Below are 71284 nucleotides of genomic sequence, written 5' to 3'. Positions count from 1 at the left end.
TTGTGTGGATGTATTGTATCTATTTCTTGTCAATATATACATTGTTCCAACTTTCCACTTTGTATCATTCAGTAATTTCCCAAACTTGCCTGATGACAGCACTAACGCCATCTCAACTGATGATCACATTCAAAACAAGACCATTTGTGCTATCCAAAACATTGACAACATAATCACATTTTTGTGTTCCTGCTCTTAAAATTGTTCAGCAAATAAACAATTTATTAGTGTACGTGACGATGCATGCAACATTACAATTCTTCTCTCACCGCTCAGTACGTCGGGGCTAATGTAGGCCGGACTTCCTCTCTGGTCTTTCAGCAGGTCGTCCTCGCTCACCAGGTGTTTTCCCAAGCAGAAGTTGGTGATGGTGATTCGGTGAGTCCTATAAGCACACAAACACGCCTGATGAACACACCTTCAGCATTCTCTACTTAACTTGATCAAAGCCTAGCAAATGGTCCTATTGGAGTTTAAATGCTGGTACAAACAGTCTTAGTCATCACAACAAAGATATGTTTAGAATGTGAAATGCACTCTACAATTCAAAGCATGAAACCAACACAGGCTGACAGCGTAATTACCATAAGGTGGAACTTGCTAGCAGGCCTAGTTGATTTGACACCGATTTACTGGGCCTGGAAAACTACATTGGTATCTCATAAGAGCCCAGATGCAAAGCAGCCAGTGCAAACCAAAACTTATCAGAAGAAATGTCACCCATCTCCCTGTTATGTGACACTTGAAAAGAAGTGTGAGCAGTTCTTGCTATTCTTTACTAAAAAGACAGAAATAAACAAAAAGATAGCCTGTACTCTGTTTCTTCCGAGTTTATTTTTCTTTCTTTGTTGGCATGGACATTTCGGCTATCAAGCCTTCCTCAGCGTGTTACCAATAAGATAGAAAATATAACATTCCTAATCTCCCCCTCTGGCCGGGACTTATTTGATGTCAAAACATTCTGCCGTTTTAAGCCATTTAAGCCGTGTCCTGCAAGGAGGTGTCCACTTGATGTTGTTCCTACAAGTTCCTCAAAGTTAAATGTCTTTCATATAGTAGGTCCTAGTATTTTATTGGTTAAACTACTATTTTTTTTTTAGACTCCATAGCACATGGTCAGCCCTTTTCATATTAGGTCTGGCCTCTAGCTACATTGCAAACCTCTTTCCCTGATGGCTGAAAGCTTGGGCAGGGCCGTTTTGACTGTCCTTCAGTCTAGACTAAAGGTGATTGTGCTGAGGGCCTCTAAACTGCAGAACACCCTGCCTGAAGGATTTAGGCTAGATAATTCGGTATCATCTCTTAAATCACTTCTTAAAATGCAGTTTATGTAACTGTTTATTTTGCCCACTTATAATCTTGATCACATTTGTTTTTATGCCTTCCCGTAAAGCACTTTGTAAGCTCTTTTAGATACTTTAACATTAATGCTATATAAGGATAGGTTTACTATTATCATCATCATAGCAGCCACATCCAAACGACCATCCCCCTACATCAGGCCTGTGATATCTCCAAAAGGTGAACACACCAGACACACTGGCGCTTCAAAGTCTGAGGAGCTCCACTGCTGTTACCAGGGATGTTTGATTAATTTGGTTTCTGTGGAAACACAGTGGGCCTATCAGATTTTTGCCTGACTCATCCAAGGTAAATTTAGTTTGCGTGTGGCAGAGTGAAACCTTACAGTATTTAAGCCAAGGGACTAAGGACTGTTCTATCTCTCCCTGTTCTTTTGAGGGAGAAAGAGAAAATAAAAAAGCCACACTTTGACAAACATGTGAGTCAACCTGTGGCTTGGGATAATTGTCTGGATGACTAAGCCGGCATGGTGATGGGGTGGAAAACGAGTATATAAAGCTAAAGAAAAGTTAAAATATGTGCACAGACGCGCAACTTAAAGTGCACGCACACACTCACTCCCATTCTAAATATGCACACACCAGAGCAAACATGCACATGCACACAAAAGCACATGAATACATATACATTATGGACCCTGGGTCCACTCAGGATCACGCTCCTCACCCACATCCGCTTTCTAAAAAGCCTGAGGTCAACAGCTTCCTCTATTCTCTTTCACTTTCACACCCTGCTCCATCTACATACTCACTGCTCCCATTATAGCCATTATAGTGTCTGGAGCCAATTCCTGTCAAACACCCACATTCAACTAAATGTTCTGGTCTCAATCCTCCCTATGAACATTCTGTCCAAATAACCATTTCCATCTGCTTATGCGTTCCGACCATTCAACAGCTTTGCAATCCAAGTCTCTATAACCATACAGTGGCCTTGTGATCTGCACAAGGACGGGCCAGAGAAACAGAGTGCAATGCTTCAAGGACCCTCGACATAAAAGCTTCCTTTATGGAGGAGTCTGCTCTTTTGTCCGTGTGCATCACGACCGAGGCTGCTATTCTTGCACCGGAGATTGGGTGAATGAGATTGCATGTTTGCCTTGTGAGGTAAGGGTCCCTGAGGACTGGGGAGACCACACCATGTCCGCTTCCTGGTCATGTGACCCGGGTAGTCAGGAAACCAGAAACCTAAACACCCCCCCCCCCCCATGACTCGCACCCCTTCTCTTCCCTCCCCACAACCTCCTGCTGAAAATAACCCTGCTGATGAGAAACGAGGTTAAACACGGGGCATCCTTTGCACAGAGACCAGCAAATTGCATTTCCCAAAATACATTTCTTGAAGAATTAAATGTTTGGAGCATCTCTCTAGGATTGAAGTCATGGTTGCTAACAACTGAGAGAGAGACAACATTGTGTAGCAAGGATCTGTTATATTAAATTCTAAGGTACTGTATGCATTACTGCATGGCTACTGCTTGTCTAAGACAAAAAAAAATACATTTAGAATGAAAGATGTTGGCCTTGAAGGATAATCTCTGAACTACAAATTAAACATTGAACTTCATCAGTAAAGAATGAAAAGGTTGTTGGGCGCTTTGGCATTTCAACATAGGCAAAAATGCAAAATAGCGCTGCACTATGCCATTTTTCCAAGGGATATTAAAAACATGACAGAAAATACTGACATATAGTCAGACTGTGCACTGAAAGACACAGTAGACTTTGGAAAGTGGGGGGGGGGGGTAAGGGCATAAAGGTGTGAGCTAGTCTTTGTGGTTCATGAGAGCCTGCTGATGTAGACTGACAGGAGCTCTGTGAAAAACAAGCCCCATTAACACCTTGTTGTGGCATGTGTATGCCTAAGAATGGCTATGCGTCTCCATCCAAATGCAACTCAATACTACAATCAAGGAAGTCAATACAGCTCAACATAAGTAGTCAACAACCCTGCAGATTGATCTACAACGTCCTGCTTTCATAACAGCTGGCTTTGCAAGAGGAAATCGCATCATTGTTGCCTAAACTGCTGAGCTTGTTGACGGTGCATTTCCCAATGTGACGACAAGCGGCGGGAGAGAAGATTTTGGGAGCGGTTTTCCTCTACACTGAGCATGTTCTTCCTGTACAGTACATTCATGCACATCCAGGGTAGAGTGGAAGAGGAAACATGCAAGCAAGCGACGTACAAGGCAAAAAAAAAAGCAGACAAGAAAAGTGAAAAGAAGAAAGGAGCCGTGACAAAAGGGATAACAGGAGAGCAAAGGGAAGGGGAAGGAAAAAAAAAAGAAAGAGCAGAGGGTAAACAGAGTGATGACTGTGTGTGTGCGCGTGTGTGTGCACGTGTGTGTGTGTGACGTGCATCACGGTGTGAGTCAGCCCTGAGCTATGGGGCCTTTGGCAGGCCTCTCCTTTGTCTCCAGCTGGGACGGAGTGTTCCGCTCGTCTGCTCCGTTCCCCGCCACCCTCCTCCCTTGGCCAAAACACTCTCCTGTTTCATCACCACCACTGCTGGTGGGGACACCAGGCTCTAAGCCCTGAGGAGAGTGTGTGCGTGTGTGTGTGAGAAGATAAGCTGGGAACTTGACATTTCAATGCATGTACTCACACATGCAGGTGATGTGCCACGAGTGAATGAGTAGTACTATAGAGACAAATCCATGATTATGCACACACCATGTGTCTGATGCAAGCATAGACGTTTGAATGTGAAGGTGTGTGTAAGCAAAGCAGGAGCAGTGTGTGAGTGCCTGTGTTACTCATGCAATCCCACAGAAAGACTGGCTTTTGCAGGGTGTTTTTCCAGTATCTCCAAGCATGCACCTGCAGACCTCTGCTGTAAAAACATGTGTAGCAAAGGGAGAAAACAGCTACAGCTTGCGCATGGTAAGAAATACAGCAAAACACAGAGGCACACTACCACCACCCTCCTCCTCCTCCTCCTCCTCCTCCTCTTCCTCTCTCCCACAGAGAACAAAGCAGTGGCACGTTCTTTGCACCAGAGTCCAGTTCCCCCTCTGCTTCCAAATATCCAACCATGGGAGATGAATCATCAGTCCTTACTCAACACATAGGCACGGAGGGCCCAGAGTCAAACGGAAGACAGCAGGGCTTAACGTTGCTATAGCTGGTCTCACTCTTGGTCTGAGAATTTGACCCCTGCTTAGGTTTAAGTCCAACTGTACACTGGATACAGGCTGCTGGGGCTGGCTGAGCCCTCTCACACATGGCCGGGTCTAAAGAGAATAGTTTACTGGCAGGCTGACTTGGAATGACCTGGTCAAATGAGTGAGGCAACTGGCTAGCTAACCGGCTGACAGGGCCCAGTGAGAGGGATGGACTGACTGACTGGCTGGCTGAAAGACTGAGTTTCGTCTCACCGTTTGTTCAGCACCATGTTGCCCAGCTTGAGGTCTCTGTGCACAATGTTTTTCTGCAGGCAGAAGAGAGAGACAGAAGCAAAGAGAAGATTGGTCAGATTGTGCTCAGTGAATCATTGCTATCAAAACAAGCTTTCATCTCGTTTCTGGGAGTGGCACATGAACATGTGAAATGAGTCATCAGAAACGATGTGTGATTAGCAAACAATAACAATGCAATTGCTCCTAAAGCTGACAAAAAAAAAATGTACGTTCTACTATCCAAGCTTCCTTCATTGATAAAAATAGACAAATTAATCACTTGCTCATTCTTCTTTCAAGCACACTGCCAGCAAGTATGGTGGATAACAGCATAATTCACTCTTTCCACAGAAGTAGTTTATGTTAGTCTATCTCAATCCAGCTAGATTTACCTTATGCAGGGCCTCCACCACACGTACTACGTCGTAGAAGATGACGATGGCTTCGCGCTCACTGAGTCGCTTCTCCTTGATGACGTAGTGCTGTAGATTGATTAGGTCAGCTGTCTTGTCGCTGAAGTCGTGAGCGCACAGGCAATCCAGCACTAGGCAGATCCGCTTCTTCATCTTGCGCACCTTGTTGGCCTCCATGTCCTCCACTATCTCGTAGGCTCGGTCCTGGGAAAGGAGCAAAGATGAGTGTGAGTAGTCATCTGCAGGAAGCCACTTCCTTTGTAAGTTGACAGAGTTACTGATGCGATATATTTCCGATGCATTTTCCAATGGCCTCAAATCAATATCATAAGTTGAGGCACCCAGGAATGCATCAAGTCGAATGGATTCCTGTAGCATACCAGCTAATAAAGCTGATTCATTCAACTTGGAAGGACACAGTCTTAAGCAGGGGAGAGGCCATAAATCAATGGCTTGCATGTAGCCATCTCCAACGTGAATAGGACACATCCACCCCTCCACACCAGGGGTGTGGTGGAGGACGAATAACAAAGGTCATTCCTCTTTTGTCTTACGACGCAGAGTCACCACTCTATTGATTTCTGTATCAGGTTGTCAGTTTTTTTAGATACAGCCAGAGCCTCTGAAAGCTTTCATTATTAACTGGTTCTCTCACAGTGGAGATGCACTATAATAATCCAATCAATATTGCAGGTCTTAAATGAATCACAGAGTGCACAGCTCAATGCTGCTATTCTGAGAACACCGCCAGAGTGGAATTGACAGGATGTGAGAGAGAGAGAGAGAGAGAGAGAGAGAGAGAGAGAGAGAGAGAGAGAGAGAGAGAGAGAGAGAGAGAGAGAGACACAGAGAGAGAGAGAAAGATGGAACAATAACAAAGTTAGAAGAGGAGGCAGACGGGAAGAAAGGCGGGGGGTGGGGGGTGACTCATTGTGAATGGATGGGGCTGTGAATAGAGAATAACTGCAGATAAATATGGCTTTCAATGGTACTCCCACCTCTCCACTGAAACGGCCCTCAGCAGGAAAATGAAAGTAACCGACTGGTCTAATGACAAGCTCACCTCTGCCGTTACTGACCCGATAAGAGCATGTTCTCACTTGTACTTGCTCATGATGACATCATGCTCTGAACTGAATATTAAGTGACAGAAACTTCTCCATGGTGATTTGGCATATTTAGCATACTCAATCATAAAGAACGCTCGCCCACACAGGTGCTGAGTAATACCGCATAATCTACAAGACAAAGTCTTTCATTTTCTCTCTATTGCCTCTGACATTTTTGACAACCGTTAATGATTTGACTGACTGATTTGAAAACATTTAATATGCTCATGCCAGTAGAAATGTAATTTAGTTGCTAACAGTCTGCAGGCTCGTATGTACCTGGAAGAGGCCATGGTGGTGCACCACCCCATCCTGGTTGTGCAGCAGAGAAAGGAGGGAGTATTCTGTGTGCAGCAGCATCTTTCCCTGCCTCTCTTCCTGGGTCTCCCCGGCAGAGTCCACTCGCTCCTCCAGCGTCAGGATCTGCCGTAAGCACACAAGAGAGTGGGGCAAAGGTTAGAGGTCACAAGACAAGGATCAGACAGGGGAGAAAACCTTAACCACATAATATTGTGGAAATATTCAGTAACAACACCAAAACCTTTGAATGACTGAAGACATGCAAATAGGAAACCTCAGCTTAGCCTTTAGCAAGGGGTTAAAATCCAGAGTGGGGGATGGCAAAACGGGGCTACAGCTTTGAAATAGTGGCACATGTCCCAATGCGAGGTAAACAAGCTGTGCAGCAGACACTGAGGCGCTGTAGTCACGGGTATGAGGGAGGGTCATGGAATGACTCACCACATGGACGTGGGGGTTAGAAGTTGACATTCCAGGTGGGGCGCTACCTTTCACCCTTCTTTTCCCCATTCTAAAGCTGCCCTTGTGTAAAAGGGCATTATTGGATAGCCCCAATAAACAAATTGCCAGGCTGTGGCTTGTTGTTTGTCCCAGACTGAAACAGGGGGCCATAAACTGAACACCAACAAAGCTGTATGTTTAGGAAGGTCAAAGGTTCACATGTCTATTGGGACATCGTAGCCTTTGTTTTTAAGGGTATGCTCAAATTGCTATTGAACCGTGAGCCGTGAATGTATTGCCATTGTCAGAAAGAACAGTGTGCCAGTCACACACACACTTACCTTGAGCTGATAGAAGTCATCTGTGCCGTCCTTCCGGGCCAGACACTGCACTATGCTGGGCACGGGTGAGTTGCCTAGGCGAGGCCCTGCAAGTGAAAGAAAGGGAACAGCTGCATGACCAAAAGGCAGGCTACATGCCGGAGTGTGTGCTCTCACTGCAAGTCATTATGGGCTGCATGTGCATGCACCCATTAACACCCTTAGTGTAATGTTTTCTTTGGCACTCTGCATTGCAAACAGTGGAGGAGTGGTGTACTGAAAAACAGAGAAGTTTGAGAATATGGGAAAGAGATACATTTTCTAGAGGAAGGAAACAACAACCTTCCTGCAACCTAGATTCCGAGTTTTCTAGTCGATGTCATGGGGATCAGAAAAATTCTTCACATTCTTGTCTCAGGAGTGCGTACACACACACGCCCCCCCTCTCCCACATCTTTCCTGGTTTCCTGCACATTATGCACACACACAAGCACATTTGTACACTAGACACATTCTTAGCCACACAGAGCTCTGAGAGGCTACCATTTCCCTACTTTTGGGTCTTGAGCAAACCCCACTAGCTCCCTTACCAAGGACGAAGGGCCCGGCTCTCTTGCCGTTACTGCCAGATATCCCTGGACACAGGAGCTTGCTGGCCCTGCCTGAGGTCTCTCCAGCCCCCCTCTCCGACGAGCGCCGCTTAGACATACTGGAGCTCTGTGGAGAAATAAATCAGATTACATAGGATAAAGATAGTCAAGTTAAAGTGGTGAGTACTGACATGTGACTGCAAGGACACAAACTAGCGCCACTAAGCATCAGATCAAAAATAGCATTAACGCTGTAATCTATAAGAACACATCAATGATTTCAAATAGTCTTTCTTTAAAAAGAAAGCCTATACCTAGGGTTTCAGTAGTAGTCCACCTGGCTGGTTGAAAGCATACCGATTTGTGGTATGAGAGAGGGCAGGAGTGAAAGGGGGTAAACTTCAGGGCAGCTCCTCCCAGCCTATTTTAAATATCCCTCCCAAACATTTACCAACACCTCAGTGTGAATGTGAGGCCATTACGGCTCCATTCAGAATGATGGCTGCTGGCGTCAAGGGTGACACCTCAGATTCAATCTCCACAACAGGCAATGAGAATGAGCCATGCTCTGCAATTCAAATGGCAAATGCAATCATGTAAATGCATAGCTCCAACACTAAATTCTTTATGGCCAGAGATGGTTAGAAAATGAAAGCATTTTCCATTTGCTTTTTAGCATTGCAACACATGTCCGGCTTTAGCTTTTCCTGTTGCAATGGCCATGCATTCTGAAAATCCTTCCGCTCTTAATCTGCATGGTTTTATCTCAAAATCTGTGCTGCTGGCTTATCTAGGCTTGTCTGGTGAGACATGCCTTCCTCTTAGAAAATACATACGTGTCCTAACAGGGCTGAAACAAAAATGCCAAGCTCTTACACTATGATAAGGAACTAGATTTGCATGCCAGAAGAACCAGTGACAAAGTGTGACACATCATGACACAAACTAATGTAACTGCCACAGCAGACCTATGTCCCTGTATTTCAGGAGCGAGAGGTAGGCTTTGTTTACCGATAATGAGTTCCAATGTGATGAAACCCCCTCTGGTTCCCGTAACAGGGAAGTAGTGCCTAGAACCGAGAATGATTCACCCTGCTGTCGTCCCGGGGTTCCCATGGACAGAAATTCTTAAATGCCAGGGTGATGACACCAATAAGAGCGTGAAATGTGCCCCTAAGCATCGGATATGTCATCAAAACAGCGCAGAGAAGTTAGGTCAACAAGAAAGGCAACACAAAAGGACATTTCTGAAGTGAAAACGCCACTGGTTGATAGCAGTCGAGTGGATACATTAACAGGCTGTGCCAGCTAGAAACATCCCAGAGTGAGATGATCCAGACCAATAAAACCCAGAGCATCTGGTAAGCTGTAAACTCTGCACTCAAACACCTGCATGAAAGTAGACATTAGGAGGTGAGGTGACAAACACCAAAAACCTGCAGAATATGTACCCACTCTTGCAAGTGAAACAAACTAAAATATAGTTGGTTAATGAATTCGGTCATCTTCCTGTTTTAAAACTCTCTGGTTGTGCACCACTCACCAGTTGGCGTTTTTGGGCAGAGAGGAGGCAGGACAGTTGGCAGTCGGTATGGGCTGATATGAATTCTCACTTCCATGAGGCTTTTTGTGATCCCAGACAGCAGACAGTGTCATCATCATGTCTCTCGCCCATCTGTCTCCATCTCCACTAGTCATCACCCACTGAGTCTGATGAGCTGAGGTTTTCATGTGACAGCATTTATGGCACAAGCCAGAGTGACACCAAGTCACACTGCCAATAGTAAGAGACCAGCCTATTCTAAAACACCCAAAGCAGAGCAATGGCAACTCAACTACTACAAATCATGAGGCTCCTGGGCAGGAAATGACTGAAAGTTTTTTCTGTCCAGCGGCCAGGCAGTTAACAAACTATTTTCAATATGTTACCAGACAAAGAGACAAAATGAGCAGACAGAACTGAAATTTATCAGCATTTGGCTACTAGCTGGTAGTGATTTCCCACATCTCTGACAAGGTTATCTGTGATTCTACCTTGCATGTATTCCCTTTACTGTAAAACCATGCACTTAGTGTTTACAAATCTTGATAAATTAATCCATGCACCTAGAACCTATAGCACTAAACAGACTCAAGGGTAGAAAATGCTACACAGCATATGGACCCTAGGCTATTTGTCTACCAACTTAACACCAGCTGTACTGCTGTGAAGCCAACTTCCGACACATCTCAAAAGCAAAAGGTCAAAGCAACCGACTAACGCACATTGACCTAAATGACATCAGTGTGATGACAGCCCAGGCCTATCCTTATCTGACACTAGTTTGCCTCCCTGCACAGCCGATGATCTGGCAAGCAAGACTAATCTGCCTCTGACTGTACCAGAGGGAGGACAAGAACAGATACAGCTTCTGAATCATTTCACACAAAGGAAGAGAGACACGCTGTCGGTGCCCACGAGAATGTGGGCTCCTTAAATAGTATTAGAACAAAACAACCACACAGGTGCCTGAAGATCCACCCACGAGACTACCTATTGTAGGAGCAGCCCTGGCCGCATGCCACTCGTCTGGCTTTGCAAGAACATCTTCATTGCAAAGTCAGATAATACCAGAATGGACAAAGAAAACAAAGAACACTTGAGGAGATTGTAAATATAAAATATTATTGGTTTACAAAATCTATGATAATCATTAAGCCAGTGAGGGGGCATGATCAAATTGATCCACAAATTGATGAAACACACAAGCCAGGACAAAGAGGTGGCCAGCTATCCAGTAAAGTCAATCTCTTGCAACCCGAAGGTCATATGGGCTTCAATTCTGCTGCCTGATTGAAATGTCAATCAATCGTGCCATCGCTGCACGCTGTCTGTCTTGCCTGTAACGTAACTGCAGTCGTTGGCTGCATTGTTTTAATCACAACGTCCTTGGCCGCACGACAAAACTGAGGCCACAAGGTCATATTGCAGATCATTCCATGAAAATAATTACAATAAAGACAGATTAGACACATCGTTTGGTACCATTTTACAACCACAGGGTCTTAGACACCTATACATTATGGCAACTAGTGCTGCAAACGAACAGAGAATACATTGCAAAGTTGCAACGTGTGAATAACCATTGTTCGGACAATAAATAATATGACCGGCCAGGGGCTAATATATTGTACCCACAACAATCACTACTTGCCCGCCTCGAGTCTTTTCAAAAGAACCACGCAGATCCTATTATACGGCGTGCCTGAATTGTGAAGCTATGTTTGGCTGAGTGTGTTATTTATATACAAACGCACTCCGAATTTGGATAACACACATACTTTCCTTTAGCAACACGGCTGCATTAAGTTTATAACGCCAAAAGTGCAAACAAAAACTACGACAAAGCTCACTGAATTCCTCGGCTAAAGACGTTGCCACAGCAGCAGGCACATTGGCCACACAAAGGGGCACGTATTGCAACACAAGGAGTTGGGCTTTCGATGCAAACTACCGAAAGCAGTAACTGCGCTACGATTACTGTAGAATATGTCCTTATGTGCCAAATAGATTTTAACACGATAGCTAGCTAGACAAGTTATCGAAAGCTGAAGGCTACAGAACAGCCGGGAGGCCATTTAAACAAAGTAGGTACAGCTGGCTAGCCGTGTGTAAGCCAGCAAGCTAGAGCTACGGCAACCTATTTCTGTTCGTCACCTCGCTTACCTCGAGCCGAAACCGCCGGGTAAAGTCTACGTCGTCTTGTTACAGCATGGACATGTCTTGGGTGAACGCCGTCGTGTGCATGTGGAGTTTGTTTCTCGACCAAACGAGACCGTGGTGGGTTGGTTTCAGGTTGTTTCAGCCTCTGTTACCGAAATGAGCAATCAAGGAAAAGCCTCCGCTCTTCTCTGATCGCATCTTTCCACAGCGACAGCGCCACCTGACAACGGAAATGACGCACACGATAACATGATTGACAGCTATTTTCAACCAATGTGACCCCCTAGTTTTATTCTCGTTTTATTTTTTTTTCCTAGTAAATGATTGCGCACTGATGATGAAATGCTATGCATAATAAAAGTTGCAAAATGAAGCAGCATTACATCATGGTTGCTACAACTAAACAAATTAAAATGCAAGTTAGCCATTTGGTGCTATAGGGAGCAACTGCTCTGACAAATGTTACCGTGGACATACAATATCATATTGCACTTCATTCAGAATAACCATATGACTCAGTCAACCTGCATATCCCTGAGTTCAATCAGCACTTCATTTGATAAGCGGCCAAGATTAGAGAGTTGAGAGTCTCCCTGTTCCCTCATAGAAATTCATACTATTACTCCCCAAAGATCAAAGTAGTCATGCATTTGGTATTGTTTTGTTGTTCAATACAATACCGCGAATTAAAAAACCTGACAATAACGATATGTCGTCTTGCTGGAATTTGCTCAGTGACTCAGTAGACTACTATACTACCTAACATTTTAAATGCCAGTGACCTTACTTGACATAAGTAACACAGCCCACCTACAATGTTCCCAATTTAGACTCCCTTATTTAACTTAGATTCCACCCACACCTACCAGTTTCAAACCAGTGGGCAGGTGTGAGGAAGACGTGTAAAACAAAGAGGGCAATCTAAATGGCAGAGGCTTACTTGTGTTGCGCTAGTCTTCCTGCCTTGACTCAGCAGAGCATATGCCCCTGGCCACATGAAACACTTGTCAGCCTGTGGCTTTACAGTGTCCTGCCCACAGTTTTGAGGAGGAAACTGAATCATACCTCTAAACGCAGGGGTGGGGAAGAAAAGCCTCTTCTAATAGCGCTTTGGGCCTGTTTAGGAAAGGCAAGCTTAGGCTGAGTGGATTTTCAAACCTATTGTGTTATTATTCTGCTCTTCAATGTGCATTTTATATTTGTGTAATATAATCTCTGGCCGCGATAGAGCCGGCAGTGCAAGCCTTGTCTTTATTGAAGGTACTTGTTTGTTCATGATAGCACTTTGTAACTTGAAGAGCTCTACAGATATAGCTATTGTTAGTTATTATCTGAGAAATAGTAGCCTAAGTCTATAAACTTGATTGATGTCATACTGAATTTTGTTTTTGTCATAAATAATATCATCCTTGTTTGTGATTTTCCACTGAAACAGGAGTAATTAACTTACTATGCAGTACATATCTGACTCCATAGCCCTTTATTTTTTTTTATTTTTTTTACAAATCTTTCTAGTGAAGTGAGCTGGCAAGTTGAATCCAGTGCACAGTCTTGTAGAGTGATTGGCATGGACTGTATAGCTTCTGTGTCTGTTTGTTTTGAAGGTAGGTTGTATCCTCAGGGCAGGTAGTGTTTCTTGTCTCTCGTTTGCCAAGATTATTGGGAAGACCTCACCAGAATCCTCCACCCCCAGATCAATTCAGAGAAATGTCTCAGCATGTTTTGCCTGCATGGTATGCACAGTGTTCATTTGTTTGTGTGTGTGTGTGTGTGTGTGAGTGTGGTTGACTGGGGGAGTGGGTTATTAGACGTGCGCAGACTATCATAGTCTCACTTTGACTTGTCTGCAGGCAGACTGCACACAAATAACTTGGCCACAGATAGCTGTTGCCATAGCGATTCTGATTGTAGATCTATGCTGGTTTCAGAGGGGAGTCTAATTTTGGATGACATTCATACATATTGCTTTCACTGTTCTGTTGATTGGAGTATAGATTGATATATCAACTTTAACCCATCAGACATTATGTTTTTTTTTTCTTTGAGTCCTTACATTCCTAAGGCCGGAGACTTCGTAAAAATAAATAAATAAAAATAAAGTATGGTCGAGTACATCCATCATCTCTTGGTGCATTTTTACAGAAAGAAAGTGTGATTACATAATTAAATGCATCATAGGTGTCTAGACATAGAACACATAAATTATTTTAAGAAAGCTCTGACAGACTATTCCTTCTTAGGGAAAACAATTCTGAACTTCATTTGACATGTTGAATATAAAAACAATGGCTCCCCCTACTGTTATGTCTTTTCAACCACAACAACCGGTTTTTACATGGTACAGGTCATCATTAACACCCTATTGCATCACCACCAAAACACAATTCATACAATAAAATGTATGAAAGCCATTAGTAATGTTTAAATTTATTTTATTCAACCTATGTATTAAAAATGGACATTCTATATTCAACACATATACATTCAATATATTCATATATATTCAAAACACAGGATACCTTCAAATAAATAATCTATACCATAAACATATTTACATATTAGACAATCACTCATATTGCATTAGTCTCCACAATAATAGGGCACCAATCAATAAGCTCATTTCTGGGCCATTGCTCAACATTCCAAGACCAAAGTCCAATTTTCACAATATTTCACAAAAGGATGTCTTTCTTTCTTACAAGCAGCTCCTCATATACTGTGTGAAGGTACCACAATATAGTGCACCGTCAACACCTTTCATACCAAAATAAAAATTTAGGATATTCATACTTTGAATCCCACTAGAAAGAGCACTTGGGTTTCCTCCAGTTCCCCCCCACAGTACAGTATCTTTAAGCCATTTGTTCATTAGATTACAGAAGAAGCTAACAAACTCTCTCTGCATACTCTTATGAGAATGAACATGGAAACATGGACTACAGTAGCTTGAAAATGATCTGAATCTGTGACGCGTCATTAACATTCAAGAGAAATCTTTGTGTACGATAAAAGGAATGTGTATTTTGGGGACAGCAGTGAAGTCTGAGTGGATCAAAGTTTAAAAATACAGTACAAGGTCTTAACATGATACAAACTGATGTTTTTCTATCACCACATATTTATGTATAATACACTGATACAGGCCTAATATCTTACTGAAACTCTTCCAGTTTACAGCAAATGTACTATTACAGTGTATTGAAGCTTGAAGCCTGATTCTCCACACTTCCTCCTTTGTAAACTACATACATCTGCAGTTTCCAGCTGATCCTTTGCCAATCAATGAAAACACCTGCTTACATGTTAAAAGCAGTGAACACCCAAAGACAAGGCTTTCTGGCTGTGTGTGAGGCTGTCACCGCGTATTCGCAGGTACAGACAGCAGACTGGTCTACAGTAGAATGGACTCTTGATAATGCATTGTGCCCCACCCCCTGGGCACTGTTGCCACGGAGACTACAGTACGTCACAGGCCGTCCATCATGGCCAGAAGGTCATCGCCTTTGCTGCTGGAACCAGGAGATTGATCTCCAGCCTCTGTGAACTCTCCCATGATCTTGGCCAGCTCAGCATTGGCCTGCTGGTCCTGAAAGACAATGTCGTCCACCAATCACAGCACTGAAACGGTCAGCGGAAGGACTTATGCCTTCTTACAGTAAATCCTGTTAGACTGGCAAAGCCTCGCATCTCTGATCATTTATAGCCTATCACTGAGATAAGCCGTGTTTGGGCAGGGAGCCTGATCATGAGTCGCTTATCAAGGGTAGGAGCTTCTTACAGCACAGTCTTGACAGACTACATAACCTCAATAATATGAGTGATTATGCTTTTTTTTTTTTTTAACAACTTAGCTAGAGTAGGGAGATTTACATTAAATTAATACTGAAATCTCCAAATATTCCCTATGTACAGTATATAGAGGGGGAAATAGTTTGTGTGGACAGATCATTATACTTTACCTTTGTTGCTTGGATATTTATGACTCCATATGAAAGCTCATCTGGTCTTGATATCAATGCCTCTCTGTGATAAAGGAGAGAACAATGTCAGTTTTGAATAATTAAACAGGTTAAACAGTTTTTTTCTTTAGACAGGGAAAGAAGCATCAGTTTCTTCTGATGCTTCTTATGTAGACAAATTAAGGGGCTTACTCTTCTTCCTCGTCAGTAGCAAAGAGGTTGACTCGGAAGCCACTGTCTGCGTTTCCAGGTTTCTGAACTTCTAAGCCTCCCATTAACCGAGCCAGCAGGTTCAGCTCCTCTTTGGCCAGAGGGTTGGGAGCGGCGTTGACCTGTTGACACACAATGGCAAAGTACATTACCTCATTTTTTTTTGTTTTTCAGGGCATTTGCACTAGACTTGCACAGTCCCTTTACACTGTATGTGAGGACCTGTTACTGATGATGATGTGTCAGGATGTAGTTTGAAGTCGTCAGTATGTGTCTGCACCAATGTCACTATGACAAATTCCTGTGTATTTACAGTGCTTGATGGTTAAAGTGATTCTTTGAACAGGTCATAGCCCATTTGCTCAATTTAATTTGTGTGCATGAAGTTCAAGCACATTCTATGTATTAACAAATACAGGATTATTAATGTTTAGGAGCAGAAAGTGAACCTGTTTACTCACCTTAGTGTGCTGAGCAGAATTTTTAGATGTTCCTGACATGTGAGTTTCCACTGGGCGACTTACACTGTACCTGAAAGTCAAGATGAAAAACAAACAAATAAAACACTCAACTAATGTCAGTGCGAGAGAGAGGACTTGCAAAAGTAGCACAAAATTACTTTAATTATATTCAACATGTTGTGTTAAACCTCTGCTGTTTTGGTACAATGTTATTGTATTGGAAATAAAGTGATTCTGATTTTTGTTGTTGGCGTCTTACATGTTTGTGCCTAGTTTGATCACTCTGTCTCCAAACATCTCGAAAGATCCCTCCCGGAGAGCACTGGTGTAGTTTCCTCCGTTATGGAACTGTAGCCTACTCACCTCTTCACCAGTGCAGCTAAACATCCTGGAGTTATCAAATACAAAAGCACAAACATTTTGCGTTAACAAGCTTTCAACACCTTGTTTTCACACAGAAAATATATTAGCTTTTGAATTTTTGTTGCTCATAATAAGCAATTTACCAAGAGAGGTGAAAGCAACTCACTGATGACAATAGTAGATGAAACCAGTCCCATACTGTAGGGGCATTTCTGTATTTTCATTGTTGGGTTTAATACTTTAACATTGTTGAAGCTCATATATCTGAACTGTAGTTTCCGAGACAGTGTTTTTGAGAGTGTCTGTGCACACAATCCTTAGAGCCAAGCTAAAAGTACAACATATTGTACCTCAAATAAGAATGTGAAGGCTTGTTCAACAAAACCTCTGTAATGCAATTAGCTGCAGCTAGGCCTACTTAACACAGATTACAGTGTCTGGGAAAGACGGGCATCAAAGAGAAAAAAGTCCAAATCGTAAGATCATCGGAGAGACCATAGAGTAAATTACAACCATTTTCACTAACCAAGCCGCATGTTTCAGCTGTATTTCACAGTGTTCTCCATCAAGCTTTACTGTACAGTTTGTTTGGGTTTGAGTGATAATAACTGTGTATGCTGTGCCACCTGATCAAGCCAGGGATTTGTGTTCCATGGGGCACAGGACCAGTGGTGGGGAGGACAAAGCGGCCATTGGAGTTCTGCACTTTGTCTTTGAGGAAGATAGACACCTGACATAGAAGAACACACATAAAAAAAAAAAGCTTCTGAAATCTCAGATAATACTTATGGTAACTCCGGGAAACATAAGACCAAACATAAGAGAATATTCTCCAAGTAAAGTTTCTCAAATAGCTTTCTAAATATTAAAACATGGACAAGATAATGGACTTACCCTTATATGCATGTCTTGGAAGAAGATGAGAAGAGTTTGTCTGATCAACTGGAACTCACCACTACACAAGGGTGTGTAGATCTTAAGACATAAGTAAAAGTAGAAAAAAAAAAAAAAAAAATGAGATAAGATATAAGATATAAAATGTAATAACTTAAGAGTGAATATTAAATTGACAACTGACTTTTAATATTAGAAAACAAAATACATGGCTGGCAAATGTATACATTATGTATGTATATATGTTCATTTTCAGCAATGTCCTATTAAAGCTAATATGATCATATATAGTAAGTAAAGGCGGCATGTACAAACAGCTGCTGCTGGTAGACCCAACATGTGTGATCATAACCTAATATATGTGATTATAATCCAACCGGCCTGATATAACACTTCTGTTAGACTTCAATTTAGTTCACATTTGACCAAAAACGCAAAGCACACTGCAGCGCACTGCATAAAACACCAGCAAGCCACGCACCATAAAGCAACACACTAGTCTAAACAGAATAAGAAGAAAATAAAGTTAAGCATGTCATACCTCTATGAGCTGCCGGTATGTCTCATCAACCTGGCTGAGAATGCTGGGAGTGTCCTTCACAAAGTCTTTGATGGCATCCATATGGTTGAAGGAGACTAGGAGGATGTCTTTGGGCCGGGGACAGAGAAGCACCTGGTACTTGAAAGCCATGGTCATCAGGTCATAGAGCTGTGAGGAGGAAAGGAACACAGATGTATGACTTTATTGACTTATCAATCAAAATGCTGTTGTTGTATGATACAATATGTATGTATAATGTATAAAACAGCAGAGGGAGCCACAGAGCACATATTGGATTTGAATGGCTATGACCAGCTTTGCTCTTCATAACTATCAAGGGCGGCTTGCAGGCTGCATAATGATAAAACATGGAGTTTTATCAAATCTGGATCCACAGCAAGCTTGACTATTCAAGAAATCCACTGCAATTTGTTACACAAAGTTTGAAATGTCTGAGCCAAGTAGATTAAAACGTTTGACAGCCTAATTTAAAAAACTAGTCTACATACTCAAGGGGCTGAATGACGAATTGGCTTCACTGACGGGCTGATCATAAATTAATAATAAATTATAAAATTTGTGCACTGAAGTGAAAAATGGATAAAAGATTTGAGGAATAAGAATGCTGACATCTGAACACATGCAGGCTCCAGCACAGTATGCAGTTCTAGGGCTACATCCACATAAAGCATTATGCATACAACAATATTACCTTGTCCATGCTAGCCTGATTGAGTCTCATTATGGAGGCATGGGCCAGTCTGTCGAACACAGTCCGTAGGGCCTTCTTGGAGTAAAGCTCCTGTGGCTTGAAAAGCTCCTCCAGAAACTTTTTGTTGAACATGGTGGTGATGATGTCATTCATAACTAGTCAAGCAAACAGTACAATAGAAAAGACCTCAAAAGGTTAACTGAGGTTACACAAAAGCACTTGCCATAGTGTTTGGCTTAGAAGCAGGCAGATGAGCTTTCTATATGCTGGGCAAAACCATTTCACCCTAAGCCTACTCCCAAAGGCCCCAACAAAGCAGCACCCTGGAGAGCCATTAGCCATGTAGCATACTTGACAGCTTGGAATACTCTTTGGCTTGAGAATCATGGAATTTGGACTTATCCAATGATCATGACTGGGCTCATGTTTTTCAAATGAATTCCCTATGTTATTAAATGTGGCTATTCAATAATGACACTTATAAAGTCTGTGGAAATCAGTATCAAAACGGAGTGCCCTTGTGTTTGGGGGTATCTAGATTTCATGTAGGCCCAGCCACTCAAATGATGTACTCAGGTGCAGACCCAACCATAGTACATTATTTGAATGCTGATCTGTGCAGCATGTGAGATCTCATCTGGATTCTGTTGTCCATCCATCAAGTCCTCTCATTCACCCAGCTTGTTGGTTTGCTCTAGGCCAAAGCAGAGCAGAGCTACTGATGCGCCGCTGCATTATAAGCTATGCAAAAATACCTCTCCTTCTGTCCGCCTCTATCCAGTCAGCTACAATGGAGACTTTATGAATTAAAAGGAGACAAATATATGAACTCAATATGTTCTGACTACCAGACTGTTGACACCTCAAGACCAACATCACATGGACGGGTCAGTATTTTACCTGCTAGACACTGGATGGAAGAAAGTATTAGGTGACATTAGCTGGAAACATTAATGGGGAATACCACTGAAGTTCTGCTGTGATATCTGATCTGTTGAACAATTCTGTCTTCTGTCTTCATAAACAAGAGAAAAAGAGTTTGAACCATCACTCCTTGTGCTGTCACATTGATGTGGAAGCTCCACAGAGTATTAATCTGAAAATATGTGGTGACTATGTAGCATCCAGTATGGCTTTCTGGAGGTCAGGATACATTTTATGGTCTGGAACAGACAGTGTTAATTAAAATTCACTTGGATACAACAGTTCAGTTTGCACAACGTTCACAAGTCAGTCTCCCATTCATTGACAATGGAGCTGCACCAATTTGTACACTGACACAGCATTGCTAATTGAATGGTCTGTGCGCGCTATTCATTAGACTGTCATAGGCAATGGGAATAATATGTGGATTATTAAAATATGTGGAATTTTCCTTTAACACAACAAAAGCCACTCAGCTGACTAACTAATGTTAACTGAATTCTATATTTTTCTCCGTCTCTGAATCAACGAAACTAATTGTCAGTCTATTAGTAAAAGAGACAAGCTGACCACCTTTCATGTGTAACTTAGCTATCTCAGTATAACGTTTCAGTGTAGTGATGTTAGCGTTGTTAGCTAGGTAGCTGCTAAGCTAGCTACCTTTCTTGGCTTTGTCAGCAGGGATATTCTGAGCTCGAAGGCGTTGATCCAGGATGTAGAGCATTTCTCCACCGAGATTGATGAAGAGCAGAGGCAGTGTCCTTGAAGACATGATCGTAGTGGGTGTTTAAATATCTCCAGAAAAATTAGGTAGCTAGCGAATTTAGCTAGCCTGCAAGCTAGCTGGTATATGCTTGATGATAGGGAGTCAGTAAGCCTCTTCTGGTTGCCAGGCCACGAAAGAAAGAACCAATCAGAGCTCTGTGCGTTGGTACGTACCAGGAAGGGGAGGAGGCCAGGAACTTCCTTGGGCCAGGCGCTATGTATGCAGCTTGCAAGACAACCATGGTTTAAACTTTTTTCTAGAGTACAAATTACATGAATATTGATAATGCTGTGTTGTAATGTGTTGTAATGCAGTCAACTATATCATTAATTATTTCACGATGTCATTTTTATGCAGATAATTACACATACTCCACTGTTAGCATCCTTCGTGAAAATTAGCAAAAATGATTTCATAAAATAAGTTTGGTCAGATGAGACCAAAATTGAACTTTGTGGCCACGCACACCATGTTTGGCAACAAAAGAAAACTTCATACAAGAAAAAGCATCTGATACCCATGATAGTGGTGGTGGTGGATCATTGATGCTTTGGGGCTGTTTTGCTGCTAGTAGTCCAGGGGCTCTTGTTAAGATTGATGGCATCATGAATTCCACTAAGTACCAGGACATTTTGGCCCAAATCTGGTTGCCTCGGCCAGGAGGTTGAGACTTGGCTGTAGATGGACCTTTCAACAAGACAACGACCCCAAACAGATATCAAAATCAACATGGAAAGGTTGCGGGAACACAAAATCAATGTTTTGCAATGGCCATCTCAGTTTTACAGACTTTAACCCTATTGGGAACCTGTGGTCTGAATTGAAGAAGGCAGTCCACAAGGGCAAATATAAAGGATTTTGAAATCTGCATGGAGGAGTGGTCCAAGATCCCCTCCAAAAGTGTTCTCCAACCTTGTCAGACATTACAGGAAGAGGCTCAGTGCTGTTATCCATTTCATTCACTGCATTACATTTTCATATGAAAGTTGCAATTCCTTTATTTTGTCTACAATAATAGCAAGCCAGACAACAGAAAATGGTTAGTGGGTCATGGTCCTTTATTTTTAATCAGGATGAAACTTAACCATTCCTGATGCGGATTTCTCGTGCCATCCTGCACACCTCCAAAAATCCACAGCAGCAGATCATCAAGGCATCGTTGCATACTGTCCCCTGTGGTAACAAAATCACAAGATGGAAAACCTCAGCCTTTTATGACAAAACCTAATGCAAGTCAAGTTTCTCAGCCCTTCAGTATGGCCCATTGTACTGACAATGTTTGTCTATGGAGATTGCATGGCTGTGTGCTTGATTTTATATATCCATCAGCATTGGGTGTGGCTGAAATAGCCAAATCCACTAATTAGAAGAGTTGTCCACATACTTTTGCCCATGTAGTGTAGGAGTAACATACCTGAATACCATAGGTCATTCTCATATGAGTCCTCATGGCTGTCATGCCTCCTGGCACACAGCCCAAGCAGCAGTTTTCTCCATACTTATCTGCTGTGTAGCAGCTCAGAACCATTGGGCAGAAGGCACCCAGGGCACCTGCACAACAGAAGTGTACTTCACTGTGAAATCTTTAAAGAGATAATAGTATTTATACCATAGGAAAAGTTTGTGCATTTGGTGTATGAACATAAAATAAATAATGTTAGGACAGGCATTTAGTTTGTTGGGGAAAGAATCCCATTGAAATGTACTCACAGACAGAGATGTCGCTGCAGCAGGAGTTCAGGCCTGTGCTCCACTCTCCGGTTTTAATATTTGTCCCATGAGAGCCTGCACGTAGTTGCTGGGTGATCACTGGGTTGGACATTTGGATCACTGGACTTGCTTGTTTAGAATCAGCCACCTTGTAAAGATCACCTTCAGTTGTTGCCACTGTGACAGAGCAATAGCACAGTTTCACCATTTACTAAATGCAGGTGTAAAACTTATATGTAGTGTGGCAGACAGCTTCTGCAGACCTAATCTAATCCCTTCCGACAGTGTGGGCCAAACATTCAAAGCCCCAAATTGCCTAAACCAATGTTTCCCAATGGTACAACAGTGTCACATTTTAGGCTGCATACTTTTATACGATGCTAATAATGTTCATGATTTCCAGGAGAAGCTAATTTCAAAGTTTGACCATTCATGATGATCATACAGAGGTATGAGCAAAAATATTCTGCCAAAGTGAAATATTGCTTTACTAGAGGAGATCCACCCTGAAACAGAATTCATGTGTTATTCATATGATACTGCACAGCTAAATCAACATCATGAACATGAAAAACTCCCTTCCAAATTAGGGCTGAAAAATATTGACAAAAAATCGAATTGCAAATATTTGACAGAATATTGCAATTGCAATTTAAACTGCGATTCATATCATCACAAGTTTTTCTTGTCATACATTTTTTAGAACTTTAAAATTGTTTAAAGAAAAGTGATTTTGTAAAAGAAAAAAAAAATGTCAATGTGCAGGATTTACCGAGTTTGAGTATGATGAAAGGTTTTCACCAATGTTGTACTTGATTAATGGAGCAATGATTACCCGCAGCACGACAATACCCTGTCCAGAAATCCATTTTGGACAACCCTCTCTTAAGCAATTAATTGCAGCCTTTCATAGTGCCATTTTTTTTTTTGGATGAATTGTTCAGCTCTATTCCAAAGCTATAATGACATCTAGCAACATTTTCTAGAGCTAGTCCATAACACTGGTAGAGACGCTGACTCTGTGGGCCCTGATAACATCTGAGATTTACATTCTAATAAACCTTATTTCATAATAACAGTTTCTTATAGTTCTGAACAACACATCTAATAGCAAGCCAGGTCAACTCACTAGATTTGTCTGGTTTGTGAGGATAGAAATCTACCCATATTTCCAGAAAATCCTCCTACTGTCAGTGTCCAAGCCAGTCTCCCACCCACTAATGCAGCTCATAAAACAGTTTGTGTTTTGGCACACTTGTTTCAAGCATGGTAGACTCATTTGCACAAATCTAAATCTAATCTAGTGCTCTCCTGGTTGTCCCTTGTATAAATTCAAAGGCAGGAGAGGCTGCCCTTGGTTTCTATGCTTTCCACAAGTGGAAAAGCCTGCCTGATGACCTGTGAAATTCCTCAAAATTAGGTTCATTTAAAAGTAAATTAAAAACATTTATTTTTACAAGAGCATAAGGATAGTTTTATCTGGTTACATTGCTTTTGCTTTCATGTGGTTTGTGCTGTACAATGGTCCTGTTATTAAATGTACTACATAAATAAAGCTGCCTTGCCTTGACTAAAATAAACCATCTAAATATTACAGGAATATCACAAATGTCATAATTTAGGAAAAAATAGCTGTAGTTGATTATAACAATACCAGATCTAAAGAGAAAAACAGAGGAAAAACAAAGGCATTCATCAATGTGTCATGTAACATTTCTGCTAGTACTGCCATTTCTTGGACGTGGTCTCTCTTGAAAAAGAGATTGCATCTCAATGAGACAACCTGGTAAAATAAAGGTTAAATAAATGAATAAATAAATGATGTGACTTAAACTGTTAAATGTCACCATTTCATTTGTAAAGCATAGATAGTTATTCAGAGCTATGTATCATAACAATTAGGCTACATCAAAAGGAATGAAAAAATAAATATGAATGCATTGATTATTATTAATCATCAATTATTCATAAAGTGAACGAGAGGACTTTACAATGAAGCAAAGCACACAAATAAGAGGACTTACTCTTCCTAATCGGTGAGAAGTTGACTGTTTGCATTCACAGGTTTCTGAACTTCTAAGCCTCCCATTAAAGTTGGGGTAGATAACTTTCTTTTTGTATTATTTGTCAAAAATGTCATAATACTTTTTCAGCCATCAGTAATTCAAATGGTCTGAGAGAAGATCAGGCCTCTGTGATCGCCCCTGCCTCTGTTTTCAGGCTCTCCAAAATCTCACCGCGCCTAGTAGGCCTCAACTAATCAGGTGAGCTCTCTGTGAGGAGGCGTGCCTACTGCCTGTCAATCACACGCACGCATAGCTCAGTCTAGACCTGCTCACCTGCAAAATGCAGAGCGAAAACAAATGTATCCACAGAACAGGTGTCGTGAAACAGCCATAAACCAAACTGAATACTGGGACTGGAATAACCTTGTGTAAGGAAGGAAGTTATTTTTTCCGTTATTTTTCTTTATGTGTGACAAAAAAGGTTTTTTTTGTATATTTTTTTTGTTGTGTACTTTCAAATTCTTGCTCATTTCTCCAAATTTGCCTACAGCAGCTTTAACAGCAGGTTCAGCTCCTCTTTGGCTAGAGGGTTGAGAGTGGCACTGACCTGTTGATACTCAAAGCAAATTGCCATTTGTTTTTGTTTTTTTCCAGGGTATTTGCACTAGACTTGCTTTGTATGTATGTATTTACTGTACTTAATGGTTAAAGTGATTCTGATACTGTGCATGCCATACAGGAATAAAATAGGTCATAAACCCATTTTCTCAATTCAACTTGCGTGCATGAAGTTCAAGCACATTCTATGTATTGAAGAAAACAGGATTATTAATGATTAGAGTGCAGAAAGTGAACCTGTTTACTCACCTTAGTGTGCTGCAGAGTTTTTAGATGTTCCTGTTTTCACTGGGCGACTGGTTTATACTGTAGCTACCTGAAAGGCAAGATGGATGAACAAAACAAAACAAAACAAAACAAAACAAAACAAAACAAAACAAAACAAAACAAAACAAAACAAAACAAAACAAAACAAAACAAAACAAAACAAAACAAAACAAAACAAAACAAAACAAAACAAAATCAAATCAAATCAAAACAAAAAACACCCAACTAATGTCAATGCAACACAGTACTAAAGAGGACTTCAAGTAGCACAAATACTTAATGTGAATTATTAAATACCTCTAAATGATGATGTGATCATAATCCAAATGATGGGTTGATATAACACTTCTGTGAGTTCAGATTCAGAAACTTTATTGTCTATCTATCACAAAGCATGACAGAAAACTGTCTTTGATGTGGATCTTAAAACAGGAAAAAAGACATAAAAAGAAACAAAATAAACAAACATAAGGGTTGCAGTCAGTTCACATTTGACCAAAAACTCAAAGCAGATTGATGCGCACTGCATGAACCACCAGTAAGTCATGCACACTATTGCAACACACTGTAGTCTACAAAGAATGTGAAGAAACTTAAGAAATGCTTGACCTCATGTCAAGCATGAGCTGTTGGTATGTCTGAGAATGCTGGGAGTGTCCTTCACAAAGTCTTTGATGGCATCCATATGGTTGAAGAAGACTAGGAGGATGTCTTTGGGCCGGGGACAGAGAAGCACCTGGTACTTGAAAGCTATAGTCATCAAGTCATAGAGCTGTGAGGAGGAAAGGAACACAGATGCATGAGTTTATTGGCTTATCAATCAAAATGCTGTTGTTGTATAATAAACAGCAGAGGGAGCCACAGAGCACATATTGGATTTGAATGGCTATGACCAGTTTTGCTCTACATAACAACTATCGAGGGCGGCTTGCAGGCTGCATAATGATATCAAAGATTTTATTCATGAAATCCACTGCAATGAGGCTGAATGATGAATTGGCTTCACTGAAGGGCTGATGTGAGAACATGCTTGATATTTGGTTAGTAAGTTAGTTAGTTTGCTAAACTGAAAAATGGATAAAAGATCTGAGGAATAAGAATGCTCACATCTGAACACATGCAGGCTACAGCACAGTATGCAGTTCTAGGGCTACATCTACATAAAGCATCAATGTTACATACAACAACATTACCTTGTCCATGCTAGCCTGACTGAGTCTCATTATGGAGGCGTGGGCCAGTCTGATGAACACAGTCTGTAGGGCCTTCTTGGAGTAAAGCTCCTGTGGCTTGAAAAGCTCCTCCGGAAACTTTTTGTTGTTGTCTTTTGGTGATGATGTCATTAAATGTGGCTATTCAATAAAGACATTTATAAAATCAGTGTAAATTAGTATTGATCAAAACTGAGTGTTTGGGGGTATCTAGAGTTCAGGCCCAGCCACTCAATGATGTACTCAGCTGCAGAGCCAACCATAGTACATTATTTGAATGCTGATATGCAGGGCCGGCCCCAGGGTTTTGGTGGCCCTAAACAAGACATTTATGGCCCTATAACACTAAACATTACACATGCGCAGCTGATAAACAAATTTCTTTGCTTATTTTATTGCTCATCACATATGGAATGAAACTGTACAGCCCGTTTCATACCAAAGCAATGAGCTGGGTAAAAGGTAGAACTGGTGGTGTGAAAGGGTCTAACCAGGTGATCTCAGTAATGCAACCCAGGAATAGATTTTATTAGGCATTCAAAAACTTGTTATAGTCTGAAAAATATTCCAAGCATACTCAGAGGGATACAATTGTTGACAACTGTCTTGTGCAATACAGTGTAATCTATCAAGAGAAAAAAAAATATCATGCAAGGTTAGCTAGTTAATTGTAAGACTGTGTACATTAATTTGTGTGTATAGAGCGCAAACCTGGGTAACCTAAATGTAATTCAGTTTTATAAGTATCATTCAGCAACAATATTATAGCCTACTTTCTATGCCTGTTCATTATTATATTGATAACTGGAGAACTTGCTTTCCTGTATGATTTCACTGCAACAGTAGATCTATACACTCAGAGGATTCAAATCCTTGAATTATGAGGCCCCATGATGGACCACAGATATGTGTGGCCCTAAACGAGCGCATAAACTGTTTATGCCTGGGGCCGGTTCTGCTGATATGTTATCTAATATATTCTGATCAGATTACAGTCAGAATTCTGAGAATAAAGTCAGAATTCTGAGCTCTGTCTTTATTCTTGGAATTATGATTTTAATCTCAGAATTCTGAGATTAAACTCAGTACTCAAATATATTTTTCACATGGCCCTAATCCTTCTAGACATGATCGTAGTGGGTGGTTAAATCTCTCCATAAAAAAATAGGTAGCTAGCAAATTTAGCTAGCCTGCAAACTAGCTGGTATGCTTGATGATAGGGAGTCAGTAAGCCTCTTCTGGTTGCCAGGCCATGAAGGAAAGAACCAATCAGAGCTCTGTGGTTTTTGTTATGGTTTCAACCATGACAGCTTTTTCCCTGTGGCTGTCCGCCGCCTTAATAGAGGCCCCTGACATAGTTAACTTATGTTTTTATCTTATTTATCACTTTTAGAGTTCTCCTCGTCACACAATGCATTTTAAGTTACTTCTGTCTGTCCTGTTGTACACTGGCGTGTATTAACCATGTCAAATTCTGATGTGTTGTCATTGGTGAATAAAGTTTGATTCTGATTCTAATATCACATGAAGGTTGATAATACTGTGCTGCACAAAAATGGTATGAACAGAATGTAGTCAAGTATGTCAAGAATTATTTCACAATGTCATTTATTTATTTACATTGATGCAGATCATTACACATGGTCACACTGTTACATGTGTATGAGGCATTATATTTTCATATGAAAGCTGCACTTCCTTTTTGGTCTACATTAAAGCTTTGCTGGAGGAATGAACATATTACTTCCATAATAGCAAGCCAGACAAAGAAACCATGATAAAGCCATGATAAAGAAACAGAAAATGGATAGTGGGGGTATCATGATCCTTTATTTTTAATTAGGATGAAACTTCTCCATTCCTGATGCGGATTTCTCGCGCCATCCTGCACACCTCAAAAACTCCACAGCAGCAGGTCATCAAGGCATCGTTGCATATTGTCCCCTGTGGTAAACGATTGCAACAAAATCACAACATGGAAAATCTTGACCCTTTATGACAAAACCTGATGCAAGCCATGTTTCTCAATTAGAGGGACAACCCAACAATTTCTGATGTTGATGAAATCTCATATTTCGTAAGAGCAATGTTATGGATAGCTAGTCAGTCTGCCTGTATGGTTGAGATTTAAAAGTGACGAGATTTATAGGCTCATCCATGGTAATACAAGAGCAACCATTCTGAAGAGTGTGAGACATATAGCATTTGTTTTGTATGAGGAACATACCTGAATACCATACGTCAGTCTCATATGGGTCCTCATGGCTGTTATGCCTCCTGGCAGACAACCCAAGCAGCAGTTTTCTCCATACTTATCTGCTGTGTAGCAGCTCAGTGCTATTGGACAGATGCAACCAAGGGCACCTGCACAAAAGAAGTGTACTTCACTGTGAAAGCGTCCAATAGTAAATAGTATTTGTACCTTATAGGAAACATTAATTGATGCCCGAGTGTGCCTTTGGTGTATGGACCTAGAATAATGTTAGAATAGGAATTGAGTTTGTTGAGGAAAGAATCTCACTGAAATGTACTCACAGACCAAGATGTCACTGCAGCAGGAGCACAACCCTGTGCTCCACTCCCCTGTTTGGACATTTGTCCCATAAGAGCCTGCGCCTGGTTGGTGGCTGATCACTGGGTTGGACATTTTCAATCACTGGACTTGTAAAGATCACTTTCAGCTACCACTGTGACAGAGCAATAGCACAGTTTAATCATTTACAAAATGCAGGTGTAAAATTTGTGTAAAATATGTAGTGTGGCAGGCAGCTTCTGCAGATCTAGTGTGGGTCAGACATTTAAAGCCGCAAAGCCTGACGTTTCCATATGGTACAAGTGTCACGGCATACTTTTATACAATGCTAATGTCAAAGTATGATGATTCATGAAATCATAGGTATGGGTATGGTATCGAAGTGAAATATTGCTTTACTTGGGAAATCCACCAAAGATACCAGGGAAATCCAAAGGGATCCAGACTTTGTGGGCTCTGAGAATATTTTAGATTTACACTCAAATAAACTTTTTTTTTTTCATAATCATAGTTTCTTATAGTTCTGAGCCAGAAATCCACCCATATTTCTAGAAAATCCTCTTGAATACTGTCAATGTCTACCAAAATATAATTTTCCATAAAATAAACCATTAAAATATGACAGGAATATCATACATTAAATTCAGTTTGAGGATTTCCCCTTTAGGAAGAATATGTCTGTAGTTGATTAAAACAGTATCAGATCTAAAGAGAAAGAGTAAGGCTGTGACTTATGATGGTAAATGTCATCATTTCATTAGAAAAGCATAGTTATTCAGAGCTATGCATCATAACTCTTGCATCAAAAAGAATAAAAAATTCAATATGAATGCATTAATTATTCTTAAACTCAAAAGAATACTTATTTAGCCTGCAACAATGACATCAAAATGAATCAAGTGTGAGAGCAATAAACTAACTTAACTAATAAATTTGTAAGTTTATCTACAACCGTGAGAGGAAAAAAAAAAGATGTCACTCACCAGAAGAGTCTGTTACTCTGCACTCCCCCAGATCAGACTGATGCACACCACACAGGAAGTTCTGACAACTTTGAGCTGTGAAATGCTGGTTACTAACCAACTGCTGTTTCCGAGGATGACAAAGACCTTCTCTGTAGAGATTCACAGACAAAATTCAGACCACTTACAAGAGTTGCTGTTCCGTTTTGTGGCTACCAAATAGTTAATCTCACTCAAATACAGTTCACTGAGAAATATCTTCAGTATACACCGTCAGTTCAGATGCCACACGCGCAAGATCAGTGCAGTTCAGTTTCAGGGAAGTGTGTGGTTTTCTGATTCTTACACCATCCTTTATGAATAACACCCACAAAGCATCATGTTCCCTTCCTCATACCTCTTCATTAAGGCTGATGAGCTTTTTTTTCTCACTCTACATAAAACGGATACAGACATATCATGTGTGTCATATCATGAAGTGCAGTTTTTTGGTACAAATAAACAACACCACTGTCTCAGACATCTTTATTTCCATTGAATTATGATGGGTTACATAAACTTGAAAGGTGAAACAAGAAATCATTTTGTATGATGGCAATAAAAGGGATAGGGAACGATTATCCACTTCCCACAGTACCACATCTGAAGGGAAAAAGTATAGATGTTGTCTTCTACTGGGTTTTTGCAGCTGTAGTCTTGGCTGCCTCTGCCTCTGCGCTGGCTTGGCTTTGCTTCTCCCTCAGCTTCTCCTCTGCTTTCTGTTTCTGCACCTCTTTGAAGACCTGAGAGAAAGACACATGACCTAGCATCAGTGGAGGCACAACATGACACCCTCAACCTCTCCACATTAGTTTTGTCGTTCAGACGACTGTAGGCATCAACTTAGGTGAGTGTATTGCTGTCACCATGCACCAGCGTTTCCCTCAGAAGAATCTGTTAGTGAGGTGTAAAGGTCTCTGAAAAAGCATTTAGATTGTGTGACAAATACGCCCTCCACTGAAACCATTACTAAGAAATTCTCCTTGGTGGGCTGGCTCACCCTGCCTATTTACTGGCAGTGGAAAAACCGGTATAATAAAGACAGAATTCTCCACAGAAAAAGAGTCACTTTGTTTGCTACCTTAATGCAAAAAGCCTTCTTGGCCAGCCAGCGGCGGGTGGCCCGTCGGTAGTACTCCGGAGGGAAGGTGTAGGTGATGCCTAGCTGCTGGCACACATTCTCAAAGGCATCATAGTGAACCAACCTAAGGTTCTTCAAAAGCTTCTTCCTGCGGTCGATGGCCATGAGCATCCGTCTCTTATTAGCCTTGTCCTGGAATGAAATGAGAAGTGGACAAATGGGGCCAGAAGTCAAATGAAAAAAGAAAATATAAGTGTGACTTAAACAGGCTCAGCTGGGGGGAGGTGAGGAAATGCAAATGGAGTACAGTTGGCACGCTAACATGCATGACATGAGTTATTTTATTACAAATCCAACTGTGGTACAGTTCATTTCAGTATGACATCATTTTATGTGCCAAATAAGCTTAATTCAATAACTATGTCAATTTCAACAGTATGAACGTTACGTAACATGAGAAAATAATTTCCCAGCATGACCGTGCTATGTACGCATTTGATGAGGGGGTGTACACAGGATATCCTGTAACGCATGAATGCCTCACACCAGAGGAAGGCGAGAGAGGAAATGTGGAGAGTTGTATTCATACATCAAAGTTCTAGTAGTACTACACAACTGTCCTCTGACATGTTACGACATGATGGATATTTCTGAAATTTGTCCTGGCCCACCACAAGTTCCCCTGCTTAGTATGCAAGGAACAAAGCTACAGAGCATCTCAGTGCGGCCATATAGAGAGTGAATTGTATAGTCTTAACTTGATTTTGTCTTGATGATAATCCTTAACACACCTTGTGATGTTTTTGCAAGTGCTCCTGATAGTTTCGGATTCTTGCTGTCAAAATGGCCACTGAAAGAAAACACAATGGTTAGGGAAAGCAAAGGGATTTCATCAAAAGGGGAACTGAATGAACATCCAATTAAGATTGGCTACATCATACTAAAAAGTTTTTCTTTTTTTCCAGAGTGAAAACACTTTATGTAGCATTGGAAAATGGAAACTCACCCTTGACTTCTACTGAGCTGCGGTCAGTCTCATCCCTCTGGACCTTCGCAATCAGCTGTTCCCTTTTCAGCAGTAGCTTTTCACTCTAAGGACATACATAGAAAGTAATAGCCTAACTGTACAATAACTCCAATAAAAAAAAAAAAAAGGATGGATATGGGCATTTCAGTATAGGTCTTAACAAATACAACCATTACAATTAAAATTGAGTTACTGGAGAAAAAGAGCAGAGTAAAAACACTGCAGGGCAATCTGTAGGGACATGAGTACTTACATGACTCGCTAACTCCAAAGAAATAAGTCGTTTGACAAGATCATCAGTCCTATTAACACAAAATACAGCAGCATTAGAACAGGACTATATTGATTTAAGTCCATTAATTAATGCAAAAAGGAGTTGTGAATGCAGATTTACACTGATTTATGAATGCGAGATTTACAGCATTACTTATTTGATGTATAGGCTACAGTATATACATATATGTATGCATACGTTTGAGCGAGGGGAACGGCAGCATAATCCTTCTTCAACATTGTTGGGGGAAGATCACTTAGCTGGCTGTCAATAGCTGGAATAAAAAAAAAAAAGTTGGATAAACAGTATTTCAAAATGCTACTGATTATACAGATGACCACTGTTAAAATGTGGTTTGCTTGCTTGTTTGAAATGACATTTTACTAGCCTAACAACATACCTGTCTTCCTTTTCCTTGCAGCCCGGCCATAATGTCTCACTGCTGGCTGAATGGCAAAGCCCCCTGCATCTAAAGGAAGAGAGAAAATATGCATAGTATATATAAATATTCATGTTTATATTCATACATGGGGTGGACAAAATAATGAAAACACTACCTGAAAAAAGACTAGACAAGAAGTCTGACAATCACCAATGTTAAAAGCAAGTTTTCAAAGCAACATGAGGCAACTGAGTTCCAAAGAGGCCAAATACTTGGTGCCTGAATTGCAGGTGAATCAATGACAAAAACGGTAAAAAAATAATTTAATGTAGCAAGGGGAACACATACAAAAATCATGACAATATATGCTAAACACAGATAAACTCAATCAGCAGAGGAACAGTGGTTGCAAGTCAAAGCTGACAGAGATGGATAGGCGGAAACTTCACACCATGCAAAAAATGACCACAGAATTGAATCAACACCTCTGTGACACCGTGTCTCACTTTGTGTCAAAAAAAAAAAAATTGTATCTTGTCATCTTTACAAAGCTGGTAATTGTGTCAGGGCAAACACGTAAGCTGGTGTTAGGAGCACAAAAGCTGAAACCAAAGCTGAGCGATGGAAAAAAGTGATATGGTCTGATGATATGATGCCCTTTCTCCTACAACAATAAGGTTGCATTCAACCCCCAATGTCTCTTGTAAATTGTTAAATATGGTGGTGGATCTGTAATGGCATGGGCATCCATCTTGTGGAAGTCATTCGGTCTGAAGAGAAGGTCTACTCTTTATGGCCGTATAACAGCCAAGGAATGTGATGTCATTTCCAGGTCCAGGGACACTCCATAATCCAAACACTGTTCCCTCATGATGTTCCCATATTCCAAGATGATAATGCCCCATAACCTCTGCTAAACAAACCCAAAAGTGGTTTTGTGACCACCAGAATTAAATCAAACGCCTTCCATGGCCTCCCCAACTACCAGATCTGAACATCATTGAATCTTTATGGGACGTTCTGGAGCAGGGAGTGCAAAGTAGATTTCCTACCTGAAAGAACTGGAGGCTTTCTTTCTTGAAGGTAAGTTCAAGACGTATATGACAGCATTCTAAGGAGGATGAAGCTGTTCTGAAAGCAAAGGGTGGCCCTACTCCTTATTAGGTACTTGATATTCATATTGTTAAAGTTGTACTGAGCAAGTTTACATCAACACTTACATCAAATCTCATTTGGGCAAATAGAGCAAATCTACAGCGTCTGGGGATGGGACACTCTGTTGCACCCTCACTTTGTGATTTAACCTGATAACGTGGGTGTATTTCTACATAAAAGATCTTGCTTACTGCAGCTTTAAATGTTTCCATTATTTTGTCCACCCCCTGTAAATAAATAAATAAATACATAAACACCAAGCCATTTTGAGTGATCATGTTAGTCCTATGGTGAAGAATTTCTATCCTGATGGGAGCAGAATCATCCAGATTGGCAATCGCCCGCTCCATCCACACAGCTCGAGTGAGACCAATGGTTTGAGGAGCATGGGAACTATGAAAACTGTTTACTATGGTTGTCCCGCAGTCACCAGATCTTAACACTGCTAAGCACTTATTGGAGGTTCCGGAGTGGCGCCTGAGACAGTATTTTCCACCATCATCATAATTTCTTGTGAAAGACTTGTGTTGAATCCCTCCAATAGAAAATGTAGACGTCCTGTATCGGTAATGCATAGTGCAAACACAAAAAGGTTAATGGAACTGCTCAGCTATTTGGACACAATCAGTCATTGCACATTCAAATGTCATTTGGAAATTTCCTCTAAGCTGTTGAAATATTCTTCCTGCCGGTGTCTGCTCCCTCCCCAAACTAACTACAATCAGCTTGTCAGTTCTTCCTTTTGTGCTGGTGAACAGAATACATTTTTGAGCCCAAGTGAGGCAATATTATCTGGTCACAAGTGACTGGATTATATAATTCACAAAAAGAAATTGAGTATCCTATATATATATATTTTTTGTTGTTAATTTGGAGCTTGAGTCTACTCCCTAATATGGGTCACTAGAACTGTTTTTTTTTATAGTGTAATATGTAGGCATTATTGGTGTGTTATTTCTAAAATGTTTTCACTACATGGCTGCTAAACAAAGATGATCCCATGGTTAAAATGAATAAAAAAAATTGAACAAAGAATCAGTGAAAAAGTTGTGTGTTCCTTTGTCAGACCAGTTGTTTGGTGACAACAGTGACCCCTGCTGCCCAAAGGCCTTATTGCACCAAAATATACATCAGAATAGAGATTATAACTGAAATAGTAATTTTATTATGAGGAAGTTTCATAAGGATAATGTAAATTTCTACAAATTGCATGCATACAAGTATCTGTAAAATGTCAAAGTTCTGTAGCTGAACAAATATGCCCAAATGTGACTTTCCACCACAGAGGATATACCACAAAACATAGGCTATTTATAATGGGTTCAATAAAATAAAATTAATTGCTTGATTTTTAGTATAAACCTTATACATATGCTTATACATACTTTATGCATAAGTTCTGCCCAAATTCTACTTTTTATTACAGTTATTTCCAGAGAAACTACTATCTGAAAATATTGTCCCGATAATAGATTTAAACTGAACCTTTATTTCTTGTAATCTACTTGGGCCCAAACTCTGTATTTATTCATCTGGTTGGTTAAAGGACGTGTTCAAGGTAAATTGACAGTTTGAGACATAGGTGTGACAGCCTGTCTGATTTCAGATGTAATAACCCGTTATGTTGGTGCTACCTTTATTTTGTCAGTGATATAAGTTCTGTTTCTCATTAATTTATTTATTTTTCCTCAAAACAAGCACGCCCGGCTACTGATTACCCAACTGAAGGACTTGCAAACACATTGGGTTAAGAAGATGATTTTCCTGAACTGTCACGTGACATTATACTATTTCTCTCCATTTGTCACGAGACTGTGGACAAAATTTGTCTGCAATAACAGACTCATTTGTTTTTAGTTGTGACAGTTGTGAAGTAAAGAATGTGGATGCACATTTATGACTGTCAGCAAGATGAAAAGAGGATATACCCGTGTGAAAATCAAATCGCTGACTTGAGGGGGAAATGAAATTATAGTTGCCACATCCTCTTAATTTGGTCCTAAGTTCATAAGGATGCCACTGATGACAGGATTAATAGGTTCTCAAAAAGTTTGAGTCAGTAAAATAAGTATTCTCACTGGTCTTGTTTCGGTCAAGTTAATCAATAATAATAACAGTTAAGTATTGATTGTAATATTGAGTGTTTTGTTTAGTTTCATGCTTTGGTCATGTTTACTGATGTTAAAACATGCCAATAAAGCTCTTTGAATTGAATTGGATATTGAGTGAGAAAAGGTATTCTTCACAGTGACCAAGTCAACTTTGCACAAGGCCCAAGTCAGTCTCAAGTCTTGAGGCACAAGTCAAGTCCCAAGTCTAAATGTAGATTACCAAGTCATGTCCATGTCATTAATGTCAAGTCTCAAGTCTATATGTAGAACACAAAGTCAAGTCAGAACAAATCAAGAGTCCAGTATCAATTTAATATCTCAAAGAAAACAAAATATCTAGAACTTTTCAATGCAATCTCGCTTTAATAGTATAAAAACTTAGTAAGTGCATCATGATTGATTGATTTGATTTCTATAATCAGTTTCAACTTCAACAAATTCAACCATTCCATACAAATTCAGACAACAGAATTTAAATATAGTCGTCTGGTGGAACAAATCTCATCACGTTCAATCTAAGAAATTTACACAGACACAAAAGCGTTTGTCAAGACTTTAGAAACCTTCTCAAATCATCAAAGCAGGCCTACAAGTCAAGCCCCGAGTCAGCAGAACTAAAGTCTCCCACAATAAAGTACATAATTATTCAGTTTGCTTAATCAAGTTTCGATATTACTAGAGTCCATCCTCTTCCTTAAGATGACGATACGGTCTGTTGATGTAACAACACTGCCTACTCCTGTTAGCATAACGAGGCTCCAGCTACACGTTCAGATGACAGACAGATGATGGGACCTCGTGAACAGACCAATGATTTTACGAAATGTGGCACTTGACACACACCTATCTACCTGGTTAGCTAGAGTCAATCTCCGGGAGGCTTTTCTTCTAGCCCAGACTTACCGCAGCTGATTCTCGGTCTTGGTATTAAAGCTGAGGTGCATGTCCAGTGTTTCGACGACAGAGCCGAGCAAGAAGTCCCTGTTAGCTTCGACAAAACGCCGCTTTCCCGCAAAACCACAGCTGACGATTTCAGAGCGGTTCGTAAAGCGATGTTAGTGAACATGGCTGACAGGGTAACGCGTTAAAAAACTCCCTAAAGTGTTGAAAATGTGACAGGCAATAACACTCGTCCCCTACATGGAGTTCGCCATATTGGCTAGACCAAACTAGCAGATTGAGGACGGGAGATCTACGTTTTGCTAGGATGCGCTATCGATGGTGGAATCCATCGATGTGGCAGATAGCGGGGAATTTTCAAAATATATTTTCATGATGGTTATATCTATTTTGAATAATAGAGTTTTTGTGTACCTAGTTACTTTTTTGAGTCAGCAATACTTGTATGTTATGTATGTATGATTGAATGATTTAGGACTAATTGTATTTTGCAACATTTTAAATTGCAATAGGCTCCCTATAAGCAAGCAGAGCAAATTGGCCATTTGTGAATGCTCAGTCAGCAGAGAAGAAAAGATTAATCAGGCTTTTCTTTCTTTATGTAGGCTACTTTATTTTGTGAAGTTTTTTTTTTTTTTTTTGCCTTTTTTATCTAATGGGAAGATCATATGTAACAATATTATCTTTGATACAAAAGTAACTCAGTATGTTACTCTGAGTACGTTTTAAATGAGCTACTTTTCAATACTTAAAAAAAAGACCTAGACAGACTAGACATCTGTATTGGAGTAGGCTAGATGGAAACGCAGGCTTGAGCAGTTTCATTTGTTATGTTAGTGAAGGGAATCCAGTTCTGGAAAAAAATATGTTCGCTCTCAACATTAGAGTCTTGTAATTATATAGCCTACTGAACAAAGAAAAATATCTGCACTCTGAATCTATAAGCTTACTCCCATTGATCTTATAAAACATTTCAAGCCAATAATGTTTTTCTTCAGGCATATTAACTTCAATTCTTACTCTGCACATAAGATGAAGATCTATGTGCATGCACTATTTTCTGGGTCTCCAGTCCTGGAAGAAAAGGCAAAAATGGGCGAGGGAACTGGGTGAGGGTCAATTCCAAGATGTCCAATTAGAGAGGCTAAAGTAGGCCTAAATAAGTCTGAAGACCCAGCAGTAGTTCTGCATAGTGTTGACTGAGCACCTGACAAAAACATTTATTTTCTCACAGGGGAGTGATGTATTATGGTACAAAGCATGGACATCATCAAAATCATTTTATCATTGAATGCAGCGTGCATTTACAGCTGTGGGCTACATTTGGTCTGTTTCCCACTGCTTTGAACGCCTTGCCAAAGCAGTTACCCTTACAGTTAGTGAAGTACTGTTAATCACTTTGAGCATTATTCATGGCTAACGCTCTGAGTAAAGGAAAGCCATCCCAAACATCGCCTGAATCTCTCTTTTCTCCAGGGTCAACATCCTCGCATGGTCCAAAAAAACACTGCTCCCTGGTCATGGCATCAGCTGATATATTCTGGTAGCTCTTTGGGCTGAAGCCGTCTTCTGACTCCAAGAGAGGCTGCGTGGACTCAGAGCGCAAATAGACGTGGGACTGGCTGGCTGACTGGCTCGACTGGCTCGTGTACGGACCGGAGAAGATCACAGTAGCATAAGGAACAGACTCGCTGTTTGACCCGGAGTACCCGGGGGTGAGCGGTGAACCACAAATGGACTCTCCCAGGTCGCTGGTGTCCTCTACACCGCTGTGCAACCAAGGGTCATCATCCCCCTTATCTAGCTTTGTGGGTATGTCCAGGAAGCTGAGGTGGGAGAGGTACACCGGATTGGGCTCCCGAATGTCCGAGAGAGAGGGGGTATCCTGTAAAAGGAGAATTAATTAGTCATTGTCACTGAATAACATGACATGACATAACATTTTTCATAAACACATTGTAACATGCACGGTAACAGGATATGAATTCTGCACCTGGAGAGTTTCCGATGTCCATCTCCTGATGCTGCTATTAGCTGGATCAGGGATCATCGGCCAAAAACGCACCTTCAGCCTGCAGAAGGGAAAACAAATGATGTCTGTTTTGAGTACAAATGATGACACACCACAGCATCACGGTTTATGACAAGGTGGCTAAGTTCTCACCTGTCCTGGGTTGAGAAACAAATCAAGACTGCGATAATAATCAACAGTGACAGTCCAACACTGGATGGAATTACAATCAGCACAACACTGACTGCATCTGAGAAAAAAAAAGAAAAAAAAAAGTATGAAATGTCTGCTGTAGGAATACACTTCCCCTTTCTAATATTTCTAGAAAGCCATTGCTCAATGATGATACCAACCGATGGGCTCAGTTTTGAAATTAATTGTTGACCCATTCAGGCTCCCACCGTCTGTGCTAACCATCATGAAAGCTTTGTACGAAGACACAGTGTTGAGCTCTTTCAGGACCACCATCCTCTTTTCCAGGTCAGCATTCACCACTGAAACACACAGTCACACACGTCAGCTCAGCATACAGCAAAACATTTGAGAGCCGCATGAACAAAAGCCCTTTCCCTACCTTTAATGTGTTCCTTCTCATCCCAGTAGAAGACCTTGTAGCTCCGGACAATTCCGTTCCTTTGGTCTAACGAAATCTCATCCCAGGTAAGCTCAATATAGGAATGCCACATCTCTTTAAACCTTATTTTTGGTACCATGGATGGAGCTGCAAAAAATCCTGAATAATTATTATGAATGTAGTGGATTTAGTGGGTTATGAAAATTTGCACCCATGTCTTTTCATTCAGCATTAGCTTTAGTATTAACAGTTTTTGATTTTAGACCACAGGGCCAGCAAAAAAAACCCATTTCATTTTATATCCACAAGAGGGCATTATTATATCACAGTTCAGCTGGGTCTGATGAGTTGCACCATATTTTTGTTATGCATGTGGCAAGCTCTTTTCTCACTTCTTCAAAGGGGAGACTACCCTCTCACACCCCTGCCCGCTCTTTGCGTGATCATTTTGGTGTGTTCGGTGACTTACCCTTTTGTCTCAAGTAGGCATTAACAGTCTGAGGACGGCCTATCCCATCCTTATACCTAGGATACACAGAGATCCCATAGGGCTTGTATGGCTCAAAGCCTATTGACGAGAGTGAAGAGGTTAGAGTGGATCAGTACCCCTAAGCCCATAACAGTGTGTGCAGACAGGCCATGCACAGGAAAAAGTACATCTTGCATAAGATTGATTGTATGACCATTTTAGATGATTTGCTTACACTCATGATACTGGTATAAGATGGATACCTGATTAGAAATATGGCTAAATAAGAGGTGTAGGAGTATGGACCCTAACCTCTACAATACAAATACTGTAACATACATACCTGTTATCACAAGGCTTGACTGGCTTCTGTTAGCTATATCAAATTGGATGAGGGAGGGATCTGTTTGTAACAAAGGTCTCCATTCCACAATATAACCAATGAGGCCAGAGGAAACCAGGCTTGTCCACTGGACCAGTAAGGATCTATCATCACGAGGAAGGACTGTAATGTTTGATAGCGGCGTACCAGCTAGAGACATAAAACACATTGTGCACACGTGACCAAACCATACCATACCTGAGGCATTTTCTAAGCTAATTCAAGCATATTTAAAGAGGTCAGTGTTACCTTTGTATAAATGCACAGGCACTTCAGTGGGGCTGGATCCCCCTGCTGCATTTACGGAACGTAGGAACACTTTCCTTGCTCCCTTGGGAAGCTGGAAAGTACAGTAATGCCCCAGCGTGGAGCATACCTGTCCCTTTTCACCTGGCTGTCTTTGGAGTGAGACAACGTACGACACATTTCGACCGTTGGCGCGGAATTGCTTCGATGGCTAAAACGGGAAAAGTGAGAAGAGCTTTTAAGGGCAGGCCTCACACACACACACAACCACCATCACAACCAGAAGTATAACAGAAAATATGTCAGTTTGTGGCAGGTGTCAAGCCTTGCGTGTGGTGTGTGTACCTTCCAAAACAGGTGTATGGTGAGATGTTTTTGCTTGAGCTCCCCCGATACCTTCATCCAGGTGTCTAGTCGTCCAGTGGGAGCTGGAAAGAAAGAGATGGCTGTCAACTTCGCCGCTCATCAAAAGCCTGCACTTCTCACTCAGTCGAAAGTTTTCCATACAAGACAGGCCTATAGATTCGCTGCCAGAGTGCGCAGCGAAAGTCAATACATCAATTCAACTGGTGCTATAGAAGAGAGTAACGGGAGATGTAGAACATGACATTAGCATATATTGAAAAGACCAGGAAACGGAAGAAAAGGTAATAGATTGGAAAATGTTACGAGTGACGAATTGTGTTGCGCTGAATTGATCTAAGCCCTACCCGTCTCCAAGGTGACTCCAGAGTGGCTGCTGCTCCATTCACTCCAGGGGCTCTGTTGGTATCTCACTCTAATCTGGGCGTAATACTCTTTCCCATGGAGCAGACGACACACATCCACAGTTGTCTTTGTGTTAACACGGGTCATCCGGATCTAGTATATGTGCCAGAGAACACCGTACGCATGTGATTTCATGCACACAGATATGCACGCTCTGACAGGTTGTGTATGATTGTTTATAACCAGTATCATAGTGTTTAAACACAAAAGAAGCTTACAGTATGATGAACACAAATGTAATTTGTACTCACTGGTTGTTCGCTCCACTGACTGCTCCCTGCAGATTTCAGCCGAACTTGGAGGTTGAGGCGGGAGACGGGCACCCAGGCCTGGTGCTGGGATAAGCTCCAGCTCAGCCTCAGGCAGCCGTACCTGTTTGGCTCGACTTGAACCTTCAGAATCTCTGGAGGGTCAAACTTAGCTGAAATCAAACAATCAAATGCAAAGGTAAGACACTGATTTATTTAGATTTTAGTCTTTGGTTTTACTAATTTGTGCAGAAAAAAAGTATAAGTTAGATAACATAGAGAATGGAAAGGTCAATGCACACGTGACTGCAGATCTCAAGGGGGTTGTGAATAAACCATAAGAGTTGGGGCAGAATGCAGAACAAATGTCTGTGCAAATAGACATCAAAGTATTATCTTATCTTATTGTATCGCATCATAGCGCGTTGTATCGTATCTTATAACATCGTATCGTATAACATCATATCGTATCGTATCGTACCATAGCGAATTGCATCGTATCGTATCTTGTTATTATATTGTATTATTGTTTATACTGTTATTGTTTCTATTAGGGTTAGACCAATATATCAGTTTGATACATCAATATGACAATGTGATGGAGGTTCTGCAACGTGCAATGAAATGTTATTTTCTTTGCACATTTAGTTTTTTCATCATCATCATTGATCATAATTGATCAATAATGTTTTTTGTCAATTCATTCTTCACTTAAAGACAGTAATATATCATTATGGGTTTCAGTGGAGAGTACTAGGGTCCCATGGTCTAAATGCTGTTTCAGAGATTTTTCCACCCCGCCAGGACCAACATTTTGGGGGAAACGCTTAACCGAGTCGTTTTGTGGTCAAATTTAAAGATACTGAATATCGGGACAAAATATTGGCAGTAGTTTTAGTACAAAAATATATGTCAGTATTGACCTTTAGAAACTTTTTTAAAGTTTGGTGTGATCAGTGTCTTATACACACATACCCAGGCACTAATTCTTACCTGACCCGAGAGGCTCCAAAATGATAGGTAGTGAGGACGTTTCGCCCAGTTGATTCACTGCCTTCACACATATTTCCATATCTGAGAATAAGACAAAGCCAGAGCGAGGGATGGTGTAACGGTAGACTCCCGTTGGCAGCTCGTAAGTATGGTTCATATATGAATCCCTGAAAATGAGGAAATGGTTATGTGGAAAGCACAGTTATGCAACCTCACTGATGTATTTTGTAAATGACACCAAACACTCCTGACCTCAACATAATCTTTGGTCTTTAATCATTCCTTGAAGTGTCGGAGAATTAATTTATTTCTGCTAGATGGCATGTACAGTCAGAATATTACCGTATCTCTGTATGGAGGGTGTACTTTGTCAGTAGTTGGGTGTCCTGCCCAGGGTCCCAGCTACAGGACAGGACGCTTGGGCTGGTGAGATTTGTCTGACAGCGGAGGTTCTGTGGGACCGGTGGTGGATCTATGGGTAGGGATACAAGTTTTTTAACCTTTATTTATCCGTGTAAAGTTGCCATAGCAGGCTTGCTCTTTTTCAGCAACACCCTGCTTCACATTCACACACTTTAAGCACATTTTACTACTCATTCACTTTCTCCACCCACCTTTTCCCAGCCAGTCTGGGGATTTGAACTGATAACAGTTGAGGCTCTGTGGGACTGGTGGATGGATAGATACCAGTTATAGAGGTTGACAGCTAAAGTCAAAGATTGGACCAGGGGATCTATGCATAACATCAAGAAAAAGCATAGCGTCTAAACACTAAATACATAGTTTAGAATCATATTTATACATTTAGAAGTTCATGATGCATTTAAAAGTGTTTTACAGCATCTCTGGCCAAAAGAATACCAATTAAAAAGTTTAGAAAGTGTAGGTTCTTCTTGATGTGATGCCAATCTTTGTCTTTAGCTATAAAACTTGTATCTATCCACAGGTCTACCAAAATATGTAAGATTTCTAGATGCATTGATCTGAGGAAAAGTAAAGCTGTTTGATTGGAAAGTGTAGTACTGAAGTTAATCCTTAATTTTTCAGGTTTGGCTCAACCCGAACACATTAATGATTACAATGTCATATACCAATCTATCATTTACCAAACTTTCCCATTTGTTTCTGTTTTGTTTTGTTATATGAACAAGTGATATAAAAAGTAATCTGAACAATCAACAAAAATACAAGCAGTTTAAATCATTCTCACATCCAGCTCTGATCTCCACCCCTCCTACTATCTGACAGACAGCGGCCTGGATGCAGCAGGTCAGGTATGCCCTGGTGTCATTGAAGCTCGGTATGACGACCCTGGAAATCCTGCTGCTGTCATTGGCTGCAGGGCTGCTGGGAAGGAGGCGCTGGCCAAGGTGCCACTCTATATGAACAGCTTGTCCACTGGCCAGAGGGCAGTCCTCTCTGATGACACAGGTGGCTGTGACAGACGACCCCAGGACCACCACTGAGCTGGACGTCTGGACCTTCGCACACGGCAACGTGTCATCCTCTAACAATGAGAACATGAGTTTAAAGCAGAGCATCATCACGACACATTTGTGTGGCGTTTGCCAAGCAGTTGGAGAGGATCTTTTTCAAATAGATAACTTAAATTCTGAGGCTGAGATAAGGCCATATTGTAGTCACTGCCCAGTCTTTTTGTAAATTATTCTCATAATTACAAAATGTGATGAGACTTTATATTCAATTTTCACAAATTTTGAATGCAATGGGAGGAAAGGTGTAATAACAATTGCCTTTGTAACTGCTGGTAAGGTGTTTCCATTTAGATGTGCTATTTCATTTTGCGTGCGCCACTCACCATTTCTCGCTCCATTCACAAATGCCAGCAGCATGGCAATCACTGATACCCATGTGGATGTCATGATGATAAAACCTGTTAGGCAGCCAAAATGAAATGTATTATTCTCAAATTACAAACTTTCATGCCCTATCAAAACAATATTTGAATTGCCATTCCTTCCAAGGGACAGGCCGCATTGTGTGAGAGGTATTGAAAGTGATAATGTCTGTCGGTTCAAAAGACATCATCAACGTGCCGTTTCAAGTGTTTGGCATGGCGGGCTGATGTGAGCGAGGATGTGATCTCCATAATGCATAACATTTCAATATAAACAGATGACCGGAGAATGGTTTCGCTGCTGTCCAAAACTCAAGCAGTGGAAACTCTGCAATGCTATCTTTGTAAGGTGTTTGCATGGCGCATTCAGGACAGACTCTCATCCTGACACATGACACACTCATGCATGAAGAATCAACATTCATGACAGCTTTGTTATTTTTGTTAATTTTATTTATTTAACACGATTACACTGCAGATTTGACATTTAAATCTCTCCTAGCAGGGAATAAAAATGTTTTATTCCCTGTAGACAGAGTTAATCAATTTTATATTTATTTCATTTGATTAGAGGGATAAAACTTTTCTATACTGTTAGGAAAATTGCAGTTTTATTGCCAGTATTATTAAGGTAATCAGCCTTGTTGGGCATGTGTTCCATAGCTGATTGGTAAAACTGAGCAGAAGATGTGAATTTGTAAGCTAAGCAGATGGGTGCAATTCATCAACATATTTGGATGTTAAGTAGTACTCAACAACAATTTGAGAATCAAATGGGACAATTGCGTTGTAACCATATGTGTTAGAAAGTTAATATGAATGTTGAGCTTTGTTTGCTTGCTTGTGCTTTGTTGTGCTTTCGAGATACTCACCATTCCCCAGTCATGAAAGTTTGAAATCACCACCAACAAGATGGCTGCCCTCAGAGAAACGTCTGTGTCTCTCTATGCTGTCTAAGAAAAACAACAAAGCAGTTATTATCAGTCTTGAAGGCTGTTAGGAGCAGTAAGGAAGGCTGGTTGCTGCTTTGTGGAAGGTACACATCATCATCCTTGTCACCAGTGTACTGCCAAGGGCCGCTAAACTAAAAAAACTGAAAAATTACCTGCCAAGAATTGTTTTTACCAACCAAAGTAATTGCAGTTTTCATGGAAATATGTCACCCTACACATTTTCTATGCTATTTCATGTATAGTATCTGGTACTGTGTGCTAATTTAAAACTTGCTCACTCACTTATACAATGGATCAAGTTTGTATTTCATCATTAAGTACCAGAGAACTCGATATAACCAAGGCATTTAAATGTTATCAGTGTTATCGTCTCAAAAAGTTACTGGCCAGCGTGACCCTTTGATTTATCCGCCCAAGACTAACTTTTACTGGCATTTGACACTTGGTGGGGCATACACACCCATGGATGCGCACACACATACACACACACGTACACAGATACAGACATGCACACACACAGCCAGTTTCATGCCAAGCAACTGAAACCACAGGGTTGGGAAACTTCCTGTGACACACATACCCTCATACTCCTGCCTTTTTTTTGGTGAGCAAAGTATCTGGAGTCTAGTATTTCTCAGGCTCAATCTACACGCTTCTTGTCAACAGACACTTTCAGATTCAATTCAACTTACTGTTTACAGCAATGATTCTGAACCTTTTTCATATCAAGGACCCATAATTTAGTCCAAATTAGGGCCACGGACCCCCATTTGATAAGTTTTTGCCTCTCAGACCCAAATCTGAGAATATTTTTGTCCCCCACCAAAGGGGGGACTATGGATCGGTCTCCGTCTATTAGTTTGTTTGTTTGTTTGTTCGTTAGTTCGTCACACTGTAACGTTGACTTTGTGCTGCTAGGGGGCGGCATTGACAATGAATGGGGACTCAGTGGTAAAGCAATACAGTTAAAGTTATCATAGGTAACATAATAGTCTACACACGCTACACACTTGGAGACATCAGACTGGGTTGATGTGTTGAAGTGAGAGTCAATGGATTTTTGGGGAAACCTCTAACTACAAGACACTGTAGTTATTGTACAGTTGTTGGACTGTTGTACTGTTATTGCACTCATCACTGCACTACCACTGTGCTGTCAGTGTTGACTACTTATATCATATTACCACTTACCTACTGTGCAATACCATATATCATTTATCATTTATCATTTATCATTTATATTATTCATAACACTCACGCTCCTGGTGTTGTATGTTATATTGCATATTGTATTATAAATTGTATTGTAGTGTACATTGTGTAATGTACGGATTGTATTTATTGCACATTGTAGTTCTTATATTTTGTACTCTACTGAGTAAAAACAAGACAATTACAGTTTTCAAGATATACATTTCAAGATATAACTTGTAAGCCTAATTCTGAGGAGAGTAGGCAACAGAAATATATGGTCAATCTGTCCTTTCATTGTCCCATACGAAAATGCTTATACAATTTCATTCATATTTCAAGTACACTCAGCAATCACTGACTGACCCAAGGGTGGAACTACATCATTGGTGGGGGACAACATGTTTACTATTTGCTTGTTTATTGTTGGATATGATTTTGTCCAGAATTCCATGATTATCTGTATTGGTAGAGCGATAACAGTGAAACTATCATCAAAATAGTCATTCTTCTACATTCTCTAATTGTGTTCACATCTTGTAAATGAAATAATGGTGAAGCATCAATTTGCTGGGGGCCCCCTGGAGCCCCCTCAAGGACCCCTGGCGGTGCCCGGACCCCATGTTGAGAACCACTTGTTTAGAGGGAAATGGAACATATTGTGATTATTTGTTATTAGATTTAGACAGAAATTCGGTCTGCCTGATGATCTAGAGCTTTCTGGTCTGAAATGACACTCTTTGTTTGGGCCAAAATCTTTGTGTTGGGAAATTCCCTTAAAGTCCCTACATGTTCAAATGAAGAGCATGCAAACAACCACACAAGATGAGGAAATGTGACTTTAATAATGTCTAACCTATCACTCAAACTTGCAGTCAGATGTCAGCCCATAGCCCACAATAATCTACTGTGTTGTGAAGCCTGTGTAAAAGCGATGTGGGAGAAATTGAGTTTCTCTCTATTTCTTATCAGCTGTGTGCATAAAGGCCTCCATTTTTCTCTGCTTTCCTTTTCAGAATTTCTGCTTACCACTAATAGGTAATTGCCTGTGGCTCCGACAAAAAGTGCGAGAGCAAGAAAGAGAGAGGGAGAGAGCGGGAGAGCAAGAGAGACGCTATTAAATTTGGAGTGTATTTTGGACCGTATTTTGTCAACAAACACAATTTGATATGCTTAATATAATGAGAGCATAAAATGAGACTGCCTATTTCCTGCGTACTGACTAATAATCTACCTTATGCATCAATGCAAATATTTTATCCTGTTGAATTTTTTACTGAATTGTGTCTCAGTGACCCATGTCACTATTTGGTACATACGCTTAATGATTTTGTTATAGCCCCCACATGTTTCCTGGCCTGTTGCAGTCAGGGGTTACAAAACACTTTCAGGATTTGGCAATATCCTTGAGGGGGAGCGCAATGACAAACCTGCCTCTATTTCTCCTTCCTTCTAGGTCTTATTTCTCACAGCAAACGATTATTTATTAAGTGAATTTGAAAAGGGATAAAGAAAACACAGTGTTTGTACTCAGACAGTATTCATCACCGAACAGTTCCTTTTAAGCTTAGCCAAGGTGACCTTTGTGTCAGCAGTCCTGAAACTCTGTGTACCAAGAAAGAAGGAAAGCAATCTGTTTCACATCCTCTTTCTGAATGGGTGACTAGAATGTAAACATATTTTCCATACCTTAATTATTTTTATCATGTCAATGCTAGTTTCATGATGAGGTAATTCACTATTTGAGAAAAATAACACAAAATGATTCCTGTGATGGAAATAAACTATTGATTATTACTAGAGGTGTTTGCGATCTTATGACTTCTGATTACAAAATACTTTTTTTGTGGTTCTAGTCATGTGTTATTATGGGTTTTTTTTTTTAAATTGTGAGGGATGAACTTCAAGTTACATTTCTTGAAACACTCTATAAAGGCTGTATTTCATGGAAAAAAAAAAAGAAGAAGTCACTGGCATTATTACACAGAAAACTACAAAGGATGATATATGGCATAAGTACAATACAGAACAGCCAATAAAAAATAAATAAATAAATTATAATTATAATAAGGGAATCTACATAATATGTTGATCTGTCCATAAGTTGGATGAGGATGTAACGCTCTAGCTGGAACCTGTGCCATTCAAAAACAATTTTTTTGTGAGGTTTTCTTTATCAATCTGGCGCAAGTATCACAATGAAAGGAAAAGTAAATGACTTGATGTGAAGATGAAGGAGAGTCATCAGAGAGACGTGCCACTCACCACACAGCAGCTGCAGCAGACCCAGACGCAGAGGAGGCTCTCATCAGCCCTGATCAGATGAAACAGTGCGGCTCAAAGAAGCTCAGATTGGAGGACATTTGTGCGTTAACCAAGCAGCAGCAGTGGCAACATCCTTGTTTTGCATTTGTGAAACCTCACTACTTCCACGATGAGACACATGACTGATGGGGGCCCACTCTAGGAAGGGTGTTTGACTCAGGCTGTTCTCAAAATAAAAGAGCTGAATAGTTAAACTGACGCAGTCAAATCTGGAACATAATACATAATTCTTTGCATGTGTAATTGGACTTAATTCATTTAATTAAGCGGTTTATTATCATTATTATTATAATGCTATTTGTTCCTCTTCTTTTCTTTCCCCTTATTAATGCTGTAGTTTACCATGTTCTGTCAATATACTAGCAGTGCTATAAGGCTGCAAAGTAATATCTAGGACGATCTCAATATATTTCTGATGTCTATCCCCATGGACTGTGTACTGTAGTTATACATTCACTGTTTAACTAGCTTAACCTAGCTTAACTATGTACATGTTTTCATTAATGTCTTATAAATGTATTATAGATACAGTCATTTACATAAAGTTTGTACATCTGAAAATTTTGAAGTCTGAGAGGGGGAATGGGGAAGGGGAACGATAGCAGCCAAAGTCACATATGGATGAATCAATAAAAAACTGGGCACAAAAAAAAAAGATGGTTTATTGTGGCAATATATTGTCATTAAATGGCGTTCCTTCATGTGGTCCACAACAGGAACAGTCATTACACATCAAAGTAAAGTAATTACAGATCAATCTATGAATGGGTGAGACGAATCCATGCGGTTAATGCCTGCACAGGAGTATGTCGGTATTTCAACATGATTTGAGCATCCTTTCCCGCAAGGTTTTCCTATGGCGGCTGTCAAATGCCCTACAATACGACTCTGGCAAGCTCTCTTGAAGAATGTAAAGAGTCTGGTACTGGGTGACCTCTGATTGTTGAGTGTGACCCTTGAAGTAGCAGATCTGCTGTATCACTGAGTCTGCCTCAACACGCAGTCATCTTTCTCTCTGTGGCTGTCCAACCTTTTGTCGCCGTGGTAATAGAACTAGCTCTTAAATGGGATTGTAAACTGTGCCTTGACCCCCCAAGGGCACTCGAAACTACTTGCCATATCACGTTTATTAGCTTATTAAATTGTAAAATGATTCTCTTGCTAAGGCCTCATTTCAAATGATGCGCAAGGCGAACGCGTGAGCTCACCCACTCAACTTTTAATCAAACAGCTGTATCCCCGCTCGGTCACTCTAGCCTCAAAAAACATAATGGAACCTAACCGCTAATCAGAGGCCGCCGGAGAAAGAATTAAACGCATGCATTGGTAGGTTTTTGAATAGGAAGCAACAGAGAAAAGAGAAGTAGACACTAATTAAAAATACATTAACTGATTATCACGCCGTTGACATATTTTGCTTGATCTTTTTTTCTTAATCAGCAGTAATGAACGAAGTGTTCTCCATCCACTGGGTATTACATGCTACATTTCAGTGAGCAGTAAAATTAGCTGAGGGCCCCGAAGCAAACTTGAGCTGATGAAGCTCTGCTAGGTTTGATTACGGTTCTTGTGCTATACTTAATAGAATGCTGTCTCCTTCTTTAGATCCTCGCTCATATTAGTAATGTGACTAACCACAAATTAGACGCTGCTGGGAATATCGTCTCCTATCTATCGATTTTCCAAGAGCCATTTGTAGTATTTTAGGGAAAATTAGCTACTGCAATCACAACCACTGTAATCATGGCTCATGCTAATCATAGACATTTAAATTCAAATCTAAAAATATTTAAGGCGCCATCTTTAACTGCAGTATAACACCTTCAGCAATGTCATCCAACTACTCCACTCATCCAAAAAACTTATTTTCCATTTGTCAATATGAATACACCCAGAATTTGATGGTGAACTAAGTACCAGATGCTATCTTTAAATAAATATTTAATGCTGTGAGTTTGTTTTGAACCACAGGGATCTTGCCTCACAGAATTCTCAACTCAGTCCAATTCTTTTCAACCTACTCAGGATTATGAGTCTATGATATGAATACGCTACCAGACACTTACTGCCCCCTCACTGCTGTTATCATGCCAATGCTGTTAGACTGGAACAATTCTTTGGCTTTGATTGTATACTTATAGTGTGTTCATATTTAAGATGAAAAGTAAATGATCTTTGTGGGTAAATTGGGCCATTGCAACAGCAAATTGTAACAGGACACAGCAATGAAAAATAGAATATAAATAAGAATATAGCAAAAAGGGTCATGTAAGCATATACAACTGACAATTTCAACACTGAACATGTTAAGTAGAAATGTATCGACTAAAGTATGAAAAAGGTATGGAGTATGTGCAAAATAGCAGTAGTAGTAGCAGTGGAATTACTTGAGAAAATAAAACAAAAGAAAAATATGTGCGATATGAGAATGTGTGAAATATGTGTGAAATTACTTCATACATACTGTGCAAAAATCTGCTTGTGTTCACATGAACAGAAGGCCATACAATAATAAATAAACCAAATTACAGCTGTAGATTTGCGCAGTACATATTTGGATATGCACATGACTAGCTGTTCACCTTATCTAAAACTCTAGATGGACGTACCGTATGTAAGCAGAAGAGTGACAATGTGCAACGTGCATGTCGAGGGCTTGGAGTAACGGCATAACTGCACTTACGCCCTTTTGACACCTAGCAAAACCCCTTTTGACACTGAACAAGCATTGTGGGTAGAGGATTCTAACAGCACTTAGGTCAGCTCAAAATGCATGCTGACGTAAGTAATACTAGCATGGCAGCATGATCACATAATTTTTAGTATCCTATTCATATCCTAATTAATATTCTAGGTCAATATTAGATGAATGTAAATATGTTAATATTCCCATTAAATAAATAAGACCTATAGATTCAAAATGTTATTTTATAATGTTAGGAGTGTGAACTGATCAAGATGAGCTCTGGTAGTAAGACTGCTGGTAGCTGAAGTTCTCCCTCAGTGTTATGAGGAGTTTTACAGGTCTTTGAATGTGTCCCAAAAAAGCAGTAGTTTAGAATCAAAAGTAGTTTCTTATGTCTATAGAGGTTTATTAAAAAGGTTTATAAAAAGTTGCTGAGCATTACTTCAAGATAAAGATATTCATTCTGATCTTGTTTTATATTTCAGTGTTGATTGAAGTGTAATTGCTAGATTTGTATTAAAATGAATGTGTTTTACAATTGTTCACTTACATACACCCAATCTGCATGGCTGTATTGGGACAATGTTTTTGCCAAAAAGGCGTATTTCACTCTTTTGCCATTTTTAAAAAGGTTAACAAATATAATTCAACTTAAACTGTAGCAGTATTGTTTTTATAGTAATGCTCAATCTGATAACACAAAAAGTTAAAATATTGTGCTTAGTATGTGGTAACAGCAGCTGATCCAAGATTGATAAAAATTTGATGTGGCTCTCCTGTAAAATCTACTATAACGCACTTACGCCCCTTTGGCTCCAAGCCCTCGATGTGCATTGTTGTCTGTTCTCATTATCACTATCATAATCAATACATATTTATGGGTGGAGATTGCGTATGTGCAGGAAGGAGTGTCCAGACATATGCGTTGATTCATATGAATGTACAAATGTATGTGCAAGTCAGAAACAGTGCAAGCAAATGCCATACAGATTAATGTGAATTTAACTAATTTCAACCTGCATTGTGTCTATCTATCTAATGTGTAAGCATCAATTAACCAAGTCAAATTTCCTGTGCAGCAATTATACTTTGTTGAATTGATGCTGATTCTAATTACGTAATAAGCATAATTCTCATATGTCATATGCAACATTCACACTAGATTATACTAACTTTGTCTCCGTGCGGCTGACTTGTTGTATTTATACACCACCAGTAGGTGTAGAAATAGGAGTGTGGCTTCATGCACTTGATTGCCGACTCCAAGAGGCTTGCGGGGGGGAGAGAGAGAGAGAGGGAGAGAGAGAGAGAGAGAGGGAGAGAGGGGAGGGGGTCAGACAAGCTCCGACTCACGCTCCTGCTCCTTACATGCACCCAATCCACTCCTATCTAGTACCTGTCACACGCTGGCTGCAAAATGGAATTGACTATTGATTTCCCCCTTACCACAGGTCAGTTGTGCTGGCAGGCTATAGTGGGTTCTCTGAGAGCCTGGTGTGGGACGACAAGAGGCGAGGAGAGGAGCATGAGGGAGGGGAGAGAGCCTAGCAAAACACACACACACCCACACACAAACACACACACACAAAGCTCTTATGTCCCCTGGGATTGTGTGTTAAGGAAAAGAATCAACGTTACTTTTAAAGGGGTGTGTGTGTGTGTGTGTGTGTGTGTGTGTGTGTGTGTCTTACATCACATAATGCAGTGAGGACAGGGCAGAGCTTTATATTCTAAACGTGGTAGGATGTGTTTTGTGAGACAGGAAAGGAGACTGGAGAGAAAATATCCTACATAGACTAGATTGTGTTACATTGAAGTAGCAGGTTTCGTTGTGGCTGTTGGACAGCTGTTCACACCTTTTTTTTTTCTTTTTTTTTTTACCAGAGCTCTCAGGCCCTGACATTCTCAGTGCAGTGTGTTGTATTTGCAAGTCAGCTCTAAGAAAACAGCAGGGAGTGGGATTCACTGCAGTGTGATGACAACTGAGTTATATCTTCTATAACTTCTAAGTAACAGAAGCCATTTGGTTTACTCAAAAGTGCCTTGCAGTGACATGAGTGCATACATATTTAGTATGGGGGACACCCAGTGGGAATCAAGCCTCTATGACCCTAACAGTGGTACTACCGATTAAGCTACAGTATACAGAACGCCAATGTAAAAATTAGATTGTTTATTAGCCTTCAGTGTTTTTCAATCAAGTGAGTTAAACAGATCATGTTGGCATGGCATGTCAATCCCCCAGGTGATGTTCTGTGACTGAATTGGCCCATTCTACAGTGAAATCCATGTGACATTTGTAGTCAAGTCTAGTGTGTGTTCATCTATTCTGAGAAAAAAAAAAACAGTGCAATTTCCCTTGGAGCGGAGTGAAAATGTATTGGAAGCATTTCTGAGGGGGTTCAGATGGAAGAAATGAGGAGAAGATGACAAATTGTCAGATTATTGCCACTTGTTAATGTTAATAAACCTTCTGCCTTGCATGTAATGACGTCAAACCAGCAAGCTGCCAACTGTATGCACACGGTCCGTTAAGATCGTCCAGGTTCAGCTTAGGTTGGCCGCAGCCCGCATGTTGTTCATACACAGTTGATTCTCCCGCCCCCTCCTCTGTCGAGCTGCACAAGGGGTCATTAAGTCATTGATCGAGGGTAAGGAGGCGAACAACTGCAGGGTGTCATAGCTGTGCGTGGCAATCAGTGACAGTGAGAATTTGCTGCGGAACTGGAAATAATGAAAATCCTGCCCGAAGTATGCATTATTTAAGAGTATTGTGTGATGCGAGCTGCGGTTTTAAATATTGTTGTGCATTAATTTATGCAAAATGTAAGACATTCGTGTTTCGAATTCAGCCTGCCAGTTCCAGATGAGTAGTCTGCAGGTGGCCTTCCTACTAGCTAACCTGCAGCTGTTGAGGAACCCCCCCCCCCCCTTTTCCTGCCCCCTCCACCCCCAACCTGACATCCTGCATGATGTATAGCTGCTCTTGACTGCCTTCCTCCCTACACCCCCCAAAAACAGTTGATTGCTTTACTTTGTGTCACTTATTTCCTTATGTGCGTTCCGGATGAGTGTTCATAGCTCAGTCACTCTCTGCGACCTGATTGATTTATGGGCTGATCAGTGGGTAACCTTATCCGTCTACTGTTTCACACCCTCAAACACCGTGCAGAGAGGAATGAAAGCCGAGGGCTGACATGTAGAGCAAAGAGAAACCTTTCTTCAATTAATCTTGTGAATAGTAAATCCACTTGTTCTTCCAGTGCCCGTTCTCCTTTTGAAAAATTATTTGTGCATGAATAAATGTTCTCCATTTGTAGACACCGTTTACCATAAGCCAAGTGCTTTTCAAAGATGCTTGAATACTTAAGTTTTTCCAGTGAAACATGCTGCCATTGAAAGACCAAGGCTATTTGGGGAAATTAGCATAACCACTGGTAGTACTTGCAAACAACAGATTGTAAACAGATTATGGGATTTGTTAAAGGTTGACCTTCTGTTATGCAGCACCTGTGTACAGCAATGTGAGCCAACAGGATATCTACCCGTTAGCACCAATAGATGGCACTCTGGTAACACCCAGTCCTCTGTGAGGTGTTTATGGAAAAAAATAAAATAAAATAAAAACATTGAGAATTATGACCATTGCTAAATCTTATACTGATGGAGTATAGTTGTGACTTGTTTTAGAGCTATTTTCTTGTACAGGTAGGAAAGAAACAATGTAGGTCCTTGTACACAGATAAGTTGAGCATAGGTTCTTTTGGCAGAAAACCATAAAATGACACGTTGTGAAAGCATAATGTTTTTTATTTCAAAAAATGCTTGCCTGTTCGCTTTGAGAACTCTTAACAGGGACATGATGTGACAAGGCAGGCGCGCTAAGTCTCAGAGCATTTAGGAAGTTCTGACTTATTCTAGTTGGAGCAGATGGCGGTTTTATCAGACGTCTAAGGACAGCGCTGCTTTGAACAAACTTCTTGACGTCGAGGCCTCTGAGCAGGGACGGAGCAATGGGGCCAGGGAACCGAATCCTATTCCATTTGCCACCAGCAGGGTCTTCAGTCACAGCGCTGACGCGGCCGTTCTGGGTGAAGCGAGAGGAACCAAAGGCAGGACCTTCTCTCTTTTCTAGGCCATATCCAGTTAGACCACGACCCCTCTGGTAGGCGCTGCGACCCCTGCTCCGAGGCGGTGCGAATCCACTCAGAGACATGTCACGTCTGATGGGGACAGACTCATCAACAACAAGGTCATGTTCATTGTAGACAAACGAGAGCGGCTCATTGCGACCTCGAGGATCCCCATTCACAAGGTCGGACTGTCCTGGGGCTCCAGCCCTAGTTGAAGGGGCAACATGCTTGACCTGCTCAAAATTGGGCTTGGGGTTGCTAACGGACTGTCCTCTGGGAAGGCTGAGCAATTGGTTGGTGGAGTATTCAGTTTGGACTGGATCATAGCTACCATGGTTCAGTAGAAATGGGGTGGATTCAGATGCTCTAGTGTAAGGTTGTTTGTGTGTCCGGTCACCTAGGGATCTTGCTCTTGGTTGGATTTGGCTGTGGTAGGCCATGTCAGGCTCAGTCTCAGCCTCTCCAGGGTCATTATTTTCATCGAGGTGAGCCATGTTTTGGGGGAACGTTCCATGGTGATCTGGTCCAAGCAGACTGGGGGCTCCATGGACTCCTGGATAATCCAAACCCAAGGCAGCTGCACGGGCTACAAGAAAACAACGTTTTTTCAGAAAGTATTAGCAAACTGCATTTATTCCCTGTTTGCCACTTTATAATTGTGAAACGACAAATACATCTTGTCTGGTAATTTATAATTGTAAAACAGCAATCAAAGTGTACTACCTCTTGCTGTTTTAGCACAATATACACCACCAGCTGACGCGGAGTGAAGCACAATGGCACTGAAAAAGACCATAACATTGTAACCCAAGCAGCACTGTACTTAACAGCTATGACTTCTCACAAGATAACTTTAGGTTTAACATACCTAAGACAAATTACCAGAGGCACATGCATTCCTGCATTTATGTGAGCATGAACTACATGGCAACCTAATCACTGAAGCACTTGCCACTCTTGACTTCTTATGCAGCCACTCTAACCACCCACAACCTTATTCTGGCTTGATTTACTAATTAAAGACAGCTGGTTGTCATAGAGACCAAAACTCAACCACTGCATCCAGTCAGTCATTGGCAAATTTCTTCATTACAGCCAATTAGTTAAAATGCTGGCTAGCAGCAGAATTCAACAAAACAAGACATTTTTGTTATTTATGCTTTTAGTGAAATGAAACACACATTTAAAATATGACTTGAGCAGTGGGGATAAAAGTCATGCAAATATTTATGGTTCAGTGTGAAATAACTGTTATGTGTAATTCTGAACAGACTCAAAATTCTATGATCTGTTTAAATGCATCACACCGAATTGCAGTATTAACAGCAGTAAGAAACATGTAAATAGGTCTGGGTAAGAAATGTATAATTTGGATAACATCTGTAACTTTGTTATCCTGGCATCACCAGACCATCTGTCTGTTTTAATCGTATTGGTGCACTTTGTAACTTTGTTAATAAAAATGCTATATTATAAAAGTATTATTGTTATTATTATTTACAACGTCACCTCAGAACTTTGATTACCTGAATAGAGAGCTAATTACAACATCTAATTAACTACACAGAAAATCATGATAATGATCTGCAATTTGTACATGACTGCCATAACTAGCACAAATGAAAAATGACCTCATCAAATTTGACCTCTTTTATTAACAGGACCAAAGAATATAGAGAAACTTAGGAAGCACACAGCGACATCAGTGAGTTATATTTCATTTTAAAATCTAAAACATGCGGGGGATACAACCAATTGAATCTAAGGAGAGAGAAAAAAGCACAATTAATAGTTTTATTTCATTAAGGAAAGAGAAGGGCCTGCAGCTTTGATTTGCACAGTTGAGTATGTCTCAGCCAACAATGAAGCAGCAGAGTGCGGTGGAAGCATTTAATAATTCACCCAAATTATTTCTGTCAGGACTGACAAGCTAAACGGGGGCTTGATTTAATTCTGTAATTGCACGTTCACCTTTACCCTGAACCCATACTTTGGTAATTAATAGGCCCCAGCATTATTTGAAGTGTGGCACGGCAAGTAATGGAATTCAAATTGAAGGTGATGTGAAACCAAAGATGTGAATGCCCGCTAAGCCAAGGAGCTCACCTTTTTTATTCTCGCCAAATCGTCACTGGGTGAGAATGTTGCCAAAAAATGGCATCGACCTTCAATCAACCAAAGACCGAAAGCTCTGCTCCTGCACTTAGAAACCATCTGTCTGTTGTTAGGGCTTGACAAGACTTGAATGCTTCTATTTAATATGCGGCTGGCTATACAGCACATTATCATAATTCACTAATGTTTGTAAGAATGTACTACAAAACACACATATAGAGACACAGACACACACACACAAACTCTCTCTTTTTCTCTCTCTCTCTCTCATACACACTCATATACACACAGATCTGGCTTGACAGAAAGACTTACAGTTCCGCTTCCCCGCTGTACTCCCCATTGTTCTGGCTGACATTTCTGAGGACTGTTAAACAGATCTGTCTCCCTTGCAGAAGCGCCTGAATTCCTTGACTCACCCCCTCTGGAGGCAGGTGAGGGTACAGGGGTCAGCAGCAGAGGATCAATGCTCCACCTCTCCACCCCCGGGGTGAGGATGAGCCCCGTCCCTTGGCTCCCGTCACGTCCCTCGGGGCTCATTTGTGACGAGCTGGAGGTCTGCGATGTCATTTCCACAAAATGGTCCCTTTGAGATGGAGGAGCCTCACCGGACTGCCAAACGGCCGGTGAACTCTGACACTGGAATAAAACAATGTTAGAGTAATGGCTGTTTTGCTAAAAAGGTGGCATGAAACACATCGCTATTAGATGCCCGATAAAAACAGTCTGCGAGACATTTGTTTTGAACTAATTTTCCAAAAACGTGTGTAAATATGTATCAGAATCAATTAGGCCTAATAATATACAGTCCACAGAGGATTCACATCAAAGCACATAAGCACACAATCCAATTAAGAGTGTTTACTGTTTAGATTGAAATTTTCAGCGTTCCCCTCTTAAGCCCAATCCGCGTATCAGTAAACAGTATTTGCCAGTGTGTCTTTCCTAGTGGTTGTGTGTGTGGGTGTGTGTGCGCGTTTGCGTGCATGCGTGTATGTAGGAGAAAGAGAGAGAGAGAGATAAAGAGTGAAAGTACATGCAGCAGTGCAATCTCTACTATGTTTTTGTGTGTGTTTGCATGTTTGCATATCTTTCTGACTCCATCCCCACCGCCGAGGCTGCGGACCGCAAGAGAATAAGTAGTCGAGAAGAATTAGAAACATTTTATTTGCAAGTATAAAATGTATAATAGATGTACAGGGATTTGTCTTGGAGACTCGCAGAGACAATTGACAGCTAAAGGCAAAGTGGCAACATGCTGCACAAATGACGCATTTCTGTCACTTCTGGTAAAAGCACAGCAGAACCTCACACAGAGTGCAAAGGGAATGTCAAGACAAACTATACACGCTCTACAAATCTACTTATGTGCCTCCACATATATGCATTCAGTATCTATCTATAGTCACTTTTATTCCATACAATAGGGTTGCAGCTGAGTACCTGATAGTGCCGTTGTCCAGAATAGCATGGGGTAGTCATACTGAATAGGATGAAGAGCTTGAATAAGACAGGTAGAGAACAATTCCTGAGGCTGCGAGGAGACATGCAAGGGTTGTGCAGACATAGTAAAGCCAGGTAGTGCCAGTATTACTTGGTGAAACCAAAACAATGGTAACAGTAATGCATGCATTACAGTAACAGATTTACAATCAGTACAATGGTTGGTGAAAGAATTGAAAAACAGCATAATCCTCGTGTAACTAACGGGTAAGCACACACCACTCCAGTGACCTGCTTTGTCAATGGAATGACCCATAATTAGCTAGATTTACATGAGAACTGGTTTACCGAATTTCAGGCTCGTATTCACATTTCCTCCTCTCTATCTCTGCCGTACATCCCTTTCCCACTCTTCCTCCCACTACTGTGGTCAACAGATACCAAACTCTTTGAGCTCTAGGGCTCCGGCTGGCCCCAAAGCACGAATAGCAATCAGCAGAGGGAGCGAGGGAAACGGAGAGAGAAAAGAAAGAGGAACAGAGAGAGAGGCACACACACAAAGAGGAATAGTTTGTGTAAGGGAGGAATGGTCAAAATGACACACTGACTGAGATAGCTTTACGAATAGCAAAGAATGAGAGAGAGAATGAATGAGTGTGTATCAGGGAAAGCAATCCATTTGTTTCCACATTACCAAATTAGCAAGCCCTCCAATTCATCTCCTGTTCAAACAACATTCAGTAGCTTGCCTGCACCAGGCTTGCTGAGCCTGCGATTTGAGACAACAATTAATTTTGGCTTTTTTGGAGCCTGCCTTTCTCATCTCTAAACTAACTGAACAAAGACTGTTGGTTTCAATCTGTCCCTCTCGCCATGCTTTCCAAAACAGGAGAAAAAACCCAGACAGTAAGACGCTGTAAAGTATAATTAACAGTGACACCGGAATGGTTCCTTTAAATTCTGTCCCAATTAGGAAGAGGAGCAGTCAACAAATATTGCTGGTGATATCCCAAACAAATGCCCCTTGTGGCTGGTTCCAGCATGCGAGGGGTTGCGTCGGGGACACAGTCACCTGTCAGGCCTCATTTAGATGTTGTGGATTCCACTTCGCATGGTGCCGTCCTCGCCATCTCCCCAAGCTCTGCTCAGCATCAGGGACTAATTAGCTATGTCTAGTTCTACAGAGGCCAAGCAACCCAAGAAGGCTAGTCACTTTACAAGGGAGTGGGAGAAAAAAAAAAGGCAGTAATGATGAATCAACAATGGTGTCTTCCGCACAGCGTTACTGCTATCCAAGCAAAATGCATCACCATACAATAATTTCCATGATGCTTAGCAGCAAATTCTGATAAGTTGAAGTAAAGCGACATGGATGAAATCCCTATGCAACTGGCTGTATAGTAAATGCTTTCCAAGTCCATTCATAGTTTTACAAAGTCTCCACTGTTCCTACTTCCAATGTCCCTACTTCCTTCACTTTAAGGATATTGGGCAATGTATTTTAACATAGTTTATTGTCTATAATACATAGTTATGCGTTTTTTCCTATATTCTACACAAAAGTATTCCAACTTAATTGTCTACATGCCTGCAAAACTTTAATCCCTTTTTTCTCTGTTCTCAAATTCCTCTCCATAAGCCATTGTATGGGTGTTCGTGTCCGAGGGGTGACGACAGATGGTGACTGGGGTTTCTCCTGTGCAAAAAAACATCAGTGATGATCAAGTGGTCTTAATGGCGACATGTCTTGGCACTGCATGCATCAGCTACCGTCAATCCGGAGCGTTACCCCGGCCATGGAGCTTCCCATCTGTGAAAGACTGATTAGGGTTCAGGCTAGGATATAGGGACGGATCTGATTTTTGGTTCTGTGGAAGAGGCTATGAACTCCTGTGAGCGAGTCAGTCGGGTGGAAGTGACTTGGACACGGATCAGCTTTGAAAGCCCCATAACTGGGAAAGCCCGGAGCGTGTGTTGGCTGGCTGTGGCACCCTGTGAATCAGCTTAATGTCTGCGGGTGTAGGGCCTGCTGGTAACATGGGCCTCGATCCACCGCACATCTGGACACGCCCCGCAGCCATGGCCACGCTGCTGGAGTGGTAAGTGGTAAAGCGCTGGATGCTTTCACTATGGAGCTCTGCTGGCTGGCACAGTGGAGGCAGGGAGGCAGGCGAAGAGGGGGGGAGATAGGAAGGAAGTGCGGGCTAGAAAGAAAGAGAGAGGAACACTTTTGAAATTAAAGTAGGCAGTGGGCTCTTTGGCTGTGATGGCTGATCCCAGAGATTACCACCATGGCTTCATTCCCCCACCATTACTCTATCTGACTGTAAAAGCCTAACAAATATTTCACCAGTGGGAAAAAAAAAGTCTGGGAGAAAGTTTTTGCCCGTCGAACTCTGCCTGGACAAGACAAATCGGTCAACCACTCCTTCCATTCTCGCTCTTTTGGCCTGCAGACAGGGGGTGTGCCTTTAATGAAGGGGTGGAAGGTGGTCAGGGTGGTAATTTGCCTCATTAATGAGAGGTGGACAGCTGGTGTGGAGCGCAGCGCATCAACAATATTGATTGCATCAAGAGAAACATGCATCACAGATAAACCTTATTGCACTCATATTCTGCGCTTTTGAATACTCAGCTACCCTTGTCTTTGTCTTCACCAGGAGCCGATCCTCAGGTATTGTAAATATCACTTAACCTGGCACTCTTTGATATGAGCATGGCAAAATGTTATTGCTTTATAATCTTCACTGATTCACTTATACAGATTTAGAGACAGTTTTTCAACAGAGGGAATATCAATATGAAACAGGATAAATGTAGCATGTCTTCTGAGAATGCCGAACATTGTTGCCATTGTTACAAGAATAGGTATTCAAATAAGCAGGATTAAAATACACAGAAGGCCTGTACTTTCCATTGCAGCATCAGCGCCTGTTTTTCAGAGAGCTGCTGTGTGGCAGGAAGAGAAGATGAGATGATGGCGGAGGGAGCAGGGAGGAGGGTGGAGGGGCTTTTCAGCTGTACTCCATATGTTGTGTCATTTGGGGCTTGCTGGTGTCTGTGTATGCTTGGCAGGTCTTGGCTCCATCCCTCTGTTCATGGTGTCTGTGCACCCGTCTCTGTCAGCACCCACCTGCCCTTCTGCCTAGTAGACCTGGCACCATATGATCTTTTACCACTTAGACAATATAAAAGTGAAAGGAACTTGAGCACAGATTTTCCCATTGAAACTATAGATGGTTTATGGTTTTAAGTGTGTAAACGTATCATCTAGCACTTTGATTTGAATGCTAAGTGACCCTGAGCACTTATTATTAACAATAAATATTGAGCTGCCGATGTAAATAAGAACTTAAATACATGTTGTATAAACTGAAAAACAAAAGCCAACCAATCTAGTAAAGTAATTCTATTCTTCAAGTGCACTTTAATGTCTCAGTTGATTATATGTCAAATATCTTTCATCAAAGTAAAATGTTGACAGTGTGTTAACTCTGAATTCTAAGGGATATAATGTAGTCAAATTCTCCTTAAAAAAATAGTTGCATAACTCCATCAATGTTTAGCAAGTGTCATATGTGACTAGAGTAATTTTATTGCAGCAGTGGTCACATCCTCCCCTATGGTGCATTAAAGAGATGTGCCGACCATCTGGAAGCCAACCCTAAACTTTTCAGAGGAAGTTAAGCTCCCCACACTATACGCTGCTGCACAGCAGTCGACAGTCAATTGGTTTTGCTGAATAACACAGATTTAGAGTTTTTAATTGGCCGGCATCCTTGCAGTGAAAGGAGACAGTACTGCAAATACAGCGGAAAACTACTGCAAGAACAACCACAGCTTCATGGGGCAATGCCTTATCTGTGCTGACAGGCAATGTCAATGCCGTTGAAGGACCTGTGCGAAAAGTTTCTCTGATGGACTGATGTTCTATAAGCAACAAAATGTAAAAATGTAAGTCGAAATGTAAATCTACTGCTTATGGTGATTATTTAAGAGAGAGAGTATATCCCACTGAGAAAAAGGGTTAAACCTGGGAATTGAATTGGATGTCACACGTTTCTGTTTGTCAAGATACGACAAAGGATTATAGCCGAGCTTTTCATGTGAAGGGGCACTTGCATCAACATGAGAAATGTTGTCATGGCCATGAGTTAGGATTTACAATCGATGTGTGGCATCATGTCCGCCACAGCTCTCCTTTCATATGCTGAAATTTAGAGCCAGCATCATACTTGTTTACTGAAGCGTTAAATTGAATAGGTTTGAATTACCATAAGCAAAGACGAGGGGAAAGAGAAATGGGATCTGGGAAAGAGAAATGAGACCCATACAAAAAGTCACATCTTTGGATAGCAACACTCGTGCATGTAAACTTTGCATATCCACAGGCCCACTGTACAATCAGACAAACATACAACTATACACATAATGAAGTTAATTAAAAACTAAATGACCCAAACAAGTTACTCTATACTCCCACATGCCTCTCTCATCTCTAATCAGGTGTTTGTTGTGGTAAATTGCTCTAACCCTGAAAAGCAAAGGCCCCTGGCAGAAAAAAACAACACTTCAAATCAACACTTCAATATGGCAACTTGTTCTCCACAAGCCTGTATTTCTAGAAACAAAAGAGGCCTAGCTGGGGAAAAATACTGCAGACAAACAATGAGAACAGACCTTGATTGCTAAAAGAACACCTTATGTATGATGCCTTAAAGTGGAGCCCAATCACAGCTGCCACTTTAGCAGTCACTGTATGATAAAGCATCTCCAATTACACCAAACCAAAAGAGACGAGATGTCGATTGCTTTCTAACACCCTGCAACTGTATTGCAAAATGCGCGACTCTTCATTCAGCAAAGCAAAAATTACAAAGTGTGGTTTGAATGGGATGATCCAGGTTGAATAAAATGCTCTGATTTTCCTCTATTCAGCATTTCGGGACAATAGCCTCTTCACAACGAAAGCAAATGTGAGGTTTATTTTACAAGTATACACAGGACTTGCTTTCCTGCCCCCCGCCTCCACAGAATACCGGCCTATTGAAAACAATGTCTTAAAATCATGTTTACTGGCCAGTGCCAGTGCTGAAAGTGCTGCTGTTCTATGGAGTCTATTCAGTCTCAAATCACTCCACATGCTTCTTTGCTGCGCATTGTGTTTCATTCCACATTCATCTTTCAAAGTGATAAGCTGTCATGAGAGATTTTAAAGTTTTGATGTGCCTATTCTGGGTTACAGACCGAGTAAGACAGCAAGCCCCACTTCACCCAAGATGCTGTGTGCATTTGTGTGTTTCATTAACAAGTGAATAACAAACTCCAAACAAACAATTCAAACAACAGCGGATCTATTCGCCTAGAGATTTCATCAGAGGAATGATGGAGAGGTGTTTAGCATACAGGCATTAGCATGCAAAAGTAGGAGCTTGCAAGTGCGTGTTGCAAGCTGGTTGGAGAAGGGAGAGCCAGCGACATTGGCTTCAAGTGGAGTTAATGTTGAATATTTCAGCTCGTCTTTTTACACTGAAGAGCGGGATTCCCTGGAGAGCGCTGGGGATGTGCTCTGATTCTGAATGGCTGTACCTGCTATTCCAGATCAAGGTAAATATGAGGAATATCGATCTGAGAAGGAATCAATCTCACTTATAAAGTCTGTTGGTGTATTATTCATCAATTCATCTGTCACTCTGTTCATCTTGCCATGTGTCCAGATATCAATGGATTTTCCCTGTCTATAATTGAAATCATGTTTGCTTTTTCACTCAGCATTGCTTTTCCTGCCCAGTGACCCCATTGGTCAAGCAGGTGCAAAGTGTGGAAGTGATAACTTTTGCTGAGGTCCCACTCTCTCATTGTTAGTCAAAGCTGTAACCTTCCTGAACTCAGCCTGTAGAAAGTAGTCAATTGTAGTGCCTCCGTGATAATGAGAAAAGAAAAAATGTCAGAGTGCAAAAATCACCTCTTGGCAGAAGGGATCACAAACAATTTCAGTTTATGCATACACTGTACAAGAGATTGACATGTGTTTAGGCGTTGAAGGTAAGCCATCCTATTGCATTATCCATGACAACAGTTTCTGGGATTTAATTTATTTTCCCTAAATCCTCTCTCCTGACCAAATCTATCCCTGCTAGATTCTGAGGTGCATCTGAATCAGCACTGGGCTTTGTATCAAAGATATGATTGTCCTTTGCTACACATAGCATTGTATATTAAAAAGTGGTATGTGTTACTGTATATGTGTAGCACATTTTCCTTTGTCTTGCATGTAAATACCATGTAAACTGAGTCAAATTGCATTTTCAAATACATTTTAGAGATTGTTTTATCATACATACGTGACAGATGGGTGGAGTTTGCCACAAAAACAGAAAAAAATTAGTGCCCACAAATATAGACAATCCAAAGAAAGTATTAGAAAAACAATGTATTATTCTTTTATGTCATTGACAATTTATCTGACTATTCTAAATTGTCCTGATTCAGTAAACCCCACTCATCTGGTTCACCAACCAGGTTAATATGAACACTAATAATTTGCAAATAGTATTTGACCCAGGTATGATTACCATGTCACACTCCTCTACTTCATAAAGTTCACCCTGCCTGAAGGTGCAATAAGTACGATTTTTACTGTCCAATAGCACTGACCATAATATATCTGCAGGGGTTTGATAGGGTTGTTCTTTGCCAGGCGCTTTCAAAACTCACTTTCCAGCCCGCACTTTGTTTTGGAACAAAAACTCCCCCCTCCACCTACTCACATTTTCATCTGCTCAGTGATGGAGGACGGTGCTACGAGAGAGCAACCAGTGTAGCAAGACATTTTGTTCTCCAGCCAAAAAACAAAAGACAATGCAGCGTTACTATTACAGTATTTTCCATTGTGACATACTACCTCTTCATCAGACATTTCTGTTGGATCGTTGTTCTAATTGGCTAGCTTACTCGTCTATATTATGAAAATGTGTCTTCATGCCAATTACAGGCCACGTAGAAACAGTGACAGACCTGTCGATGTTGTTGTACGTTGTTGGTTGCTTGTAGAGGTAGAGGCTAACACTAACCCTAGTCATAAATAATCAGAAAAGAAAGAAAAGCAAGAAAAAACAACAACTCAATAATAACATTTCAAACAGCTTCATGTCAGAATGCACCGGGGCTTAAGACTCTCGAACAGACATTTCATGTGGACTCACAGTGCAGGATAAACAAGCTCAATTTCAATGGAAGATTTTTATTTGTTCAGGTAGCATACTGTCACCTGCTGTACAAGGCCTTACATTCACATGAGCTGGAGCCCTTTGAAGTGATTGAATGCAAAGTAAAATGCTGATTAGCAGCCAAGGTAGTTAGCAATCAAAAAGGAAATTACTTTTCCTATGAATGAATAGCATATCAGCATCAATTAATGCTGTGCTGTCTTGATTAACTCACTACAGATTAGAATTGAGTATAGGCCTTGGCTGGTGGAAGGGAAATCTAATGCATGGAGGCAAGCAGTTTACGGACAATAGGCGTAGATGGAGAATTTGTGCAGGATACACTGTATCAAAGAAAACATCAGTGGAGGAGAGAGCTGAAGAGAGGAGATTTATGATGGATCTTGCAAAGTGAATTCTTTAAATTCCATTTTACAACTCACCATGTTCAGCCTGTTTTTACTTTGTCCCTTCTCTGTTAGATTCACAGAGAAACAAAAACATTTCTACATCAATTTTGGTCCATAACAAGCAGAACACTGTTTGGTGAGATCCCCTGCATGGTGTCTATGTTACTGTTTATATACGGTGAGACCAAGTGCAGTGTATCTCTGCATAACTCTAATCTGATCCAACCTGTGCTTTATCTTATATTCTAATCAGATAAAATGAACAAACAACAACAAAGCTAAGATATGAACTGCCTGAAAGTGAAAGGCCTGACATAGAGAAAACAGTTTTTCATGTTTCCACCTTGATTGTGCCTCTGTGACACCAGTCAGTCAGCCAGTCAGTCACCCAGTCAGAGTGGTAATGTGTCCAGGGCTCATGTTGCTGAGCTGATGCTCCCTCTCCCCACCTGCTCTCAGCGTGCTCTCCAGAGGAAGGCCTCCCATCGACACTGTGCACGCACCTCCATGATTTATGAGCCATCTGTCGCGTCTGATGTTCCTGTCGCCTAAGACAGGATGTTCCCGGCTGGCATGCTGCACCGCTCTGCGTGGGCACTGCCTGGGCATGCCAAGGTCCACTGTAATTAAATTACACCAAGTGAGAACAGAGTGGTCCCCATAATCTGAAAAAACCTTGAACATAAGATATAGAGAGAGTGCATCAAGCAATATCTCCGTTTTATGTTAACATGAGTCTGGAGCTAGAATACCGGATTTAAATCAAAACCATCAAAACAAATTTTTCTCCATAGACCAGGGGAGAAAAAAAACAAGATGGGTGATTTTATTGTGAGATGTCCACAGATAAATCTGTTTTAAACTAAACTCAATTGGGCAATGAATGTAGCTCCCTTTGTTACCAAAGTTAAATCAGAGAAGTTATTTTCATCAAAGTCAGAGTTTTTGTGGAGTTTTACAGCTGTGGAGCCCAGGTGTGTCCTCCTGCAGGAGACAGGGAGAAGCATCAGTATGCACGACATGGCAGCTAAAGCAGCACAGATTGGAAAACACAAGCCCCAGAGAAAAAAACAACACTGATACACACTGCACTGAAATAGCAGCATTCCTAGCTCCCTGACTCAAATTGTCACTGTTTTACCTTGTGTATCATCCCAGTTCTAGCCCCACATACGTGGGCAAACGACCCACCAATACAAATATTAGTTAAATTAATGTTAGTCTTGATGGGTGTGTTAACCAGTGTAAATTGGCCTGTGGGAGCCTGTCTTACATTTGTTAAGTGGAGGTGTAGCATCATGGAGTCTGCTCTTGGTCACGGTGGCTAACATCTGGCAGCCATGTAAACAGGCACTAGATTGATAGGTCCACCTGTGCATAGTCAAAAACAATTCTTATGGGAATACCTTAGTTAGACATCCACAGCTTTGTCTGTGAAGCTAGCTGGCATAATACTGACTGTTGTTTTTTATTTTCTTGACAAAATGCCATGTGGCTGCTGTTTTTCATCCGCTACAGTTTCTGTTAATGTTTATGCTGCATTAGCTGTTAACCTGCACTGTAGTTTTTAATTGCCTGTTTTGAATTAATCAGAGGTGATTGTTGGCTGGAAAAAATCTTATGTTACTAAGAGCTACTAGAGCTAATTTTTTCAGGTCATGTCCACTGGGGATAATTTGTATCATAATGGGTCTCTATAAAAAAAATTAAAAAAAAATTCTTATCAAAGAATTTTGTTGTTGTGTTTTACCCATTTCAACTGGCGTAGGCTTGACCTCACAACTGAATGAGAAGCAGTTTCATGGGCTTCTTGTAAACACGTAAGATGATACTGTTCCCCTCCAAGGGAAACACATATATGTTGAAGTGTTTAAGACACATGCATGTGACCCTTCCTGACCCTTCTAAGAACAAAGCAAAATCTCATTAGCTGCAGGGCTGAAAAACAGGCCGCATCAGCAGTGCTTACCTTTTGTTTTGCCCTCATGTTCTTCAAAATCATGGGCTGTCAAAGAGACGTGAAAAACAGGGCTTCACAATTTAAAATAGTGATAACAATACTGATTTGGTATTGTGTCTTATATTCAGGCACAAAAATCTGTTTGTTTTGTGAAATCATGTTACAGAACACAAAATATCTTGAACAGGGAATGTTTAATTTGATTTACAGTTGAATTTCATTTAAACAAGTCAATTTTCTCCATCCAATTGTGGGATTTTTTTGTGTTGGGAAAAGAAAATTTGAAGCCTGAAAATTGATGCAAGATATTTGTGGTGGTAGATAAAGTTCCCTTTCTGAGAGAGCTTGAGCATCTCTCCACAACAGTGGAGCAGCTCATGAAAAGCCCCTCCGCAGCGCCGTGCGCGGGAGCACATAGATAGGTTAGGCCTTAAAAAGTGATTGAGGCTGAGGTGAACAGCCTCCACAAGCAGTAGCACCCGGCATCAGATCCACCTTCTCTGCCCTGGTTATTCCTTGAATGACACCCCATTCATCTAAGATCACTGAGTATTCAGGTGGAGTTGCTTCATTCTCACCCCAAACACCAGACATGTTCTCTATTGATGCTATATTTATGAGGGAGCTGGAGAGCGGAAAGGAATGATGTGCCTAAGGTCTCCTTACAGGCACCGTGTCAACCCACTAGTTCCCGTTAGCACAAGGTTCATCACATCTCACAAGTCCATCTCTCTCCCCCTGCCAGCTTTACTTCTACCTCTCATAAGCTGAGCTGACAGCGACAGACTGATTGTGTTGCATGTAAATTGCGAGTCAACCTTTGATTGCCGATTCTGAGTTGAACAAACAGATCAACGTGGAAAAGCAACAGATCAAAAATACAAAAGTGTGGCTGAAAAACAGAGTGAAAACAGACCATTGGGCCAGATGTGAACAAATGCCACAAACTGATTAATTTATTTGGTCGCACTAAAACCGACAGTGCAACATGTGTCAGTTCTGCTAACATCAGTGTGCAGCCATATAATGTTGCCATAAATTCTAGCTATTATGCTGCCTTCAGGTGCTGTGGGAAATATCACAATTATGAGTTGAGTGCACATGAACAATATAAACAAGGGGGTAAATATGACAAGGATTTTCTGCTGAGTTGAGTTGCTGAGATGTGACGTTTACGGACAGAGAGCATGGAAACCTTGTCAACAGCTAATTGTAAAAGTGATGTATTTTTTATTAGATTTTGAATTTGCCAACTTCATTTTACAGATTCTAAAAATTACGCAATAACTCTGACTGGGTCAAATTTGCTGGGCTGTTTTTTTTGGTCCCAGTCTGCCACTGCCGCTGCGGTTCTGACAGCCACAGTTTGGGAAATTGCCAGGTTGACAGATCCCTCACCCACCCTGCTGAGGTGTTTAAACCTTATTTTGTGGTTTTCTAGGTCGACAACTCAACTCTCTGTTAACTGTTGCCCCAGGCATATGAATGCAAACCTTCACACATTCAGAGGTAAGGTACGACCCCCAGCGACCCCGTCCAAACATTCATTACTCATGCTGAAGCGCACAGCCACCTATTCAAAAGACTATCAACACAAAAGAGATACTCAATTCAATGAAACTCTTAAGAGGGATAAACAAATCGATGGTACATCTTATTTGAGTTTCCTTCATTCACTTTCTATCTATCTATCTATCTATCTTTGCAAAGAAATTGGCATTGAAGCTATTGTTGCATGATGATCTCAGATTTCAACATGTAGTAGTAGTACTTCTTCTTCTCTGTCTGTACAAAGTTTATCATTTTTGTTGCTGAAGCCATGATACAAAATGGTTGACACATTTTACAGTGCAACTACAACACACCACACTGCACTAATGCCTGAACCAGCTGTGATTAGATATATTTATGTATGTGTGAGAGTGTTTGTGCGTGTGTGTGTGTGTGTGTGATTTTGATGGTGCTTATTTCAGTCTTTGTTGAGGAAATAACATTTCAATTTTCTCTGCTTGGCAAATAGCTTTCCACCGAATCATTTGTATGTGAAAGCTAAGACAGTGTAACAATAACGTCAGTACAAGAAGCCTCCATGCTGAGGAAGTGGAGACAACATCACGACTCGATGAACTTCTTCCCTGTGTCTCTTTGTTGTCTAGCCTGGGGCAATGTGAGAAGCTCCCGAGGAAACATCTGGCATATCAAGCAGACAGTTTTCTCCACCTCAGTTTTCCACACATCCAAAACAAATCCTCGAGCAGCGAGCGCTGATGACTGCCCATGAAACAGTAAACACAAAGTTTGCGGTTCAGCACGCCGCTTCCTCTCTGCACCGTGCTTTTTACAATAAATAAATCAGACCATGGTGATCACCATGCTGAGCGTATATCACTGTAGTCTGACAACCCCCCCCCCCAAAAAAAACCCAAATACATATCTCCAGAAAGTAAGCCCTTAATACCTAAGAAGAAAGAAAAGAATATTTATTTTCTCATTGATGCCAATGTATTTTTGAAATTATACATGGGTTATCAGCATGTTTCACAGGTCCAAGGGCCATACAAAATAAA

General features: G+C 40.9%; 5 protein-coding genes across 7 annotated transcripts in view; all 5 read right to left on the bottom strand.

Moving 5' to 3' along the window:
• stk40 (serine/threonine kinase 40) overlaps positions 1-11825 on the bottom strand; it is an 18601-nt gene extending 6776 nt beyond the window's left edge. Inside the window, exons 1-7 of the mRNA XM_071530807.1 lie at positions 11642-11825; positions 7936-8062; positions 7367-7452; positions 6564-6707; positions 5155-5379; positions 4742-4794; positions 270-385 (exon numbers count right to left, since the gene is read on the bottom strand). Coding sequence (XP_071386908.1) covers positions 270-385; positions 4742-4794; positions 5155-5379; positions 6564-6707; positions 7367-7452; positions 7936-8053 — 742 coding nt within the window. The 5' untranslated portion in view covers positions 8054-8062; positions 11642-11825. The remainder of the gene's footprint in view (positions 1-269; positions 386-4741; positions 4795-5154; positions 5380-6563; positions 6708-7366; positions 7453-7935; positions 8063-11641) is intronic.
• A 2276-nt stretch (positions 11826-14101) lies between these two features.
• On the bottom strand, positions 14102-20544 carry oscp1b (organic solute carrier partner 1b). Of its 2 annotated transcripts, XM_071530804.1 has the most exons (11): positions 20363-20544; positions 19534-19563; positions 18779-18933; positions 18067-18234; positions 17526-17606; positions 17258-17361; positions 16528-16656; positions 16269-16338; positions 15790-15929; positions 15598-15661; positions 14102-15224 (listed from the first exon to the last, which is right to left on the bottom strand). In XM_071530804.1, exons 1-11 carry the CDS (start codon positions 20472-20474, stop codon positions 15105-15107), a joined length of 1173 nt encoding a protein of 390 aa, XP_071386905.1. In that variant the 5' UTR covers positions 20475-20544; the 3' UTR covers positions 14102-15104. The 2 variants fall into 2 exon arrangements, with proteins under 2 accessions (XP_071386905.1, XP_071386906.1); XM_071530805.1 differs by lacking the exon at positions 19534-19563.
• A 1004-nt stretch (positions 20545-21548) lies between these two features.
• Positions 21549-22290, bottom strand: LOC139653821 (cornifelin-like). Its single transcript, XM_071530808.1, has 3 exons — positions 22179-22290; positions 21883-22019; positions 21549-21641 (listed from the first exon to the last, which is right to left on the bottom strand). The coding sequence occupies exons 1-3, from the start codon at positions 22288-22290 to the stop codon at positions 21549-21551; spliced, it is 342 nt and encodes a 113-aa protein (XP_071386909.1).
• Positions 22291-30286: 7996 nt separating this feature from the next.
• On the bottom strand, positions 30287-37603 carry mrps15 (mitochondrial ribosomal protein S15). Its single transcript, XM_071530803.1, has 8 exons — positions 36748-37603; positions 32597-32665; positions 32395-32470; positions 32176-32224; positions 31902-31986; positions 31687-31745; positions 30896-31087; positions 30287-30557 (listed from the first exon to the last, which is right to left on the bottom strand). Exons 1-8 carry the CDS (start codon positions 36908-36910, stop codon positions 30447-30449), a joined length of 804 nt encoding a protein of 267 aa, XP_071386904.1. The 5' UTR covers positions 36911-37603; the 3' UTR covers positions 30287-30446.
• A 149-nt stretch (positions 37604-37752) lies between these two features.
• csf3r (colony stimulating factor 3 receptor) lies at positions 37753-48842 on the bottom strand. 2 transcript variants are annotated; one of them, XM_071530802.1, is made up of 17 exons: positions 48703-48842; positions 45166-45242; positions 44255-44329; positions 43646-43942; positions 42778-42907; positions 42436-42602; positions 41446-41615; positions 41137-41287; positions 40772-40854; positions 40430-40637; positions 40142-40330; positions 39799-39897; positions 39330-39476; positions 39109-39249; positions 38909-39005; positions 38738-38816; positions 37753-38629 (listed from the first exon to the last, which is right to left on the bottom strand). In XM_071530802.1, the coding sequence occupies exons 3-17, from the start codon at positions 44316-44318 to the stop codon at positions 38135-38137; spliced, it is 2517 nt and encodes an 838-aa protein (XP_071386903.1). In that variant the 5' UTR covers positions 44319-44329; positions 45166-45242; positions 48703-48842; the 3' UTR covers positions 37753-38134. The 2 variants fall into 2 exon arrangements, with proteins under 2 accessions (XP_071386903.1, XP_071386902.1); XM_071530801.1 differs by having other exon boundaries at positions 45166-45246; positions 48703-48839.
• Between the last annotated feature and the right edge of the window lie 22442 nt (positions 48843-71284).

Source organism: Centroberyx affinis, unplaced genomic scaffold (assembly GCF_046629955.1).
Source record: "Centroberyx affinis isolate AG114_WGS23_722 - 3 ecotype Tasmania unplaced genomic scaffold, CSIRO-AGI_Caff_v1 ptg001981l_1, whole genome shotgun sequence".
NCBI classification, from domain to species: Eukaryota; Metazoa; Chordata; class Actinopteri; order Beryciformes; family Berycidae; genus Centroberyx; species Centroberyx affinis.
Note: the sequence above shows the minus strand (reverse complement) of the source record. Positions and strands in the feature narration are given on the sequence as shown.

Coding starts and splice junctions, on each gene's coding strand:
- oscp1b (XM_071530804.1), bottom strand. CDS start 20,474: ATGTCTTCAAGGACACTGCCTCTGCTCTTCATCAATCTCGGTGGAGAA. Junction 15,662..15,789: donor GCTACTGACGAGGAAGAAGA/GTAAGCCCCTTA, acceptor CCTTTATCACAG/AGAGGCATTGATATCAAGAC. Junction 15,225..15,597: donor TAAATATCCAAGCAACAAAG/GTAAAGTATAAT, acceptor ATTGTCTTTCAG/GACCAGCAGGCCAATGCTGA.
- LOC139653821 (XM_071530808.1), bottom strand. CDS start 22,290: ATGTCCAACCCAGTGATCACCCAGCAACTACGTGCAGGCTCTCATGGG. Junction 22,020..22,178: donor CTGCAGCGACATCTCTGTCT/GTGAGTACATTT, acceptor TCTGTTGTGCAG/GTGCCCTGGGTGCCTTCTGC. Junction 21,642..21,882: donor GAATGACCTATGGTATTCAG/GTATGTTACTCC, acceptor TTGTTACCACAG/GGGACAGTATGCAACGATGC.
- mrps15 (XM_071530803.1), bottom strand. CDS start 36,910: ATGTTCACTAACATCGCTTTACGAACCGCTCTGAAATCGTCAGCTGTG. Junction 32,666..36,747: donor AAGACCGAGAATCAGCTGCG/GTAAGTCTGGGC, acceptor CTCTTCCTTTAG/ATGCAGGGGGCTTTGCCATT. Junction 32,471..32,596: donor TGCAAGGAAAAGGAAGACAG/GTATGTTGTTAG, acceptor TTTTTATTCCAG/CTATTGACAGCCAGCTAAGT.
- csf3r (XM_071530802.1), bottom strand. CDS start 44,318: ATGACATCCACATGGGTATCAGTGATTGCCATGCTGCTGGCATTTGTG. Junction 42,908..43,645: donor GGTGGAGATCAGAGCTGGAT/GTGAGAATGATT, acceptor CCCTACCCATAG/ATCCACCACCGGTCCCACAG. Junction 40,331..40,429: donor GCCTGTGCATTTATACAAAG/GTAACACTGACC, acceptor TTATGTCTCTAG/CTGGTACGCCGCTATCAAAC.